The sequence below is a fragment of the Zea mays genome, chromosome 5 (assembly GCF_902167145.1).
Source record: "Zea mays cultivar B73 chromosome 5, Zm-B73-REFERENCE-NAM-5.0, whole genome shotgun sequence".
In the NCBI taxonomy this organism is placed as follows: domain Eukaryota; kingdom Viridiplantae; phylum Streptophyta; class Magnoliopsida; order Poales; family Poaceae; genus Zea; species Zea mays.
In genome coordinates, this window is record NC_050100.1 from 38,490,441 (window position 1) to 38,562,529 (window position 72,089).

General features: G+C 43.5%; 1 protein-coding gene and 1 long non-coding RNA gene across 3 annotated transcripts; both read left to right on the forward strand.

Moving 5' to 3' along the window:
- The first annotated feature begins 14,251 nt into the window (after nucleotides 1-14,251).
- Nucleotides 14,252-38,007, forward strand: LOC100273603 (Transcription factor TFIIE alpha subunit). 2 transcript variants are annotated; one of them, NM_001148019.1, is made up of 10 exons: nucleotides 14,339-14,804; nucleotides 14,893-15,015; nucleotides 17,614-17,734; nucleotides 18,297-18,419; nucleotides 21,053-21,162; nucleotides 21,248-21,431; nucleotides 34,436-34,627; nucleotides 34,977-35,189; nucleotides 35,270-35,465; nucleotides 37,559-38,002. In NM_001148019.1, exons 1-10 carry the CDS (start codon nucleotides 14,779-14,781, stop codon nucleotides 37,651-37,653), a joined length of 1,383 nt encoding a protein of 460 aa, NP_001141491.1. In that variant the 5' UTR covers nucleotides 14,339-14,778; the 3' UTR covers nucleotides 37,654-38,002. The 2 variants fall into 2 exon arrangements, with proteins under 2 accessions (XP_008681458.1, NP_001141491.1); XM_008683236.2 differs by lacking the exons at nucleotides 21,053-21,162; nucleotides 21,248-21,431 and having other exon boundaries at nucleotides 14,252-14,804; nucleotides 37,559-38,007.
- Nucleotides 38,008-38,802: 795 nt separating this feature from the next.
- LOC103626252 (uncharacterized) lies at nucleotides 38,803-40,111 on the forward strand. Its single transcript, XR_552799.2, has 2 exons — nucleotides 38,803-39,182; nucleotides 39,832-40,111. It is a non-coding gene; the product is annotated as an uncharacterized lncRNA (long non-coding RNA).
- The last annotated feature ends 31,978 nt before the right edge of the window (nucleotides 40,112-72,089 follow it).

Here is a 72,089-nt window from a genome sequence, read left to right on the forward strand (position 1 = left end):
ATCTTGGCTTCTAATCGCAGCCGATCGAGAAGGATCGGACGGCCCTCGAGTCCTCTTCTTCCCCCAGCATTGACGCACGACGGCGCAACCCACCGCGCGGCGGCAAGACCACCGGAGTTGCGAATCCGGTCACCCTGCCCGCCATTTCCTAATTCATTCGTTCCTCGCCTAATTGATGACGTTATGAACTCGCTTCCCCCACCAATTTCTGCCCTCGACGAGCGTAGAGCCCTGCCCACGGCGCGCCACGGCGACACCATTGTAGGCGACACGGGGCCCCGGGTATTAGCGCGTATGAGCCAATTCTACTACCCGATACCTATTGGGAAATCAAGCAAAGCACAGATGGGGAGCTCACCTAGCGTAGTGGCAGATATGCCGAGAGGCGCATGAGGCAATCTACGGTGAAGGCGAATCCCCCCTTGCTCCACACCACGACGCGATTCTCTGAGAGCTTCACGGTGGCGCGATGCAATAGGTCCCAACGATGGGTAGGGAACCGGTCGCGTTATGGCTAAATAGCCTTGGCCAGCTCGATTCCAGATTCCCTGCAACAGAATCCGCAAACCATGCGCGGTTTGTTGAGCTCAGCGACGTGCGCACGACACGGGGAATCCTCTGACTACCAGGTCCCATGTGCAGTGAGTGGTGCGACCAAAACAGGTGACGCGCGCACAGCGGAGCCAAGCTGACAGCTAGGGCCCGGTTGATGGCGAGCAGCGCCAGGCGCGGGATAGGGACACGGACACGTGGGCCTGATCGGTGAGCGAAAGCGGTCGGCGCGCGGAAGTGGGCTAGGTGGGCCAAAATCGATGGTCTACGGCCCAGGTGCGGTATAACTCTTTTTCTTTTCTTATTTTCCCTTTTCTCTATTTCCAAATCCAATTTGATTTCAAACTTGAATTCAAACTTTGTGATTCATTTACAAATTATATCTGTGAAATTAGAAGTACTAATTCTGGAGATATTTAATTATATATATTATTTTTTTATCTTTCCTCTTTTTGTTTTAAATTCTAAAATTTCCTTTAGGGTTTAAATTCTAATTTGGGTATTATCATATTTATTTTTACCTTATTTTTATATTATCACAAAATGCACACAAAATAAAAACCCAGCATGATGCATATTTTAGTGGTATAACTTTTTATTAGTTATTTGTCTTTAAATGTGGTATTCACATGTGATGATAAGTATATACAATATACACATATATATAAAGGGAATAACTTTTCTCTCTTTTTTCTGATCTCTTACAAATTGGGTATTACAAAGACGACCCACGCCGGAGCCGAGCACAAAATCGTCAATTGGGGATAAACCGGCGGTCGGATCGATGAATCGAAGGCACTGGGACGAACGGTACCCTTGGATTCCTTCAACGACGCACGGATCGAAAGTAATTGCTCGCCGGAGTTGTCATGGGAGTTGGAACCACCTCCGAACTTAGGTGAGCGATTCCGAGAGTTTCGTATCGAATCTGAGGGTGGGGTTTCGAATTTTGAAAGGGGCTTGACGAGAGGATTCCAGCCATATATATATATATATATATATATTGCTAGGGTTTGAAGATATTTTATTTTTCGTAATTATCCTATTTTTAAAATTAAAATTCATTTTTAGAAAAGGCTGAAAAAATCCTTTTTAAATATCCGAAAAATATCTCGAAGACTCTAAAAATTCTAGGAAACTTCCTAGACATGATTTGGCACCCAATGAACTCAAAAAACATATTTACAACTTTAAAAATGTTTTTAAGTGCCTCAAATAAATAGATTTTGAATTTCTAAAAATAGAAAAATATTCAGAAAAATATAAAAATTTACGGGCGACTTCTACAAGACATATTGACACGATTCAAACACTTCTTGCACTTGGAAAGACTATGCAGCAGCATGAATGCAACAATCATGACACTACTAGACCTCCCACTACTATAGAACCAAAATAACTCTCTACTATTTTGATAAAGGGAAAAGAAAAGTGAATAAAGGAAAGGGTAACACCTGAATTTTGAGTACAGAGCAAAGAAAATTTTATACCCCAAAATTCAGGGTGTTACATTAAACCACAATATTCATCTCATCAAATTCAACCACAACATTCACATCAAATTCAACCACAATATTTATCACAATAAATTCATACATGCTTCAAATGAAGCCAAATACACATTACTTCACATGTGGGGGTCATTTGAGTTATGGCCACTACCATTAGAAGCGAAGATGTTGTTCATGAACTCGTTAATCTAGTTTGAAGTATGAAAAAAGAGAATAATATCACAATCCAACAAATAAATAGAATGTTAAGTTGGCAATGATTGACATGAACAATGTCTTAGCAGTAAATAAACGAACCTCATGTCCTAATGTTTTGGGTGCTGGTAGCACCGACGGTAGAGTATGATACATGTTGTGGCCCATGACCCCGATCCCTACAAAATCGAGATTAACTAAATTAGAAGATTTCAACAACATTTGAGAAAGATTATAATAAAGAGGTATAAAGGACTTATTTACCTAGAAAGATCAATTCATAGCAAGTTAAGCTAGAATTACCCTTTGGAGGTACTAAAGACCTGGATGTCGCCTAGAGGGGGTGAATAGGTGAATAAAAGTACTAACTCAATCGAACTTTGTTACTCACTTGAAGAGTTGAATGCAGCGGAATAGAGTCAAGTAGAGTATATCATAGTGGAACAGAGCCCCTGCCTCAAAGAGAACCTGAACTTCATAGATAACTTATACCAAATATAAGAACAGAGGTGCAAACAGAAAAAGAACAAGAGACAAGACACACAACGCTTTTTCCTATGGTTCGGCCAAACCTGAAATACTTGCCTAATCCACATTGGAGTTAGCCAACCTGGCTTGGAGTCTATTTAAACACCTTCCTATGTTTGCTCAAGTTTGCCATCAAGGTTGATATTGGGCAAGGCCCAATCTTCCGCGAGGTAGGATAACTTGATTGGGTGGAGATCTCGACGTTGATAATCCAAGGCTCCGAGTGAATGGATCCTCGCAATCACTACACTACTGCTCCATTGGTTATCACGTGTGACACATGAGTGAACTCGTCATGAAGGCGTATCTCTGCAAGCACAATCTAGAAAAGGAAGAACACAACAAAAACTGTATTGATCATGAGGTGAGGTCATACAAACCGATGAACAGCAACACTTTTCGATGATTGAATGAATCTAAGCAAAAAACCTAATGGTGGTGGGGCTGTTGATTAAATAGAGTATTAGGGCGTGCAAGACCCTGGACGCACCCCTAATGGCTCCAACGCGATACATGGGACAACAACCCAATAGACGGTGTCGCAACATCGAAACAGAATCTAAACACTGACTTATTTTGACGATTTTCCACTGACTCCAGATGAATTTTAAGTCGAGACTAGTTCAATTGGATAACTTATCTCCTTAGATTTCCAACTATATCAAGGCCCACCCAAACAGAGTTCGTATGTATGTTGGGCGTCCGTTTTAGTATGAACTGGTCCTAGAACCAGAGATCAAATCGTAGTACAATCAGACTTGATCTCCTTCCTGTTGTGGACGCCTTTGCTTCTCCTCCTTGACAACATGTCCTTTCCCAAGTCCTTGTTGGTCCTCTCCAAGGTTCCTAATCATCAAAACATCCATGGCACCAAGCGTAAGCTCTAAAAGTCAATTGACTAGGTTAGAACAAACTTGGAGATTTAGTTGTCGAGCACATGCTCGTGTTATTGGTCCATGCATTGTATGTATACGAGTGATGTCCTCATCATCATCCCCCTCTTGATTGGAGTCATCCTCGACTTGTGCTCATGTTCCTCACCTATGTATGGCTTCAAATCTGAAATGTTAAAGGTGGGACTAATCCAAAAGCCCGGAGGCAACTCAATTGTATATGCATTATCATTGATCTTTGCAAGAACTTTACAAGGACCAGCAGCACGTGGCTTAAGTTTAGACTTTTTCAAATTAGGGAACCTATCTTTTTCAAATGAACCCACACCAAATCACTAGGTTCCAATTTTACATCCTTCCTACCTTTACTAGCAGCAATGCGATACTTTTCATTCATCTTTTCAATTTGCATCTTAGTTGTTTCATGCAACTTAAGAATAGATTTAGATCGTTGTGTAGCATCCAAGTTCACAATTTTAGAAGGTGGCAAAGGTAGCAAATCAATTGGAGCACGAGGATTAAACCCATACACTACCATAAACGGACTAAGCTTGGTTGATGAATTAATGGACATGTTATAAGCAAACTCAATATGTAGCAAACATTCCTCCCACAACCTCAAATTATCTTTCAAAATAGTTCGCAACATAGTAGATAAAGTGTGATTAACAGCCTCTGTTTGCCCATCAGTTTGGCGATGACAAGTAGTAGAAAACAACAATTTTATCCCCAATTGTGTCCACAAAGTTCTCCAAAATGGCTCAAAACTTAGCATCTCTATCAGAAACAATAGTATTTGGCATGCCATGCAAACACACAATCTCAGTGAAGAACAAATCAACAACATGCGAAGCATTATCAGTTTTGTGACAGGGTATAAAATGTGCCATCTTGGAAAATGATCGACAACCACAAAAACACTATCACTCCCCCTCTTTGTTCTAGGCAAGCCAGAAACAAAGTCCATAGAAATATCCTCCCTAGGTGCACTAGGAATAGGAAGAGGCATATAAAGACCATGAGGGTTAAGTCAGGACTTAGCTTTGTTGCACGTGGTGCAACAACAGACGTAGCGCTCAATATCACACCGCATTTGAGGCTAATAGAAGTGAGTGGACATGACATCCTAGGTCTTTTTAACACCAAAATGCCCCATCAAGCCACCCCATGTGCTTCCTGCAGGAGTAGAAGAAGAACGGAGTTTGCTGGAACACACAACTTGTTAGCACAGTAGAGAAGGCCTTCACGCAACACGAATTTTTGCCACATTTTTTCCTCTCTACAATTTCAAAGCATATTTGAAGTCCAAATCAGTAGCATATAAACCCTTTATGGTCTCCAAACCAAAGATTTTATGAGTAAATTGGGACATCATAATATAACGTCTAGACAAAGCACCAGCAATCACATTATCCTTTCTTTTTTATGCTTAATAATGTAAGGAAATGACTCTATGAATTCAAAATATTTAGCATGATATTTGTTCAGATTAGATTGCCCTTTAAGATATTTCAAAGATTCATGTTCTGAATGTATGAAAAAATATTTAGACCATATATAATGTTGCCAAGTTTGTAAAACTCATACTAAAGCATAAAGTTATTTGCCATATGTACAATAATTTAGAGCTGGACAACAGGTTTACCTCCTTGGATGAGCACTCCTCCAATTCCAATGCTCGTCGCATCACACTCAAGCTCGAATGTCTTGTCAAAATCAGGAAGTTGCAGTAGCGGTGCTTGTGTGAGCTTTGACTTGAGGGCGTCAAAAGCCTGTTGTTGCGCTGGTCCCCAATGAAACTGCACTCCATTCTTTGTAAACTCTTGGAGAGGTGTTGCAATGGTGCTGAAATTCTGCACAAATCGCTTATAGAAACCTGCAAGACCAAGAAAACTCCAAAACTGTGTGACCGTGCTCGGAACTGGCCAACTCATGACGGCAACAATTTTTGCGTCATCCATCTCAATGCCTTGTGATGTCACAACATATCCAAGAAAGGACACATGATCAGTGCTAAAGGTGCACTTCCCAAGGTTACCAAATAAACATGCATCACGCAAGACATCAAAAACAACACGCAAGTATCCAATTTGATCATCATAAGACTTACTTTAGATATGAATATCATCAAAATAAACCACAACAAATTTAATAATGAAAGCATGTAAAACCTCGTTCATTAATCTTATGAAAGTGTTAGATGCATTAGTTAACCCAAAAGGCATGACTAACCACTCATAAAGAGCAAACTTAGTTTTAAATACACTTTTCCATTCATCACCTAAAGCCATACAAATATGGTGGCATCCACTACGCAAGTCAATTTTTGAGAAAACAATAGAACCACTATGAGACTCTCACTACGGACGAGTAGTTCAGCAAGTTCAAGTCCACTGAGATTGATCGCAAGACCTGGGCCAAGATTGAGAACCCTAGTGCACCCATCCTGGCCCTGGTCTCTGGAGGTGGTTCCTCCTCTAACCCCTCACTTGCTATGTTTGCTTTGTCTTCTTTGTTGTCTATCACAAAGGAGTAGATGGAGAGCCTCGTGTATGAGGAGTTGGCGCCTATGGCCAATCGGTTCATGTGGTTCCACAACAACTGCCAGAACCGGCAGCGTGGTGGGTCAAAGGATGGATGCTTCAATTGCGATGACCCTGACCACTCCGTCGCCAATTGCCCCAAGAAGGGCAAGCATGAGGCAGGTTGTAAACCCTAATATGGGATTCTCGAGACTTGAGTCATTCAAGAAATAATAATAGAGTTACTTTGATTATGTGTGTTACTATTGAAGTATACTTCTTTTGTTAAAAGTACATACTAAATAAATATGTGAAATTATGCATCATGCTGGAGTTTATTTGTTTGTGCACTTATTTAGGAGATGTAATTTTGAAGTTGAACATTAGTTGGATTTGAATTTGGAAATCGAAATCTAGGAAGAAAGCTTTGATTAGTAAAGTATCCCTTCCATAAGTAAACAATAAGAAGTAAAATAAAAATATTAATGTACTAGTAAGAGTTACAATCATATTGGAATTTTATTGTGTATTTTAAATCGGAAATTCAAAACTAAAATTTAAATTTAGTTTGAATTCTGGAAATTGGAATTAGAAAAGATATTCAAAACAAAAGAAAAAGGAAAAAGATAAAAGTCCTAGCCGGGCCAAAGTCCCCAATTCGGGCCTAGTAGGAGATTCACGGCCGCGCACCAGCTCGCCTCACCTCACAACACCGACAAGCGGGGCCCTTGTCCTGGATGTTGCCTTTGATCGGGATAAGGATGTTTGGTTCATGTAGCCTGTGCTTTGACCAGGTAGACAGCCGAGGGTGGGGTCAGGGGCTTGGATGCGTACCCGAGCCTGTCTTGTAAGGGGCACAACCGAGATGTACAGAAGTGCGTCGAGTTGTAGTGGTTGAAATTAGGGCTGGAAAATAAGCTCGAGGCTCACGAGCCGGCTCGAGCTCGGAGCGGCTCGTGAGCCTCGAACAAGCTAAGCCGAGCCCCTTCTCTGAGCTCGTTTTTGCGGCGAGCCGAGCCGAGCCGGCTCGTTCCAGCTTGCGAGCCGGCTCGCGAGTCGGGCAAAAATAACCAATTTATAGAATAATAATGAATATTAGATAATTTTATGGATAATAGCTCATTTTTTAGTCTTTGATGATGAATATATTACAATTTATAATTTAAATTACTCATAATGTTGAATGATGATTCCATATTTCAAATTTTTATATAATGTTAATTCACTAAATAATGCAACAAAAAGTACCAGAATATGGCTCGCGAGTCGAGCCGAGCCGAGCCTCTTTCGCCAGCTCGTGGAATGGACAAGCCGAGCCGAGCTCGTTCAGGCACCGAGCCGAGGCGAGCCAAGCTCGGCTCAGCTTGTTTCTAGCCCTAGTTGAAATAGCGCTCAACATGGTAAAAAGTGCATGGTAATTTAGCCTGTCCATCATCCGGGATGGTGAAAAGAAGATGGGTCACCGACCTTGCGGTTTTGTAGCCATCCTGTCTTCAACGGTGTTCATGGGAGGGTTGGCGGTGTCATGTGTTTCTCTATTGGTTCTTGTGGCCAGGCCGGGCTCAGGCGAGACTTCTCTCGAGGCCGAGGTCGGGTCAGCGCATGGGTACGCAACCATGCCTAGAGTGGTTGGTAGAGTAATCAAAGTGGTCTCCTGCGGGATTCGTGGAAGAGTTGGTGGCATTTAATGCGCCCCTACCAGGGCAGTTGGCCGAGGCCGAGCTCGGGCCAGGCAGAGTTTCCTCCTGAGGCTGAGGCCATGGCCAGTCATTACATGTCCTGCCTGGAGTTGTTGAAACAGTGTCCGGAGCGAGGGAATAGTGCCTGGTATTCGCGCCTGTGCGTCATCGTGGGTGGTGAAAGTATATTTGACTACGGTCCTATCGCCCTTTGTTGACTTTGGCGTCTTCAGCGGGGCAGGTGTTCGTACAGTGTGCATTAATGCGCACGTCTTGTGGTTTTGAGAATTTTGGCCAAGGTCGGGTTCGTGGCTAGACCTTCGCCTGAGATGCCATCGGGAGAGGCGAATATGTGTTTTCCGTCCAAGGGTGCTCCCGGGTGGGTCGAGGATCCATGCAGGCGTATCCTTCGCCCGAGGTTGGGCTCGGGCGAAGCGTAGCTATGCAGCCGGCAAGCGGAGCCTCGAGAGAATCATTATTTGGTCCCGCGTGACCTCGGAGGTCAGGGTGCACCTTTGCTCTGCGATTCCCTAGTACTCAGGTGTTCTAGTATGATTAGGGACGTAATTTGGGTACCCCGAATTATGGTATCTGACACGTACGTACAATTGAGTCGCAATCAACGACGTCGTCCTGCTCAAAAGCATCACGTGGGGAACCCCGTGGTGCGCAATGGAGTCATAAACACAAACACTAGAACAACAATGAACATGTACAAATAAGTTGGGTTTTTCTAATTTGGCATACTTTTTAGTTTTTCATCACTTGTTTAAGGGAACCGTTGGAATACACATGATAATTCACCCTTAAAATTTTTAGCTTATCTCAAATAACCAATTTTTTGGAAAAATTTTTATCATCTTTTTGGAGTTGCTTTAATATGAGCAACAACCAACCTCAACACGCAAACGTGCCTTTGGCTGCAGCCTGCAGTGTCACATCCTATTTTTTTTATTTTAGGTTGTGATATGAAAATACTATTAGAATATTTTTTTAAAACTATTTTTTTCAAAATTTCTTTAATTGTTGCTAACCAAGAGAATGCAAATATGGTTTTATAAATTTTTAATAATATATGTTTGTTGTATTTATGCTTTCCATTAGTCTTATTGTGTAACAAGACGAATTTCTAAAATTCAGTTATGCCACGATTACAGTTGTTTGGTTTTGACAAATAAATCTAAGATTATGTCACGATTATATAGCGCGCTATAGGTTATTATTATTAAACTCTGACCCGGTCCACTCCACCAGCAGCCGAGCAGCGCCGCCCTCTTCTTCTATTCACTAGTTAGGTGCCCGTGCGTTGCGTCGACACACAAATATTCAACAAAATGTGAGCGCACACCGATTACATAAAAAGAACACATATATTATCAATGAAGTTTTCTTTAGAATCTGGTACATTGGAGCACCAAATTACACAAAGGTACATGATAAGAATATGTCTAAGTTTGTGTTATTTACTCATTTGTCCTCGATTCACCATATCAACTAATTATGGACAGAAAACAGAGCAACCAATCATAAATCCATACATGGCAACAGACCTTGCACGCTTTCGATAAGTTAGAAGTATGCGACCAACATCATCGGTCTTAACTTTAGCCTCGTCCTTTGGAGTGACATAAGATTTATCACAAGATACTTTAAATTTGCAAATGTTACATGCCTGAAAGAATAATACAATGATATTATTATTGTGTACTTATAGCTAAAACTGAAGTGGGAAAGATATTATATATTTAGAAATGACAGCTAAGCTTACATCTTCTTTGACCTCCACGTGCTCTCTCTTAACCGTTTTGTAGAAATGACGGGCTTCCGATTTTATGATAGCCAGACATGACAATAGCTTGTATATCCTACTTGGGAAGCAAGCTGTAGAGGTGAAGCACTCAACTAAAATCTAATTTAGCCAGAAGATACACTATGCTTGCTACCATACCATGGGCATGAAAACCCAGTTCATGACATAAGCACAAAAATAATTAGGCATAATATAGTAATTTCACCAAAAATAAGAAGCATCCATATTGTATTGCATACAAAAAAGATAAGAAACACAAGTGAAACATTACCACACATATTACACAACTTATGAAATATTAATCCCAACCTGCATAAGTACAGAACATCAAGTCCCAACAGATTATGCTGCTTAATTGTCGGGGAGCAAACCAAGTAAGAAACCAACCAAAAAGGTAATAACGTAGGATAAGTCAAGCTTTTTGCAGTTCATTAAAACTATAACTTAAGACTCCCAAACTGGACGTAAAATATTTCTTGTTCCAAGAAGTGTAGGACCTGATACAGTTTTTGATTTAATTATTGCACAAACTGTTCTAACATTATCGTTTATTGGAATTGATGGGCATTTATTTTGAATAATCCAAACAAAAGATGACATTTGTCACCTAATGTCCATGTTGATCCATCATATTTTCTAATGCCAAAAACAATGCGACTTTGTAACACTTTGACCCTATAACTACAAACCAAAGTACCAGACTAACAACTATTAAACTTCAATAGGCAGTGACATCAGCAATTTGTCTGATATGACAGTACCGAATTATATATGTTTTTGTGCAACTTCCAAGTCGAGACTACAACTGAGATTGTAGTACTTTTTCGAGGAAGCCAATCAAATAAAAAGAATAAAGGCACTAACAGGACATGTAATGTCCATTGATGTGAGTAAACAAAACTATGAATGAATCCATTTAGCCTTTCCCTGCTTCATGCAGGCGACTAAATTTGCCAAGATCAAAAGTAGATGACGGAGGTAGAGTAAAAGTTCCATGGCTAAGTTTGTTAAAAAAAGTTCTATTGTTGAGTCCATGATTAAAAACAAGAAGTGTCTCTAGATTCTTAATTCCTTCTAAGGCCATGCACAGATAAGTCACTATGAACAGGATCCAAACCTAAAAACGAGAAGTGTCTCTAGATTCTTAATTCCTACTAAGGCCTTGCACATATAAGTTAGTATGAACAGGATCCAGACCTATCCATATATAATTCTAAATCAAAATAGGAATATTGGGCTAGGACCAAAACAATAACAGCCTGGTAATGTGGTTGACTCGAGTATGTTAAGGTCCATCCACGTGTGTAGAGGTAAAGCATAGGCTTAATAGCATATAGTGGAAGTGCCTATGTGTTGCGACAGTTTTTATGTATCACATAGTTATAACTTATTTAAATGCGCTAGTTGTTCGACCATGTTATAAACCTTTACAATAATACTAATCATGAAGATAGGTCGATTTATTTCAATTATGATTATTTGAATACTAAGTCAAATGTAAAGGATAAAAAATCATGCAAGAAAATGTAATACTTATGTGCCACTAAATGAGACAAAAGACTGGAAATGGAATTTTAGTCTCCCTTAACTGTTCAGTTGCTCTGCTCCATGCTTTTGCCTTCATTCATCTGTCCTTTCAAAGAATAATCACCAGAGATGGACTTCCCATTGAAGATAAGGTCGTAGGGACCTGTACGATGTAGTGAATATCTTCACAAAGAAAAAAGAATTTTGTTTTGTGGCCAAAAATATTTGTGTAAAACCCAAATATTCTTGGAGATATAAAAAGTTGACCCTGCAACAAATTATTTCATGATTTAATTCTCAGACATGATGACATAAAAGGTTATGTTCAATTTGTTGTGAAGTAACAGTGATACCCTTAAGTAATCACTAATTTAAATAATTGAATCAAGATAAGTAGACAAATAAGTTAAATATATTGTTTAAACATGATTGGTCGATTTATTTCAATAATACTAATCATGAAGATAGGTCGATTTATTTCAATTATGATTATTTGAATACTAAGTCAAATGTAAAGGATAAAAAGTCATGCAAGAAAATGTACATACTTATGTGCCACTGAATGAGACAAAAGACTGGAAATGGAACTTTAGTCTCCCTTAACTGTCCAGTTGCTCTGCTCATGCTTTTGCCTTCATTCATCTGTCCTTTCAAAGAATAATCACCAGAGATGGACTTCCCATTGAAGATAAGGTCGTGGGACCTGTACAATGTAGTGAATATCTTCACAAAGAAAAAAGAATTTTGTTTTGTGGCTAAAAATATTTGTGTTAAACCCAAATATTCTTGGAGATATAAAAAGTTGATCCTACAACAAATTATTTCATGATTTAGTTCTCAGACATGATGACATAAAAAGGTTATGTTCAGTTTGTTGTAAAGTAACAGTGATACCCTTAAGTAATCACTGATTTAAATAACTGAATCAAGATAAGTAGACAAGTAAGTTAAATATATTGTTTAAACAAGATTGTGAAGCCGAATCATAGTTAATGCAAAGAATCTGGAATAGAAGGTGAAAATGACTACCATCTGTAGATTTCCAACCCCTGCATATAACAATTCATGTGCATAAATCTGACAACCCATTTATAGGATAATGAGAACAAGGGTGCTTATATGAAGCAAGAAAAAATATATAGGAAGAAAAGGACAGATGAGATAGAGTTTATATGACAGATGAAATGCTATATTTGTTGAAAATGGAAGTTACATGTGGTTGGATCGAAGGTATTTCTCACATTGAGATCAAGGAATCAAAACTTATAGGACAGAGGTAAAATATATAGGAAACGAAAAATACAAGCTAGCAACCATTAAACCTGTGGAAATTTGCTTGCAAGAATGAAATAGAGCTCTGACAAAACTGATCCAGCACAACCAAATTGATGTTGACGCATGCATATGTATAAATGGGCAATCTAGCATAATCAATGGCATATTCAAAAGTAACCCTAGCTAGGTAAATCCTATATGAACTATTCTACACATGAATTAGTTATTGAGGTGCTTCCCATAACCATAAACCATAATGCCAAATGCCAATCAGCATGCAATCCTCCTGACCTCCTGTGATAAGTGTCGAAGCAAAAATAAGAAGAAATGGGGCACCTTCTTTGACCTTGAGAAGCCGCCTTCTTCTTGAGCGTCTGCAGCACACGACACCTAGATCAGTGACATGGACGATATCAAGAGATATAATGGCTGAGTGAATCCAAGAAAGTATAGTAGCCATCGCACGCATACACACCTTGCCAAGGTACTGGAGGCATCGCTCAGCGATGGGTGTGAACTCCAGCGCCACCGTCTCACCCTCGGCCACCATCGCCTTTCAACCCGTCACAATAACATGCTGCCTCCCAACAATGCTCTCGTCGACCTGATATAAGAAGTCGTATACACCCCAAAATAACTATGAATCTAAGCAACCTTTATGATTAGTTTACAACTGACTTGGCAGGTAATATAAAATATGATTCCCTCAGATTTTAGAAATCCCTTCTCGACACAATGAGTGGTCCGTTCATATTCCTCTTGCATACAATCCTACAACCATTTGTCCGCCTGAGAGACATCTGCCATCCGATCAGAACAAATTTCTAAAGCAAACACGAGTAATTACAATAGGTAGAGTAACGAGCAATCTATCACCTTGACATTCGGTAATCCTAGCGGGACACCACGACCGCATCCCAGAGCAGACTCACGGCACCCTCGTTGAACCTCGGCACCAGCGTGGGGTCCTGCTTGACCGCGAACGAGACGTTCATCCGTGCGGTGCTCTCGACTTGCCACGTAATGTACCGCGGAGCACGAACGCAGCCGCCGCGGCGGCCACCAAAGAAGCGCAAGAAACCTGTGAGGATGACGCCCAGGTAGAGCGGCATGGATGTGAGCAGGGAGGTCATGGGCATCCGCACTTGGGAAGAGAGAGATGATCTTCCTGAGGAAGGCGGGGATGCGGGTGCGGTAGGTCGATGGGAGGTCACAAAGTAGTGTGGCAACGACAAGGAGCGTGAAGGAGGGCCTGCTAGGTGCATAGAAAATGTCGGCGAATGCGTCGGAGGCAGAGGAGGGGGAGGGCAAGAGAGCGAGGATCGTAGAGAGAAGTGAGAGGTGGCCCACGGGGGAGGTGGCGATGACCGAGGTTGGGGTGCACACGGGCATGGCGCTGGGGAGGGGGTTGGGGGTGCAGATCTGTTGCGTGGCGGGGTGGGGGCGACAGCTGATCTCGCAGGCAGGGGCCGATGATGGTGGCGGGTGGGGTGAGAGAAATTGATGAGGAGAGGCGAAGGACGCCCGGCGCTGATGACGAGGGCATGAGTGAGGGGGACACCGACGCCTCCCTTGGCCTCCACAGAGGCGGGGGCGAGGGCGGCGTCGAGGATTGCGTGGCGGGGGTGGGCAACACAGAGACATTGACAATTTTGCCATTATGGTTTGTGGGTTTCGTCAGTATACTATCGGGTCTACAAATTATAGACACAGATGGTCCCACCAGTCTTTGACACAGGAGGGCATAATAACATATAACTAAAATTGAGAGTGACACAATCACAAATTTTTTGGGCAACAAAAAGGAACACGAGGGATAGCGGAGGACTCTGGGATGGGGTGCGGGGGCCGAGGGGCCACGCGGGCGCGCAGAGGCGGGGGGCACGCGGGGGCAAGCGGAACCGTGGTGAAGCAGTGTGGACACCTACGCTATAGCCTTCTAGAGCAGTAGAGATTGACACCACGGGCACGCACGTCAGCGCCTCCACCTTCCTCCCCAGCCGCAAGCAGAGCAAGAACCGGAGCTGGGGATCGATTCCGCGCCGCCTGATCTGCGATCGGGACTCGATCGTGCATAATCCGAGGTTCTTCCTCTCTGTCGTCTCCGATCCAGACGGGTGTGCCTGGTCTGCATCTTCATCCTCTGCAAGAAATCACACATCTCGTGGCGCACCTTGCATCAGCCGCGGCCGGCACCTCTACTCTCGCCCGCCCCCTATGTCGTAAGCGCGCAATCAGAACTCCCGATCACCCGCACGCTGGTGCGCCAGTGTCGTCTTCGCCACCATGAACTCCATCGAGCCCTTCAACAGGTGCGCCCCGACCCAACTTCATTCTCGAAACCCTAGCCGCAGCCGTCCTGACCTCCGCGCGGGATCGGCTGGGTTGGTTTTCTTGCAGGCTGGTGAAGCTGGCGGCCCGCGCCTTCTACGATGACGTCTCAATGAAGGGCGACAACCAGCCCAAGACCTCCCGCGGGGACAACCGCGGCATGGCCGTCGTCGTCCTGGACGCGCTCACCAGGTACCTGATGCGAACTATTTCTGTTCAATGAAAAAATTGGTTGTGTACATTAGAAGCTCGGTTGCAATAAGGTTGGATTGGTGGATGGTTGCATTTTAGTTGTGTACATGAGAAACACTTCAATGCAGTTTGGAAGGAAGTGTTGTAACAGAATTCTGCCTAGGGAAGCGACTTCAACCACGTCTTAGGTCGATCACCAGCTGTTATGACCGGCCGCCACTACAGGCGCCGGATCACAGCAGAGGCAATGGATAGACATGCAAATTAGTTGGATAAGGATCTAGACATGCAGATTAGTTGGATAAGGATTAGAAGATTAAGGAGATAAGATTTGTTAGAGAGAAAAGAGGGATTTGATCTCATTAGATAAGTACTAGAAGGAAGTATAAATAATTGTAAGCACCACCCTATGGAATCAAGCAGAAACAATTATAGTTTCCAGCTTCCCTCTGGGAGCTGGGAGAAACCCTAGCCGCCACTGTTCATCGCGCTACTGTTCATCAGTGTGTACTTATGTTCAGCAGCCCATCTCCCTCTTTCCCTGCGGCCAGCATCCACGGCGCCCAAACACAGCCGTGGGCGTTTCCTCCCTCGTCCAGCCCCCTCGCACTCATACAACCTAAGGCCAATCCGTGGTAGGGATCGTATTCCTATCACCAGCTGTCCTCAAGTACATAGTGATGATCCGGTTGACTACCTCCAACTGTCCATCAGTTTGGGGGTGGAATGCGGAGCTCATGTGTAACTTAACTCAAGCCAGTTTGAATAGCTCCGTCCAGAATGAGCTGGTGAAAACTGTCTCTGTCGCTCACAATAGAGCAAGGAAACCCATGTAATCGTACCATACCCTCAAAGAAGGTCTTGTCTACTGATGGAACAGAGTAGGGGTAACCTAGAGCAATGAAATGGCTGTATTTGGAGAACCTGTCAACCACAATTAACACCACTGACTTGTCGCCCACCTTTGGAAATGCTTCAATAAAGTCCATGGGAATGTCTGTCCAGACTGCCGATGGAACAGGCAGGGGCTGCAGGAGTCCTGCTGGATGGAGATGTTCCGTCTTGTCGTGCTGACAAACCGAATAGCCCCGCACATAAATCCTGTACCCGACGAAGTGCCTGCTGATTGTAGAAGGACACTATGAAACGGTGCAGCGTCTTCTCCATGTCCAGAGTCATGGACGAAGGACAGCAACTCTGGCCACAAGGATGATCCGTCGGGAATGAACAGTTTGCCTCGAAACAGCAGCAACCCATCTGTCTCAGACCAGCCAGCAGGCGTAGTCCCAGCGGCCAGCTTGCTGCGCAGTGTTGCAACCTGGGAACCTGCCACTGCCTCATCGCGGAGGGTGTCAAACAACTCGAAAGTTGGTGAAGATAGGGTGTGGACAGCAGCCACCTCTTTATTCTGGCGAGATAGATCATCCGCAGCTCCATTTAATTTGCCAGGCTTGTATTTCACCTCGAAGTCGTAGCCGAACAACTTGCTGACCCACGTATGTTGCGAGATTATGGACAGCCGCTGGTCGAGGAGGAACTTCAGGCTAGTGGTCGGTGTTGATGGCAAATGGCCTCCCCCATACGTACGGTCGCCAATGGCGTACTGCCTTTACCAAACCGATCAGCTCACGTTCATAGGCCGGTAGCTTTTGGTGGTGTTGAGCCATCTGCCTACTAAAATAGGCAATGGCACCATCGGCTTCTTAGGACCTTTTTTTTCTATTCTTAATATAATGATGCGCAGTTCTCCTGCGTGTTCGAGAAAAAAATTCCTTCCCTCAGACACCAGCCTTCCAGCGTTTCAAAAAAGCCGGTTCAACAACTGGGTTGTGGCTTTTGGCTGGTAGAAACAAACAGGGCCTGACTCTAGTATACCCAGGAATTTGGGGCCTATTTGGTTTCCTGCCTAAGGCACCACAACTTGCATAACTTTTCTGCCTAAGGTTAGTTATTGAATTCGAGCGACTAAACTTAGGCAAGTTGTGGTGCTTTAGGCAAGAAACCAAACATGCCCTTAATAACCTTGCATGTTGTGGCTGCAAGCAAAGGCAAAGGTTTCTCGACGATATGGATTTCAGAAAACTGAAAGATACCCCTGCAGCCATAGAAAAACAACAGTAGACCACTTAACATTTTATCAAATAATTGAAAACATAGACAAAGAAAAGTGCTGCTGTTAGCTGCATACCTATAGAATAAATTGTTCTACTAATTAAAGAATCCAAGTTCTTATTGTCATCCAATGACCAAGCTTTTTTCAATGCAGAAGATACTCTTATGGTCATCCAATGACCAAGCTTTTTTCAATGCAGAAGATACGTATCAGCCACATATCAGTATCAGATACATATCTGGGCCATGTCGAATAGGCAGATATGTATCGGCCCACACACTTAATATAATATTCGCAAAATTATAAAAAAACCAGATACTAGGACATATTGTCCACTTATCGTTATAGGATATGTATCTGGTATGCGATATGATGCCTCACCTACGTATCCATGCAACATTGTTTTTTCTGTGGTGTGACTTGAACACCTATTTGATTTTTTGGTCTATTTGATTTATACAAAAATTATTCTACTTCCACCTCAGACGACCGTGGGTCCGAGAGGAAGATTTGGCTAAAGCATTGAAGCTCCACTCGAAACAGCTGCGTCGCATTCTCCGTTTCTTTGAAGAGGAGAAACTAGTCACAAGGGATCATCGGAAGGAGGTTAGTTTTATTTGTGTATTAATATGTTGTTAAGCATGCAGGGCTGCAATTGACTTTTGTAGTTATAATCAAGTTACAACTGCCAACTGGTGATAAAATGTCCTTGTTGTCTATTTATTTAAATGGCGTTAAGCTGTAAGGAAAATAATTCAACATTTTCTTGAAGCCTTGAAAATATACGACATTTATCAAGTAACTAGGTATGTAAGTGGATAGTGATTTATTCATCTGAAATTCTCCATCATGAAGTTGGTGGCTGGCTGACTGCAGAAATTTGTATTCTAACAATTACTGAATAGTTACATTTCTCTCTTGAAAGTGTGCAAGTGAATATCTTATGATTCTGTGACTCGTGTTTCCTCTGGGTGTGGTTCCTTATCTTCTTATTGTAGGAGGATAGAATTGGTGGGATAATCGTTGTATTGTATTGGGCCTTATGTGCTGATTATATAGGGCACATAGGACTAACACCCTACATGGGTAGACAATGTGGTACTATTCGTATTTATTCTAACATTTATCTTGTCTGATTCTGTATTTTCGTTGATCTTTGTTGCCGCAGTCAGCAAAAAATGCCAAAGCACATAATGCTGCAGCTGCTAATGACGGTCAAACAGTTGCTAAGGAGGGAGAAGAGAAAGTAAAGATGCACACACATTCATACTGTTGCTTGGATTATGCTCAGGTTAGTCTTCCAAACCTACACCTTTAAGTTCTTATCATTTTTATAGACGAGAGTTTTTTTAAGAAAAAGAACAATATATTTTAATGTCACCTTTATTACTTGCAGGAGGTAATATTTTTTTATTTTCCCTGGGCTATGACTAAGTACATTTATTTATAGACTATTGATGTTTTGGGATTCTTCTGTTATGTTTCTTAATGAACTGCCCCATATTGCCAGGAGGTAGAAACTTTATTAGTCCTGTATTTTCATGAGTTAATCCTTTTTGTTTGTTAATTTTATCCTTGTAGGAAAAATATTTGACCTCCATTACTTTAACATTTCCCTTTCAAAGCTTTAATTGGGCATACTCTTAGTATTCCATGTGGGTTCTGGGGCGTGAGTGCAAAAGTGATATTAAAGCTCATACATGTACACACGCATGCGCGTGGGTCAGTGTGGGTGCGTGCGCGCCAACTGCACATCACGTCGTGATAGCGTGTCGATTTTCTTGTGTCTTGCATCGTGCAGTTCAAAAGGGGTGTCATGCTGTGGAGGCGTTCACCTGACAGGATGTGTTTGGACTTTGGAGGGATTATTGCCACTTATGTCATATAATTGATGTTGGCTCAGTGCCTCAGACTAACAGGCCCCATATCCAATCAACATATCAAAATGCCCATTTCACGTGTGTACAGACATACGACAAAAAGCATCTTATAAACTGCTTCATTCTCAGCTAGAACTCTATAAAACTTTCTATATCAAAAAAATTGTTGACAACCCTCTATGTTCTCTCAATGGCATGCAAATGAACCTTCTCATTTATACAACATCCCAAAATAAATAACTTTCCCTTTGATGAAAACAGAAGATGAAAAAACCGAAAAAAGCTCTGCCCTTCCATCTCTTGGATAAATAGAGAGGGAGGGCACAGTCCTTTGATGTCCCTTCCAGTTAAGAATTGGGGTTTCACAATTACTAGCCATCATTGACACACGTGTGCATACAAATGTTATTGCTTCTAGGACCTGTGGCACAGGCACTGGATGACAGGGCTTGGGTGAGAGACATCTCCACCACTCTCTCTCTACAAGGAATACATTAATACCTCATGCTTTGGGATATCATGGAAGGGTTGGTGCTTTCTCAAGAAGAAGATCATCATATTTGGAGACACGAGGCTTCGGGAAGGTTTTCTTCTAAATCCTGTTACAAGTCATTCTTCAGAGGATCCATCACTTTTGAACCTTGGAGGAGGGCGTGGAAATCTGGGCACCTCTGAAATGCAAAGTATTCTTATGGTTGGCCATTAAGAATAAGTGTTGGACTGCGGATAGGCTGGAGCGGCGTGGGATGTCCACCCGACAGCCTGCCTGTTCTGTGATCAAGAGCATGAGACGGCCCAACATATCCTAACTAGTTGTGTCTTTGCCCGTCAATTTTGGCATGATCTGCTGGCTCCCCTTGGACTTGCGGCGCTTGCCCCCCAAATTGATGATGAGGTCTTTGGGGAATGGTGGAGGAAGGTGTCAATAGTGCTATTATCCTCGGTGGTTGGAGCCTATGGCTTCATAGAAATAGGTGTGTGTTTGAGGGGGCTCAGCCGAGTCTGCCCAAGCTGAAGCAGGACTTCTCTAATAAGGCTGTCTGCTGGGTGTTGGCTGGGGTTAAGCACCTCCTTGAGTTGGGTTTAGCCTTTGATCCAGGTTGATTCGCTAGTCTGTATGAGTGGTGTAGGCCTGGCAAAGGTCTTGTATGTGGGGCTCTTTCTTCTCCCTTTTATATAAACGATGTGCAGTTCTCCTGCATGTTTGAGAAAAACAATTACTAGCCAATTTTTCTCCCATGCATTTTCTCGTTCGTGGTTCGATGTTGAGATGTTCTGGTATCCTAGGCGTAGAGGAACCACACCAATTCATCCCGAGTTTGATGGTTAAACTCTACTGCGGGGACTATACTGTAGGGGAGGTCCTGCGGCAAAATAGATCGACGCTAGAATGATAAAAAGCTAACACCTCTTATTTGACTTTTCACTATTTTGAAATACGAAAAAGATCCAAATCCAAAACGCAAAGATCGTCTTATTCAAAACCTCAATCATTCGCTCTCTCCCACTTCACACCTTAGAACGCACTGTCCTCAAAATTTGTCCCAAAAATTTGAGTGCACAAAAACATGGAACACTACCTCTTAATCCGGAAGATAATCACATGTGCATGCAAATGATAATTGCCAAATACAGGAGATATCCTCTGGGGAGGGAAATAAGATGAGGGTACCTGCATCTTTTGCCAACGTCCTTAATCTGTCTAGCTGAAAATTTCCACAATTTTATTTATTTTGGGATGGAGGGAGTATATAGCATTAATGGCCTTAGTATTCTCTTCTGAACATGTATGTTGGTTATATTGCAGGCATTTCTCTTGTTCTGTTCTCTTCAGCTAAAAACACTTGTATATGAACCAATACAAAAACTTCACTGGTCGTTTATTCGAGTTTAGTTATCATTTATGTTTTCATCAGTTGATATTTACTGTGCATGAAAGTCACTATTATACTAACAGCATTATGTCCTCATTCATCTTTCTTCTTTCATCTCTTGTTCTGTAACGCAACAAATTATAATGGATGTTTGTCCTCCCAAAGCACAGATATGTGATGTTGTCAGGTATCGGATTCACCGCATGAAAAAAAAATTGAAGGATGAATTGGACAGCAGAAATACAATTCAACACTATATATGTCCTAGCTGTAATAAAAGGTAGTAGGTCTTCGTCTAGTTTATTCATGCTAGGGCTAGGCAGAAAACTGGTGTGCTCTGATAATTTTCTTCTTGTGATCTGCAGATACTCAGCCTTTGATGCACTACAACTGGTAAGCTACACGGATGAGTACTTCCATTGTGAAACTTGCAATGGTGAACTGGTTGCTGAGGATGACAAGCTTGCTTCTGAGGAAATGGGAGATGGCGATGACAATGTTAGAAAGCGCAGGCGTGAGAAATTAAAGGACATGCAGCAAAGAATTGAAGTTAGTCCTCAGTTATCTTTGGAACTCTTCTAAGTAAATGCCAAAATTTACGTGCTTGGTCCAAATATTATGGAAGGAAACAAAAATGTTAGGTGTTTTCAGCATTCCAGCCAGCTTGTGTGCTTTATTAAGTCGGTCAACCAAACAGTTTGGAAGAAAACAAAAACACATGTATAGCTTAGCTGATGTAATATTATAAAACTGATACGAACATCCACCTGTAACTTTGTAAGAGGCATGCTACTTTACCATCATGAACATCACCAACTTTGCTATAACCTTTAGAGATGCCACATTTTTTGATATTGTAAATAGCAAATATCTCACCGGTATAAAACCAATCATTTCATGTCCTTGACTGTCTGCTTGTTTTTTTTAGAATTTATTGTCTTTGCTTAGAGTCAAGAAATAGTTTGACTGATGTCACTACAAGTGCTTGGATCAGAAATTTAGAATATGTCACTTTGGTAAAAAAAAAGACTATTATGTTCTTTTAGGAAAAGAATGAATCGTGTTCATTCTTTGGAGGTGATTGCACGTATACCAATCTATCAACTAGTGCAACGCTCGGTCCTTATCGCTAAGTGAAACTTGGCTCAAAAATAAATTGAAGAAGCACTCCCTTGGACTTGCCTCATTAAAGCGCACCATCGCCCGTCTAAGATCTAGAGTTTCTTGGCTCAAAGAAGGTGATGCTAATACGAAATTGTTTCATATGCATGCCCGTCACCGGAAAAGAAAAAATTTTGTGGCAAGATTGGTTGCTGACAACCAGGTTTTCACTGGACATAATGAGAAGGCCATTCTAATGGATCAATTCTATTCCAATCTGCTGGGTGTCAGCATTGACAGAGATTGCTCTGTCAATCTTGAAGCTGTGGGAGTTTCGACCTTTGATTTGGCTGCTCTGGACTTGCCTTTCTTGGAGAAAGAAGTGTGGGAAACAGTTAAATTGCTTCCTTCAGATAAGGCTCCGGGTCCGGATGGTTTCACAGGAGGATTTTATAAGGCATGCTGGTCTATAATTAAAGTGGATATAATGGCAGCAGTTTCAGCAGTTTGGAGCAGGAGATTTGCGCAGTTCAATAGGCTGAACACAGCGTACATCACATTGATCCCAAAGATGGAGGGGGCTGATCAAGTAAAAGACTTCAGACCAATTAGCCTGGTACATAGCTTCGCAAAATTGATCACCAAGCTGCTAGCTAATCGCCTAGCTGGAAGGTTAAATGAGATGATTTCACCCATTCAAAGCGCTTTTATAAAAGGCCGTTTTATTCAGGATAACTACATGTTAGTTCAGCAAACTGCAAGGTTTCTTCATCGACGAAGACATGCCCATTTGCTTCTGAAATTGGACATCACAAAAGCCTTTGATTCTGTCTCCTGGCCTTTTCTCATAGAGGTATTACAAAGGATGGGATTTGGACAGCTTTGGAGGGATATTCTATGTGGGCTGCTTGCAACCTCTTCCACTCAAGTGATGGTAAATGGGTTTCCGGGCAAACATATTGTTCATCGTCAAGGACTACGACAGGGTGACCCCCTCTCACCGATGCTCTTCATTCTAGTCATGGATGTGCTTGGGCGAATGGTCACTGCAGCTGAAGGGGCAGGACTTCTTCAACCCCTTGCTACAAGATCTGTGCATCACCGAGTCTCTATGTATGCTGATGATGTAGTCCTCTTCTTGCGACCAGCTGCCAAAGATATAGCAACCTGTTGGGTCTATGCTTCGTCGCCGAAGGTCTTCAAGGGAGAAGCGGTTTTATAATGTGTGAGCAGGTATCTTCGGACTTGTATCAGAAAGGGAGAAGCTCAAAAGATACAAAGGTTGACACAGCGCCGAAGCTGTGAAGCAGGAAAGCTTCGGCATGTTCGCAGAAAAGGGAACCGACTTAAAGATGAAAAGGCCATTTAGACCTCGATAGAGTGCTATAGAATTATCACCAAATGTAAAGGGCATGTATGTAATTTTGTATGGGTTGTACCCCGTGCCTATAAATAGGTGAACAGTACCCCCGTACTGTTCACGTTGACTTTGCATTTGCTTCTGCGTCACATTTATACTTTTATCTCCTTTCAAGCCGAAGGTACATTTATAATTCGATATTGTCTTTATTTCTCTATGATGATATAAAAAAGTTAAATGTATGATGTTATATGATTATTCATGCCATCTTTTATGTTTCATATGCTTCGTTTTTCATTAACGTATACTGAGATCATGAAGGTTCGTCCTTCATGACCTTCGTCCGAAGATCGTTATATCCTAAGGGAAATAATGCTTCAAAGGACGAAGGACTTTATCGTTTAACATTCTCTGTGTTGCCTTGTTCTTAACTCATAGCATTTGAGAACAAGTCCCCAATATTGGCGCCCACCTCCGGTGAACTCACTTCCACTTTTTGAGCTGATGGCTTCGTTCAACGACCAAGCTGGAGCTGCTTCGGACCCGAAGCTGGTGCTACCGATCACAGGTGGCTCGTCCTCAGAACCAGCTAACAAGAAACAGAAGAAGGAAGCACAGAGAAGGGTACAGCATGTTGGGGTGCAAGGACCCTTCATCAAGACAAGATGGTCTCACATTCCTATTACCTTCTCCCAAGAGGACCTTCAGCTAAAAGATTACCCACACAATGATGCCATGGTTATCTCTTGTGTTATCAAAGGATTTCTGGTCCACAATGTCTTGGTTGACACAGGCAGTGCAGCTGACATCATATTTGCTAAAGCCTTCAGACAAATGCAAGAGCCAGAAGATAAGATTCATGATGCTACACATCCTCTCTGTGGCTTCGGAGGAAGACAGATTGTAGCACTGGGCAAGATCACCATGTCAGTGACCTTCGGATTCATCAACAACACTAGAACTGAGCAAGTTGTGTTTGACATTGTTGACATGGAATATCCTTACAATGCAATTATTGGTCGTGGTACTCTTAATGCCTTCGAAGCAATCCTTCATCCTGCTTATCTTTGCATGAAGATACCTTCGGATCAGGGACCCATTGCTATCCATGGAAGTCAGGAAGCCGCAAGAAGGGCCGAAGGTAACTGGACTGACTCCAAAGCAATCCATAATATAGATGGAGCCGAAGCTTGTGAACAGTACAAATTCAGAAGGGAGAAAGCAGCTTCAGCAGATCAGCCGAAGCCTATGCTCTTATGTGAGGACATAGCAGAGCAGAAGGTGCTGTTAGGCTCTCAACTATCCGAAGAGCAGGAAAAAACCTTGATAAGGTTTTTGTTCAATAACAAAGATGTTTTTGCATGGTCAGCCAATGATCTATGCGGAGTTAATAGGGATGTTATTGAGCACTCGCTCAATGTCGATCCATCCTTCAGACCCAGAAAGCAAAGGCTTCGGAAAATGTCAGATGATAAGGCCGAAGGTGCTCGCAACGAAGTCAAAAGACTCCTCAGTGCAGGAGTTATTAGAGAAGTGAAGTACCCAGAATGGCTGGCTAACACTGTTATGGTAAAAAAGGCCAATGGCAAGTGGCGAATGTGCATCGATTTTACAGATCTTAACAAGGCTTGTCCGAAGGATGAATTCCCACTACCAAGGATAGACTCTTTAGTTGATGCAGCAGCTTCGTCAGAGCTCATGAGTCTGTTAGACTGCTATTCAGGCTATCACCAAATTTGGATGAAGAAGGAAGATGAGCCGAAGACTAGCTTCATCACTCCAAGTGGCACATATTGCTATCTTCGGATGCCTGAGGGGCTCAAAAACGCTGGAGGAAGTTTCAGCCGAATGACTGCGAAGGTTCTTCAATCTCAAATAGGCAGAAATGTGTTAACTTATGTTGATGACATCATTGTCAAAAGCACGAAGCAGGAGAATCATATTGCTGATCTGCAGGAGACCTTCGCCAGTTTCAGGCAAGCTGGCTTAAAGTTAAATCCAGAAAAATGTGTCTTCGGAGTGAAGAAGGGGAAATTTCTTGGATGCTTGGTTTCAACAAAGGGAATTGAAGCTAATCCAAGTAAAATTGAAGCCATACTTCGGATGGAGCCACCAACTACAAAGAAGGGGGCTCAAAGATTGACAGGAAGGTTGGCATCTCTCAATAGATTCATATCCAGATCGGCAGAGAGAAATTTACCATTCTTCGAAGTGCTGAAGTCGGCCGAAGTCTTTCAATGGGGACCAATCCAGCAGAAGGCTTTCGAAGAACTGAAACAGTATTTGATAGATCTAACAACATTGACTCCACCAATGCCAGGGCCTCCTTTATTGTTATATGTGGCAGCTTCGCACTCAGCGGTAAGTGCAGCGCTTGTTCAGGAGAAGCTTGATGGTCAAGTCAAAAGGCAGGCCCCAATATATTTTGTTTCCGAGGTCCTTAGTTTATCAAAGAAAAATTATACAGAGTTGGAGAAGATACTGTATGCTGTCTTGATGGCCTCCAGGAAGCTTCGGCACTATTTCCAAGCTTACAACATAATTGTTCCTTCATCACAACCTCTGAAGGATATTATGAGGAACAGAGAAGCTACTGGAAGGATTGGAAAATGGGCTGCAGAGCTCAATGAATTTTGTATTGAATATGTTCATAGATCTTCGATTCAGTCGCAGGCACTGGCAGACTTTATTGCTGATTGGACACCAGGGGCTCAGGAGGAGGAAACAAATAAAGACAACGAAGCCTGGATAGTGTTTTGTGATGGATCTTGGGGAACCTTCGGAGCAGGAGCGGCTGCTGTGTTGGTTTCACCTTCCAAAGTCAAAACCTGTTATGCGGCAAAACTTGATTTTAATTGCACAAATAACATTGCTGAGTACGAAGCATTGATTTTAGGTCTTCGGAAGTTAAAAGCAATGGGAATCAGAAGGGCCATACTTAAAACTGATTCCCAGGTTGTTTCGGGTCATATTGACAAAAGTTGTAAGGCTAAGGATCCGAAGCTTGAAAAATATCTGGATATGGTTCGAAGAGTCGAAGCTTCCTTCGAAGGGTTTTCTGTCAAGAATATCCCTCGAGGACAAAATGAGCATGCTGATCTGCTAGCTAAGTCAGCAGCACAGGGGCTGCCTTTACCTTCGGATGTGTTCTTTGAAACAATAAAAGCACCTTCGGTGTAACTCCTTGAAAGAGCAGTTCTTAATATATCTCCTGTTTTTAGTGAAGATTGGAGAACTGAGATCATCTCTTACCTTCAGGGTAAATTTCTTTCAGATGACGAAGCTTATAACAAGAGAATAGAGGCAAGAGCTCGTCCATATGTCATGATAGAAGGGGAGTTGTACAAACATGGAGTTTGTGCTCCGTTGCTCAAATGCTTATCCAGAACCGAAGGTATAGAGTTAATGAAAGAAATACATGCAGGCCTGTGTGGATCTCACATCGGATCTAGGCCGTTACTTGGAAAAATTTTCCGTCAAGGATTTTATTGGCCGAAGGCAGCTTCGGATGCAGCAGAATTGGTTCAAAAGTGCGAAGGTTGTCAGAAATGTGCAAGAGATAAAAAACAACCTTCGTCCTTGACACAGCTCATACAACCCACTTGGCCATTGCAAAGGTGGGGCCTTGACTTGTTAGGTCCGTTACCACCGGCCCAAGGGAACTTGAGATATGTTGTGGTAGCTGTGGAATATTTTTCTAAATGGATTGAGGCGAAGCCTTTAGCCACAATAACTTCGGCTACCATCCAAAAGTTTTTCTGGCAGAATATTGTTTGTCGTTTCGGGGTGCCAAAGGCTATCACTGTGGACAATGGAACACAGTTTGACTCCGAAGCTTTCAGGGATTTCTGTGACCAAATTGGTACGAAGATCCATTTTGCATCAGTCAGGCACCCGGAGTCAAATGGACTCGTTGAAAGAGCCAACGGCATTATAATGACAGGAATAATGAAGCTAATCTTCAATCAACCTAGAGGAAAATGGCCAGATCAGCTAACCAAAGTGGTGTGGAGCCACAACACGACAACATCAAGGTCTACAGGCTTCACTCCATTTAAGTTATTGTTCGGTGACGAAGCAATAACTCCAGAGGAAGCTAAAGCCGGATCAATAAGGATAGTAGCTTCGGCAGAATCAGATTCCGAAGCTGCTTATTCTATAGAAAAAGATGCTTTAGAAGGGATCAGACTGCAAGCCGTGGAGAATATTAATAAATATCAAGCTGAAACAGTCAAATGGCGGGATAGAAAGGTTCGGCTAAAAAATATTGAGCCAGGGCACTTGGTACTTCGGAGGGTGGCCAACCCGGAAACAGTGGGCAAATTGCAGTTGAAATGGGACGGGCCTTTCTTAGTAGCATCTTCGTCAAGGCCCGGTTCATACAGATTGAAAGATATGGACGGCAATGACATTCCTAGGTCTTGGAATGCGGATGAGCTTCGGCGATATTATGTATAATTCGATGTAATTTTTCACATTTTTATTTTTTCTTTCATGGCACCCTTTTCCTTTCCAAAGGGGGAGAAAGGTTTTTAATGGGGCCAGCATATGTAATTTCCTTTTTTAGTCTTATAAGAGCAAAATCCCCCAAAGAATGTAAATGTAAAAGCTGAGAGCGCACCATCGAGTGCCGAAAAGTACAAACGAAGAAGCTCCAAAGACGTTCCTAAGGGAATGCAGAGCTTATACCGCCTAAGTAAAAGGCGAAGAAGCTCCAAAGTCGTTCCTAAGGGAATGCAGAGCTTACAGCGAAAAGTCAACGCTGATTCCGCCTAAGTAAAAGGCGAAGAAGCTCCAAAGTCGTTCCTAAGGGAATGCAGAGCTTACAGCGAAAAGTCAACGCTGATTCCGCCAAAAGTAAAGGCGAAGAAGCTCCAAAGTCGTTCCTAAGGGAATGCAGAGCTAAGGTGTGATTGTTTTTAAGAAAATAATGGCTATGAATATAGCTTCGGATACGTGTTTGGCCATTCATTTGCACAACACATTACATCATAGCATTTGCATTCATAAACATTCATCTAGGCATATGTAGGATAATCATCTTCATCGCATAAAATGATTGCTTCGGCAAGAAGAGAAAAAAGAAAGGGAAAAAGAGCTTCGTGCACAAAAAAGAGGGGAAGCTGTTGTTTTTATGAAGGAGAGCTTCGGAAAAAAGGAAAATGATGTTTTCTATGCTTCGTTGCGTACGAAAAGAAGGGAAGGTGTTTTTTTTCGCCTTCGACTCAAAAAAAAAGGAAATTTCGTCCACATCAAAGCATTTCTCATAAATCAGTGAAAGGTTAAGGATATATTACAAGGTATGAACAGTATACATGGAAGTTTTGTTTACATTTACAAAAGTTATCTCAAAAGTTTTTCAAGTACTGTCTGCAGTCTACTATCTAAATCTCCAAGGAGCTTCGGCTTCGGCGTTATTTTTGATCATCAGCTTCGGCTTCGTCATCCTACATGAATAAGGTCATTGGAAGTCAGAATCAAGTTTATAGGAAAAGGTAAGCACAAGGTATGATTTCTTACTGGATCAAGGTGGCTACGAGCTTCGTCTCCAGCTTTCTCTCGACCACCTTTTGTCCATATCATTTTTACAAATCGATTCGAGATGCTTCGGGCGAGATCAGGGATGTCATCCAGGATTGATGGTGACAAGGTAAAATTTGGCCTATTGACAATTTTCCCATGATCACAGCCAGCCTTCATGAAGGCTGCAGCAGTCCCTCGAGAAGCCACCCAGGCACAGAAGTCACCATGCCCAGCTATGACTTCGTCGAGCTCGTCAATCTCCCCCTCAATGTGTTCGAAGGTTTTTGGTAGATCTTCAGCTGAGGGGGTAAATTTTTCGCTGCTAGCTCCAACCGAGTAAAAAATCTTTCTTAATCGTTGAATGCACTTGTTGCTAAATTCTAGGCATTTTTCTTGAAGATTTGTCAGTAGTTTTCTCAAATCCGAATTCTGCTGAGCTTCGGCTTCAAGTTTTTCATTGAGATCTTGTTTTTCTCGTTCGAACTGCTCAGACTGGCGGAGAAGCTTCGAGTTTAGTTCTGATATTTTTGCTTCAGCTTCCGCCAGTAAGCCTTCGGCTGCCTGGAGCTCAAAGTTCTTTTTCTCAAAAGCATCTGATTGCTCCTTTATTTTGTTTTCCAAATTTCCGATTATAATTTCATGCTTTTTATCTTCAAGATCTTGCTGCATTTGCAAGGCTTTGCTCAATAACATACTCTACACAAACACAACCTTCGTCAGACATGTTTTTATTAGAAGCAATAAAAGTTAAGAGACGTCATTCACCTTGAAGTTGGAGTAAAACAAACTACCAACGACATGTTGTCGTCGGTAGCGGCTGATATCTGCTTCTAGCTTCGGGAATCCAATACTCTTGGACAGAGTACTAATAACTTTGGCCCCTGTTTGGTCCCGAATACACTCTAATTTCTCATCATCAACGCCTCCGAAGAGGAGTGCCCCAGGTTTGTATCCACAGGATTGGGCATACTCTTTAAGCTCTTCTATTTCAGCTTTTGTTAGATGTTCTCCAACTAAGTTTTGGAACGCGAAGGCTTCGTTTTCTGAAGCTTCGTCAGCAATTTCTTTTCCTTTCTTTGACGCTACGGTCACAGTCTCTTCGGCAACAGTGGCAGCTTCTTCTGCAGCCATGTCTAGCAGCATTTGGTCAATATGTTCAATTGTGCTCTCTAAATTCAAATCTTCAGCTGAGGCAACTTCGGCGGTTGCGGCCTCCGAAGGTGCAATTTCAATATCTGCCCCCTCTGTAGCTGCTCGTGTTTTTTGGGCCGAAGCTCTTGGCGGTGTTTTGTCAATTACCTCTGTTACGGTAATGATTCTTTGTTTCTTTGTCTTGATTGTTTTCCTCGATTTCTCGGGCTCCTTGTCCTTCTGAAAAAACTTTGTCAGTTGAGGATCCAGTGGACTTAGCTTCGCAGGTAAGGATTCAGTCATTACCTTCAGAATTTCCTCAACAACAGCAGCAGAAGGTGATGCGGGAGTTTCTTCTGCTTCGGATATTTGTTGCTTCGGAGAAGAAGCTTTCCTTTTCTTCGGTATTTTCTTCTTTATTGGCTCTTTCTCACCTTCATCTAGGGCTTCAGTTCCTCGTTTCCTTTTTTGGCCTCCGGCACCTTTGTTCAGATTTTCGTAGTCTGGGTATTCGAAACCCAAGGCGTCCAACACCCGATTCAGTCTTCGTTTTGGACGGGTGCCGAAGGCTGCGGTCATCAATTGATCTTCTTTTTTGGAATAATTACCAAGTATCTCGTTGCACATCACTTCAATCGTATCCAGCCACTCTTGGCAAGGAGTTTTAAAGTATTTCTTAAATTTGAAGTAGTAAGGCAAGCGTACAAGTTCACCTTTTTTCTTCTCCCCCTCCAGCTTCGGCATTTCCCACTCTTTTACACTAGGGAAAACCTTGAAAGCCAAGAATTCCTGGACCAGGTCCCTTGTACTGATATTCTCTGCAATTATTTTGAATTCATACATTGCTTTTTGAGTCGGACCCTCTGGTAACATGTGGCACTGGGGGCGGGTTTCTCCGAAGGTCAGTTCAAGTGGACTCTGCACAAGCTTTTCCTTATCGTCATCAACCTTGACGTAGAACCATTCCGATTTCCACCCTGCTGCCCATTTGCTTCGGTAGCTGATCACAGGATACTTCGTAGTTTTCCGATAAGCAAAGTTATAGCAACCAAAATTCTCATGTAATCCATCTTTTCTAGCCTTTGTCTGATAGTGCAATTCATGAACCCGGCAAAAGCTGTCCGCAAACGGTTCCACCGCCTGGCTTCGGAGTGCCCAGATATAAACATTGAGCCTAACGATAGCGTTGGGGGTCAGCTGGTGAAAATAGATTCCAAAATTCTTTAATATCTCTGCAATAATCCCATGAAGGGGGAATCTTAATCCAGCCTTTAGGAAGCTCTTAAAAATAACAATTTCATCTTTTTCCGGCTTTGGGGTAGTCTCTTCTCCCCCGAAGCGTAATAGCTTCTTTTGATTTTCAGTAAAATAGCCTGACTTTACCATCTTGGACAAATCAGCCTTCGAAACAGTAGATTTCCCGAAGTCCAAATGGCTGGGTTTGCTTGGCGTAGCAAGGTGATAATCATCTTCGGGGTCAGTTTCCTCAGCATCTTCTCCTTCTGCTTCAGCGATTGATTGTTCTACATCATCAATAGGAGCCTTTCCCGAAGTCACTAGCCCGGATCGTTGCATGGCTTCGGAGATAGGGACAGTCTCCGAAGCTTCAGTTTCGTCCCCCTCACGTTCAACCCTAGCGGTAGAACGGACTCTGGCCATTTAACTATGAACTTGTGAAACTTTAATACTTTTTTCTCCGAAGCAGGCTTCAAGATGGAGCTTCGTTCAATTCTGACAAACAAGCTTCGGCAACGGTTAAAAATTTTGGCAGCAAAACAGTGCAAATAGCAGTAAATGCTGTGGTAACTTCACACCTACTCGTCTGTTTATATAGTGCCGCAGGTAAGAAGGCGAAGCGCCAGAAGTTTTACACCAGGCGGACACCCGCTCGCACTCGCTGAACGGTGGACCACAGAGACCGAACAGTAACTCTGCAAGGTGGGGCCGCTACGCGCAGGGAGAGTGAATCGTTTCTCGGCAACGAGCTCAGGGAAGGTGTTTTTTTGGACCTTCGGCTCCCCGAAGCTTAAGAGACTTTTTTCACGGATCAAGCTCGTTACGAAAAACGATCTAGCACCGCGAAAGGGGCTACTGTTGGGTCTATGCTTCGTCGCCGAAGGTCTTCAAGGGAGAAGCGGTTTTATAATGTGTGAGCAGGTATCTTCGGACTTGTATCAGAAAGGGAGAAGCTCAAAAGATACAAAGGTTGACACAGCGCCGAAGCTGTGAAGCAGGAAAACTTCGGCATGTTCGCAGAAAAGGGAACCGACTTAAAGATGAAAAGGCCATTTAGACCTCGATAGAGTGCTATAGAATTATCACCAAATGTAAAGGGCATGTATGTAATTTTGTATGGGTTGTACCCCGTGCCTATAAATAGGTGAACAGTACCCCCGTACTGTTCACGTTGACTTTGCATTTGCTTCTGCGTCACATTTATACTTTTATCTCCTTTCAAGCCGAAGGTACATTTATAATTCGATATTGTCTTTATTTCTCTATGATGATATAAAAAAGTTAAATGTATGATGTTATATGATTATTCATGCCATCTTTTATGTTTCATATGCTTCGTTTTTCATTAACGTATACTGAGATCATGAAGGTTCGTCCTTCATGACCTTCGTCCGAAGATCGTTATATCCTAAGGGAAATAATGCTTCAAAGGACGAAGGACTTTATCGTTTAACATTCTCTGTGTTGCCTTGTTCTTAACTCATAGCATTTGAGAACAAGTCCCCAACACAACCATAGTGGATATTCTTCACTTATTCGGCGAGGCTTCTGGGCTACATAATAATGTCCAGAAATCTAATGTATATCCCATTCGTTGCGACGAGAGTGACATTGCAGTTGTGCATGGTTTGCTGCCGTGTGGAATTTCGTCCTTCCCCTGTAAATATCTTGGACTTCCATTAACGCTGCGAAAGATAACCAAGGAACAGGCGCAGCCAATTATCGACAAATTTGCAAATCAGCTTCCTGGATGGAAGGCAGACTTGATGACAAGGGCTGGGAGAACAGTTCAAGTGCGGTTTGTGCTTACTGGGATGCTCATCTACTTAGCAATGGCAATTGATCTCCCAACTTATATCACAAAAGCAATCGATAAAATCCGAAGAGGCTTTCTTTGGAGAGGTCGCAAAGAGATAAATGGGGGGCATTGCCTTGTTTCTTGGAGCAAAGTTTGTCGGCCTCTTGATTTGGGTGGTCTTGGTATTTCAAGCATTAAGGAGCTGAGTTGGGCGCTGCGGATGCGTTGGTTATGGCCGCAAAAAACGGAGCCTAACCGACCTTGGTCATCCTTGACTATCCGAGTTCCGGACAAGGTTCAAGCCTTCTTCAGTATGGCGATGCAAACGGAAGTTGGAAATGGTGCTAATACTCTTTTTTGGAAGGATCGATGGATTCAAGGACAGAGGGTGGCAGATATTGCGCCAAGACTTCTTCAAGTTGTTCCGAAAAGAAAAATCAATACAAGGACAATGCAAGAAGCTATTACTAGAAGAGCATGGATGTCGGATATTCGAGGGGCCCTATCTGTGGGGGCAATTGTTGATTATCTTCACCTCTGGAACTTACTGTTAACTGCTGAATTAAGGCCGAATGTTGAAGATAAGCACATTTTTAGGCTGGCTGCCAATGGAAAATATTCAGCGAAATCTGCCTACGAGGGGTTTTTCACTGGCTCGATTCCTTTTGAACCGTACGAGAGGATATGGAAAACCTGGGCGCCTCCTAAATGTCGGTTTTTTATGTGGTTAGTTGCTCAAAAAAGTTGTTGGACAGCTGATCGTCTTGCAAAAAGAGGATTAGATCACCCTGATAGTCCTCTTTGTGAACAAGAAAGTGAAACAATAGACCATCTTCTGGTCTCTTGTGTTTTCTCAAGGGAGTGTTGGTTCCTTTTGTTGAGACAATTTGGACTGCATACTCTGTCCCCTCAACCGGAAAATGATAGTTTCCTAGACTGGTGGAGGACAATAAGTGAAATGGCAGTTGGACAAATGAAGATGGGGTTTAACTCCCTTGTTTTGCTTGGTGCATGGATCTTATGGAAGCACCGTAATCAGTGTGTCTTCGAGGGCGGCAGTCCGAGTGTTGCTGCTGTTCTGGAGCAGGTTGGAGAAGAGCGAAGGTTGTGGGAGATGGCAGAGGCTAAGGGGCTTATTTTCCTAGCAGCTAACCGTCCTCACGGCTAATTTCTGTTCATGGGTTTGTTGTTTTTATCTGTTTTTTCTGCTGTTTTTTGAGGAGTTTTAAACCTCAGTGGTTTGGTTTGTAAGGGTTTTGGCCCGACTTTTTTCTTCTTAAATATAATGATATGCAGCTCTCCTGCATATTCGAGAAAAAAAAAACTAGTGTAACGGAATATTGTTCGTAGTATTTAAGAATCTGACTGAGGTTTGTTCTGTATATTGTTTTTTTATTACATTAGGAGCAATTGAAGCCATTGGTTGCACAACTTGATAGAGTGAAGAATCTGCCTGCGCCTGAGTTTGGTAGTCTTCAAACATGGGAAAGAGCACATATTGGTGCCTTTGCAATTGGTGACCCTGCTGCAGCTGATTCTTCTAGGAATTCACAAGGGCAGTATGGTACACCAATGCCATACCTTGGACAGACAAAGGTAAGACTTCCATATATCTTCTTGGTTGTATATCTGACATAATTAAGTTAGATTTCAACTCTTCTCCATATCCCAATGAATTTCTGAATCATTAGTCTATCATCTGCACAGAAGTCAACTCTTCTCTTCTCTACTATCCATCAAAATAAGAAAAACACCTTGAATTGAACCAGAAGTTTTCACATGTGTACCTTTTGTTAAATGATGTTGCGGCATCTCTATAAAAAAAGTTCTCACCAATGCATTTATGTGTTTAATATGGAGTCACCACACATGTGCTTAGCTTGTTGCACTTTACATTGCGGGCATACCTTTGCCTGTACAGTGAGATGTCTGTTCCATTCTTCAGGTTGAAGTTGATATATTGAGTGATGGTGAAAAAGAAGGTGCTGAATCAGGTAAAGATGGTTCTGAACTCAAAGTCATACCTCCATGGATGATCAAAGATGGCATGAATCTTACAAAGGAACAAAGAGGAGAGAAAATTGAGTCACAAAAACTTGAAAAATCTGAAGCCAAAGATGATAAGAAACAGGACTTGAAAGATGATCAAAGTGTACAGGTCAGTTCAGTAATGAACATATACTGGACTTTATAGTAAAGAATCTACTGTTCAGATAATTTTATATTTTTATCCTGTAGGAAGAATACATAAAGGCCTATTATGAGGCCTTGAGGAAAAAGCAGGAAGAGGAAGAAGCAAAAAACAGAATGCAGCAGGAAGGCAAGATTTCTGTCCCTGATTCTCAAACTGAACGCCAAGTGGGCAAGAAATACAAGCGGGACGACGATGATGATGAAGACATTGAATGGGAAGAGCATCAACCTACAGCTGCAGGTCTTTTGCTTACTCAACCATTTTAGTTTTCTGCATTCTGTATCTGAAATGCATGTATTGGTAAAAACTGGAACCCTGCGTATGTTTGTTTTTCCATCCTATCTTCAAACTATACCTTTCAAACTATACCTGAATTATTGTCTAATAAATAGCAATTTGATAATAGTGTAAACAGAATTTGATGTATTTAATGTGTGGACACGGTATCATCACTGATTCCAAAAATAAGTCCGACTAACCTTTTTGACTTTAATTGAATAAAGTTCGTACATGTATTCGAGGTTTTTTTCTTCCTATTTAAGCCTTATTTAAATACTGATCTAAGAGCATCTGCAAGGGGCACCCAAAATGCTGGAAGTTCTCACATGAATACAGTCTAGAAAAGGGATAAACTGAGACAAGCCTTCCCCGCAAATATAGAAAGGCTGCCTCAAACCTACGACCTTATGACTCAATGAGGCAAACAACTCTCACTGGTGTGCCAGTCCTGCCATTCTCTAAGAGCATCTCCAAGGGTCTTACTTAAATTCACTCTAAATTCTCATTTGTAGAGTCATTTAAATAAAAATCATTTTTATATATTTTTACCTTTCAACAATATTTCTGTACTTTGTACGGACTCTAGAGAACTAACCCCACTCTTTGTTGAGGACATATCATGTGCAATCACTCATTTGGTGCAAGTGTGCAATCAAACCATCCAAAGCATCTAATCTAGATTCAACGATTTAATATGGAAATGGTTAAAAGTAAAATTGGTACTACCTCCGTTCTTGAATATTTGTCGTCTACTAGTTCATTTTTAAACTAAACCGCGACAAATAAAAAAGAACGGAGGGAGTACTAGATTTCAAGTTGAAGGGGTTAAATGTAAATAGTCATATTGGATCGATATTGGATGCACTAGACCCTTGATTGCACGGTTGCACCAATATAAGTGATTGCACAAGATATCTTCCCCTCTTTGTCTTTGGCTAGCGAGAAATCAGAAATAGATAAAACGACAATATTTGGATGTTTAATTAGAGAAATTGTAGGACATTTTTCACCGAAGTCTCTATTCCTATCAATATGGATGCATATAAAGAGGCTCTTGTAGTTGCTCTAATCAATCATTTAGACATGTTTTTTCATAGCTTCTGATCTCACATCACCACCTGTCTTTGATGTCAAACGTTCACTACCTTTTACTTCTATCCCTGAATGATAATTGCTAAGCATATTTTGTATAGGGAAAAGTCAAAATTTGCAAACTGTGACAAACAGTTATTCAAATTATATAAAAGTTTAGGACATACAACTCGCACGAATACATTTGTATTTAAATTTTAAAGTGCCTCTGAGATGATATTGATACTTTAGGAAATGCCAACATATTGTAAGAAATTAGGGGTCAATATATTTTGTATGACTTGCTGATCAGAATATGTTACCATTCTCAGACAGAGGGTGTAGCTATAACATTTTAATGAAGGGTGTCGAGGTCTGATTATCAGCTACTCTAATTATGGTACTAGACCTTGACACAGACTACCTTTGGTTTCCGTGTCTTTGATGACACTGGGCTTTACGCTTTAATAATGTCGTAGTTTTTTTAGAAGGCGAAAGGGCCTCTGGCGTAATGGTTAAGGCTTTTGAGTAGCACCTTCAGGTCCTGAGTCGATCCCTTTCGGTGGTGAATTTCTGGCTTGGTTAAAAAAAACCTCTCGCTGTGCTTCGCCCGCTTCCGGGTTACGTCCTGCTCGCCACCCTCCGGCCGGGCCATTCTATAGAGTGGGTGGGGACAGCCCGCTAGTGATGGGGGGTCAGGGTTCGGGGATTTTATCATGTTTTGATCTCTTCCCGCGGCTTGTTGTGGCTTTAATTTGGCTGTGGCTGCAGCTTCTATAGTATTTTGTGTCTGTGGATAGCAGTTGCGGCTGCTAGCCAGCCGTACTGGAGGGGGTGGTCTTTCCCTCCCCGACCAAGTAGTTATTTTACAAGTACCGCCTGGTGAATTTTTGAATTTCGTCATCTGTTCCAGTTAAATGTGTATAATGTTTCAACCTCCACTTGTATCCACTATTTTGCCTAATCTGTTTAAAAATGTGTAGGGAATGCAACCGAAACATACAAATTGGCAGATTTGAATGCGGAGGCCCAAGAATCTGGCGATGATGAAGATGATAATGTGTGGGAAGAGGGCTAATGCTAAAAAGATAACAGACTATTCCTGTGCGGCTGCGCCCTTAGGATTTTGGTATCCCACCAGAGGTCGAGAGTATTTCACTAATGAGCTTAGTTATGTTGAACGCATGATCCCGAGAAACTTGTCAAGTGAAAAGCCAGCCCCTATGCATTTTTAGTTGAAGATGTACAAATTATACTTAAATACTTTATGAGCCGGTCAGCAGTTTCCCCTGTTACTTCGAAGAGCTGTTGTAGTCTTGTAGACTGTTAATGTGTGGGCAACTTGCATGCCTTTGTTTCGCTGAAAGGAATTACACGTACATGCACGTTTATGTCCTGAAAGTGAAAATGCAATCGTTGTAGTTGCCATTCATCGATGCCCACATTCGACATGTATTTGATAGTTATCTAGTAATCCAAGTTTCTGAGTTGTCGCATAAAGTGTCTTGCAATGGTGATTTGCTTCAGTCTGCAGGTTGCCCTGGAAACCTCGCATCGTTGTCGGATTGCCCCCCTCCCACCCCACCCAGAGGTTCGGGATTAGTTGCCAGCATTGTAAATGCTGCAATTTGTCATATGAAGAACGCAGTAGATTGAACCACAAATGATGTTAGTGTGCAAACAGTGTAACCGGGGGATGGTGTGTAGGGTGTTTTGGTTCTTTGCATAGGGCTTATACATCTTAATCTTCGAGATTCTTTTAAGGGGCTAGTACTTGTAATACCCAAGTTATAGATAAATAAATGAGAAAGCCTAATTATTTGTGTGCATCTTACTCATCTAGCATATATAAACTGTTAAACAAGTGATTATAAGTAAATAATAAACAATAAAATAAAGTTGCATCATGCTGATATTCTTTTGTGTATTGCATTTATTAGGAAATTGGAGAAAAACTAAATTGGAAATTGATTCAAAAGCTAAAAATGGGATAGAAATAGACAAAAAGAAAAGGATAAAAACCCCATGCTGGGCCGAGTCCGTGCATCTGGCCCATTTGGCCTTACGCCTCTCGCCAGCCTTGGCCCATGACCGTGGCTGCGCGTGTGATGTGTGCCGACAAGCGCCCCCGGGTTGGTCTCAGCAAACGCGATGGCACCCTGGTACTGTCCCTGGACGGGGGACCTCACTAGTCGGGTTCGTCCTCAGGCTACAAAGTCACCGTGTGCGCGCGACGAGCGCTGAACTGGATTCGGGATTCACGGAGTTCGTTGCAACAACCTCGTCCGCCAGCTATTAGACTTCGAACCGATCTATCCTGGGGCTATAAAGTCGTACGCTGGGTCCCCTCTCCCTTTCCATCTCCGTATCCCGACCGCCGTCCACAAGAGAGAAAGGAAGCAGCGTCGCCATGGTGAATTTGTGCCGTCGCCACTTGTTCACCATCGATTGGTCAGCCGAAGGAATTCACCAGAGACCGGAGATCCTCCTCGCGCTAAAAGGCTACGCCAGGGGGGTATCACACTTGGCCAATTGCTCACCGGTGAGACACAGGCGTCACGGACGGCACATCGCCGTGGTCGAATATCTCCACGACTCTCGGAGTCAGTAAGACCTCCATCGCGTACTCGCGCCGTTTCAACCGTCATGTACACCAAACCTGGGTCGGTTAGTGCGATAGGATACGGTGGATTCCTCGCCGGAGTTTAGCCCTACCTCGGACCGGCCTAGTCGCGTGGTCAGCCCTCTTTGCGCGCTCCGTCGAGACGTCGTTTCCCCCACTAGGTTCGTCCCCGTTCCCTCTTTATGTTGCCACTAATGGCAATGTGGTTGGGGTAATTGGTCGCCGGATGGCCAGATTCCGGTCGTGGCACCACCACGGGTGGCGTCCACCTCCGTCGCCGGGACCAGGATTTGGGATCATTACGCATAAGAGCCAGTGTCCGCGATACTTTAAAGATATTTAATTTTAGGTCCTGTTATTGGCATGTTAGACCCTGGGCTATTCACAAATAAGAGCCAGTGTCCAAGGAGTTCACTAAATTCATAAAAATAAATCAGAAATTAGTTTTAGTGTAAAAAAATAAATCTAGAAAACTCCAAAAACCGATATCTTCTTCGTTCTAGCGCCGATTTCAGTGGTTCTCAAACCTAGAGTTTCATCTTGGCGCATAGAATAATATTATGCAGTTTGTTCTCATATTTGGTTTGATGTTAATTTTGTCCCTACACTGTTTGTTTGTATTTTTGTGAGTAGACGAGCAAGTGACTGAGGAACCCGAAGCACCGCAAGTTGAAGATTCTGAGCAGGAGCTCGCTGAAAGCAAGTTGTGCCCTTGATCACATTCTTTGAACCAATAATGTTCTTGTTTCTAATAATCACTATGACATGCTTAGGTTAACTTGATGGGACCTAATAGGTTACCTATTTTTGTTTGCCCCATACTTTGCATAGAAATGAATTATTTGGTAGTCTTGCTATTGCTCTACCTTGTTTTGGGTTAATGTTACTTATGATTCACGCTCATGTTCCATTATGATTTATTACTGTTGACTTTATTATGATACAAGATAAGATAATTTTGTTAATTGGAACATGGAGCAACCACCCGAGTCAAAAGTGCAACCACAAAAACTATATGGCTCTGGTATTGGCCAACTAATTAGGAAGGCTAGCGTGGGATAATCCTTTCCCAAAAGGTGCAAGCGGCTAGGTGTCGCTATAGAGTATAGTGCTGGTTGTAACTACTACGACTGGGTTACAGACCATGGAAAAAGGCCTATGCTTCCTTCGTCCTAAAGTCGTAGTAGGTTTTCTTATGCTAGTGGAACTTTGTAAAGGCCTCGCAGTGAGCCCTTGCCTACTCATCTTGGTAGTGTTTAAGGGTTTGCGCAACCCGAGGCAAATAAGGGATCACAAGTTGTGGGTAAAGATGTGCCACCTCTGCAGAGTGTAAAACTGATATATCAGCTCACGGTCATGAGCGTCTCGAACCCTCAGATGAGTAATTTATGGATATAAACCTTAACCTGTCATGCGTTATTGCATTGTGGGATTTATTATTCATCATGATAAATTATTTATTTGGGTTGGTATATACTTATACTTAGTAATTGCTAATAAAATTTTGACCAACTTCTTTAAAAGTAATGCTCAACCTTAACCAGTTTCCTTGGTAAGCTTTACACTACATGAGCCCCCACTGTAAGTGAGCTCATTCACATTATTCACCATACTTGTTGAGCGATGACCGTGTGTGAGCTCACCCTTGCTATAATCACACCGGGTGAAGAGCAGGTACCACCAGAGGACTACTACAACGAGTTTGATGAGATCCAGGTGTCGTATCCTAGTCAACTATCGCGTCATGGAGATAATTATCTTAGTTCGTTTTATTCTTCTATCTGTTATTTTGTAAGACATTCTCGTTATGTAATAAAGTTTATGACATTTGTCTCTATACATTGAGTCATTATATGTGTGGATCTTGTCTTGGCGCACATATGAGATGCGTCTGGATTTGCCCTTAAATCTGAGTGTGACAAAAGTGGTATCAAAGGAATATTGACTGCAGTATGTAACCTAGATAGACCTAGTCAAACCCTTACCTACTTACCTTTGCTACTCTGAATTCTTTCCACACATTCCTTGATCATGTCTCATCTTTTGCTGCTTTACTCTGATTATCCTCACCTTTTCTATTCTAAAGACAAGAAGGATTTCACACCTTGGAATCCTATAACTATGATTCCGTAAGAGATAGGAGACCTAATTCTAGGAAAAACTATTTTTGTAGGTACATATGCACTTGAAATGTCTGTTCTTATGCGAAAGTGCATTCATCCCCTTTTGTGGGTTTTGGTGATTTGGATAACAACACATTTAAAGGTGTCACACCCGGTTTTAGAAGGTAAACCGAATGCGAACCATGTACGTGCCAGGATCAGAAATTCACGTACACAACGATTACATAATTGGACATCATCACACATTGCTCAGATAATAGCAGAAATAAGTATAACTTTATAACATCATGATGCCCGAAACATCCACAAAGTCATTAACTTAAAAACATAAATCAAAGCGCTGAACGAAACACGGTAAGATAAGGCCTTCATAGGAAGCCGACTGGGGGTTTGCCACTAGTCTACATTAGAATTCCTCAAAGTCCTAAAACTCCTGGAAATCCTCCACATTTCCTTCATCTTCTCCTAAGCAATGGTTGCAATAGGTACAACCTAGTGTTTGGTGTTTAAGCAAGGGTGAGTACACATCAACGTACTCAGCAAATGTCCCGTTTGATTGTAGTGGACTAGCTGTATGTGGGGTTAAGTAAAAGCAGTTGCTTTTAGTTGGTCAGGTATTTATCATTAATAGAAGCCAAGTTTTATCATAAAACCCAAGTTGATACTCCCAAAAGAGAGCACTTCCTCAGAGAGGAAAGTACCAAATATCATAATTATAGCCATCATCATTAATCCGTGACGGAACCTCCCAAGCCGTTAGGCCCACCTATAGTTGTCCTTGTCCAGCGGACCTCGAACAATCCTGTAGATGCACCTGTTCACTCGACAAGTTCGGTATCTATATCCTTTACCTTTCCCAAGAGCGTTTCACCCGTCACGCAGATATTACAACACATCGGAGGAACGAATACGCGGAAGCATTTATAGTAACTTAATTTACATTAAATATAGAAAGAGTGATATTATTACAGACCAGTAGTATATGAGTGCAGAAGTATTATTAATACAAACTCGGGAGGCAAAAACCCCTCCCGCACAGAAGTATAATGTTTTTAAAGGAGGACAACTTCCTCTCGAGGCTTCACTCTTGAGTTTCTTCCTTTGGCACCACCTTAGAGCAAAAGCAACAAAAGTTTGCTGCTTCCTCACCTACAACAACATGGGTTCGAAAACCCTGAGTACGAAGTGTACTTTCGCAAGTCTTACCCATCAAAATAAAAGACTCTCAAGGATATGCTGGTTTGAGGGAGTCAAGGTAAGGCTTAATCAAGAATCAAGACTCTGTTTGCAGAAATGCTTACTAATAGTGGATCCTTAAAAATCCAGTTTTATTAGCAAGTTAAGTCATTACCTGAATCTAGAGTTCTTTCTACCCTAGTTCAAGCACTTGGTCTATACTAGCCATCTTTTTATCAACCCTTCTTGTTGACTGGAATGCTACGTGTAGGGCAGTGACCAAGTCTTCATGTCCGAAAAGTAACGGCGATCCGAATCGATTAATACCCAGCTGGGGATCTCCAATCACACGACATATGTAGCATTTAACCCTTGCATATGTCAACTCACCACCGGGGTTCTTAAGACCAGATCAGGTTCACGCCAACCGAGAGCACAGATACACCACCGTCTAGCCTCTTGCCACGGAGGGTACACACTACTCTCGCCATCTCTCCACTCCCATTGCGTGTTGTCTTATTCTGGTATTAGATAAGACTCCAAAGTTGACTCGATGCGCTGGTTTTTAGACTTAGGCATAGGGAGGCATGGGGTGTCCTTTTTGCAAATAAGTCCAAACTTCATCATTTGGCTTGCGAATCCTCAAATGTGAGAAAAACATAGTTTGTGATGTTGTACTACCTTGGTATTTGCACTTGGGTCCAAAAGTGTACAAATTTTACACTTAGCCCCCTAGGGTTCCAATCTAGGGTTTTCCAGGGGTCTTTTCATAGTTTTTAACACTTTAGGGTTTTGGTGCTACCAAAGTCCATTAATGGTGATATCTTATGATCATTTCTAATGAGTTTTGAGATTTTAACTTATTTAGGCTTCATTTTCACTCATAAGCCCAGTTTAGGGTTAAGTACTCTACCCTAGGGTCACACACATACCAAGTCACACCAATACAACTTGTTTGAAATTTTTGCCTAATGAATGCACTTTAAGTGTAACAAACACATGATATGCTAATGCTCATGATGTTATGCTCAAGTTTTAGTGATAGTAACACCAGGGGTGTTACATCCATCAACCTAAATGAATCCAGAGTATCTCTAATCAAAGATGATCTTGTAACACCCTGAATTTGGGGGTATAAAATTTCTTCTCTAATACCTACCAAATTCAGGTGTTATCTCTTTTTCTCTCTTTATATATTTCTTTCTCTTCCTGTTGGGGGCCTTCGGCTCCGAAGGTCCTCAAAAACAGGATTTAACAGTGTTTTTGGAGTATAATGTGTGAACAGGTATCTTTGGACTCGAATCGATACCACAGTGGGAGAAGCTCAAGGAATACAAAGGTTGATACAGCGCCGAAGGAGTGAGCAGGAAAGCTTCGGCGTGACTGCAGAAAAGGAAACCGACTTAAAGATGAAAGGGCTATTTAAACCTCGGTGGATTACTATAGAACTACTATCAAATGTAAAGGGCATGGATGTAATTTTATATGAGTTGTGTTCCGCGCCTATAAATAGGTGAACAGTACCCCCGTACTGTTCACGGGGATTTGACGCTTGCTTTTGCATCACACTTGTACTTTCATCTCCTCTTAAGCTGAAAGGTACACTTGTAATTCGAACTTATTACTGTTTCTTCACGATAATAATAAGTTGGTAATAATATATAATTATTCGTGGTATCCCTCATATTTTTTATGTTTCGTTCTTCATCATTGCATGCTGTATTTATGAAGGTACATCCTTCATATCCTTCGTCCAAAAATCATTATATCCTAAGGGAAATAATGCTTCGAAGGACGAATGACTTTATCGATTAACGTTCTCTGTGTTGCCTTGTTCTTAACTCATAGCATTTGAGAACAAGTCTCCAACATTGGCGCCCACCTCCGGTGAACTCACTTCCATTTTTCGAGCTTTGAACACCTTCGGCAAGCACCACCTCCGTCATGCCGCCGAAAAAAGCTTCAGCAACAGGGGCTGGCACGCTGCAGCCGCTGGACCCCAACCAAGACGTCCTTTCTCTTAGAGAGGCTCGAAGCCAGAAGAGGAAGGCTGTCAGTCCAACACCTCCGGAGGATGATCTAGATCAGGAAATTCAAAATCTGGAGATCCTTCAGCAGCAGGTCCAACGCAAGAAGGAGAAGATGGCTCGTCTAGCTGATCTTCAGAGACAGATAGATGAAGCTTCTGAAGAGGTTCGTCATCTTGTTCAAGATGATCAAAGCCGAAGGCTTCCACGCAGAGAGCTTCATCAGGAAGGCTTCCACAATGAGGATGACTGGTATGAAGATTTCCATCATGGAAACTTTGCTTTTGATGATGCTTCTCCTCTCTCAACAGAATTGCAGGCTACACCTTGGCCACAGACTTACAAGCCACCTCAGCTTCCCATATATGACGGACACTCAGACCCTAAGCAATTCCTAATGAGCTATGAAGCAACTATATCTTCGTACGGTGGCAATACGGCAGTCATGGCAAAATCCTTTGTCATGGCTGTCAGGAGTGTTGCTCAGACTTGGTACTCTTCTCTTCGGCCAGGGACAATCACTTCTTGGCAGAAATTAAAAGATATGCTGATAACTAGCTTTCAAGGGTTTCAGACGAAGCCGGTTACCGCTCAGGCTCTCTTCCAGTGTACCCAAGACCATGAAGAGTACCTTCAGGCGTATGTCCGAAGGTTTCTGCGTCTAAGGGCACAGGCGCCGACAGTGCCCAATGAGATTGTCATTGAGGCCATGATCAAGGGACTTCGGCCGGGGCCATCAGCGCAGTATTTTGCCAGGAAGCCACCACAAACGCTGGAGAAGCTGCTCCAGAAGATGGACGAATACATTCGAGCTGACAATGATTTTCGTCAAAGAAGGGAGGAGGCTTTCAGGTTCTCTGAAATGACCAGGGGCTTCGGAGGAAGATTCTATCCGAGGCATGTCAGGTCAATTCACAACTCTACTCAAAATGATGATAAGGGGAGTCAGCAGCAAAGGCCACAGTACTCCTCACAGGCTTCGGGTCAGCAGCAAAGCTCCTTCCGACCGCCAGCTCCAAGAGGCAGAGGCGCCAGGGGCTTCGGCGGAAGATTTGGGGATCAACCCAGGAGAATATTTTGTTTGTTTTGTGGTGAAAACAAGGGCCACACCACTAGGATGTGTCATGTTACCATCCAAAAGCAAAAGGAGATAGCCGAAGCTGCAGCACAACAGTGTCAGCCGAAGCAGGTCATGCATACTGCTTCGTATCATTCGCCTTACATCCCAGAATATGTAGGCAACAACCCTGCAGTTTCTGTTGCTTCGGCGAGCCAGCCTCAAGCTTCCTGGCAACAGCCTCCGCCCCCACCACCACCACTGCAACAAGGCCAGCAACCAGAAGGGGGCCGATATGAACAACATAAAAGGGACTTCAGAGAACAATCTGAAGCTCGCACAGTCAATAGCACTGTGCCAGAGTCGAAGCACATCTATTAACAAATATCCTACCTGGACAGTACACTTCTCCATTCAGTTTTATTTTCTGTGTAATAAAGAACATTTTTTTAAAAAATTTCAAGTAAATAGTTTTGTTGTTTGTTACAAGGAAAACATATCTTCTACACAGGCTTAAGTTACCGGAGCTTGAGAATTTGCAATAGCAAGGAGGACCTTCGGATTATTAAATTTATTTTAAGACACGGTATGAATTCTTCGAAGCAATAAAAAGTCGCTCCAAAAGGAGCGCAGTGTAAGTTTTTTGCTCCAAAGTCGTTCCTAAGGGAATGCAGAGCTTACAACGAAAAGTCAACGCTGATTCCGCCGAAAGTAAAAGGCGAAGAAGCTCCAAAGTCGTTCCTAAGGGAATGCAGAGCTTACAGCGAAAAGTCAACGCTGATTCCGCTGAAGTAAAAGGCGAAGAAGCTCCTAAGGGAGGCTTACAACGAAAAATCAACGCTGATTCAAAAAAGATCATGTATTTTATTGTGTGGATGTGCGTGCACCTTCGGAATGAATACCATCTCACATAGCATAACATCATCACATTATTTTGCATAACATAGGCATCATACATCATGCTGCATATGGCACAAGAAGGGGGCATAATATCGATCTTCGGGAAAATGCTTTGAAAAAGGGCAAATCATGCTAAGTCACAAGGAGAAACAATATTGATCTTCAGAGTATAGCTTCGGAAAATATTTTCACGAAGCTTGGATATTTTTTTTATCAGAACACTTTGGATATTGTTATGATAAATGACAACCCTTCTTCACGAAGCATGAAAAGAAGGGAAGGTGTTTTTTCGTCGAAGACTCAAAAACGGTATGTGTTTAAAATTTCATGCATCGTAAAGAATTAAATCGTAAAAAACAAGTATATTACATTCAGGGTTACAAGATATTACACATATTACATTTCAAATGTTTTTACAATAGCACCTAGTCTTCCCTAAGTACTACTTCTGCAGCTTCGTTCAGGAGTCGATCGACAACTTGATCCATGATAGCTTCAGCCATCTTTTTAATTTCATCGTCATCTTTAGGCTGAGGGCCCGGAGACGCTTCAGTAGGATCTGAAGGAGGACAGGATACGACTACATTACTATTACAGATTGGGAGTGAAGTTTAAAATCAAAAGTTACAACACAATAAAAACCATTAGTTAATACCTATTTGCCCTTCGGACTCTATGTTTTCTCAGCAGCTTCGGCTACTTTTCTAGCTTCGTGGATCCCTTTTTCGCTTTTCTGAATGATTTCTCGGGCCATTTCTCTACCACCATTGTCCCAGGTATCGGTGAAAAATTTTCCCCCAACCATGCTAGCTTCGGCTGAAGGATCTTTTACATCTTCAACGGACAAGGTGGCTTCGGATTGCGATAAAATCTTTACATGTTCGCAGCCTTTTCCCTCCAAAATGGTGGCAATTCCTCTGGCACCTGAGAAAGCGCAGATGTCTCCGCGGCTATTTAAAATTTCTTCAAAGGCCTCTGCCTCGTGATTAATCCATTCGATGGGATCTTCGGGGTTGCCTCTTTTAAAGTTTTCTTCGCTCGAGAATGCGCCGACGGTGGCGAAGCTAGCTTTCAACTTCTTAACACACTCCATAGATTTGTCATAGCATTTTTTCTTGGACAAGCGAAGCTCTTTAACAGTTTCTTCTAAATGAGTTGCCCATTGATCGCTAAGTTCTCGCCTTGTTTCTTCAAGTATGCATTCCTCTTTAGCTCTGGCTAGTTGTTTTCGAAGATCTTCAATTTCACGCTTCTGAGCCTCGGCTTGACCTCTATAAGTAGCTTCGTCTTCTTTTATTTTATTCATCAAGGAATACAATATCTTATCTTTTTCGACACCTTCGTTCCGTAGTTCAATAACTTCGGAACGAAGGTTGCTCAGGGCCATAGCACACCCTTCATCTTCGGCATCTTTTTGGGCCCTGAGGGCATTGCTAAGTATAAGGCCCTGCAAACAAAAATGAATGTGTGTCAATAAGTTTGAGCAAATGAAAGATTTTGGTTTCGAGAAAAAACACAAAGGCCTCATTTTTTGTACCTTTAAGCTATTATACGCCAAGCTGTCGGCTAGCTCGTTTTTCGATAGCACTGAGAGCCCGTCTTCTAGTGTTGGGAATCCGAAGCTCTTGCTCATCTCCCGACAGACAGAAATCTCCTTGCTGTCAGGGAGACAATACAAGAAGTCTTCTTCTCCACTGCCGTTGAATATCAACGCCCCCTTTGGATATTTCAGCTTTTGGGCGTAAAACTGGGCCTCTTGTTTTTCCTTTTCAGACAACTTTTTCCCCGAAGCATGTCGAAAAATATAATCAGGGAATGTGGGGGATGCTTCGGGGGCAACAACACTGAATTCTTCAATAGGAATTGGTTCTGATATTTTTTCTTCTTTCGTGGGCTTTGAAGGCCCAGCTTCAGTCTCAGCCTGTTGCTTTAAAGCTTCGGCATCGAAGACTTCAGTTTCTGCTTCGGATGTTTCAGCAGCCTTCTTCGGAGGTGTGCTTGAGGATTTAATTATTTCCAGAACATCTAGCACATTGACCATTCTTTTTCTTTTCGGGGTCACCGCAGGCACCTTTTGATTTTTTATTATCTCAACATTTGCTGAAGGACTTAAAACTTCTGATAGTTTTGATCCTTCAGCTGGTTCTTCTACTTCTTCCATTTTTACTGTCGATGGCGCTTCGGCCATCTTTTTGGTTTCTGGTAACAAAATCTTTGGTTCGGCCATATCTGCGACTTCTGGCAGCAAGGCTGGCTTGGTTGGCTTTGCAGCTTCGGTGGCTGAAGAGGTCTCTCCGGTGGACTCAGGCACCGAAGCTGGTTCAATATAACGTGGCCGATGTGTGAGGACCTTTATCTTTTTTCTTTCCGGTGCTGGCTCACTAGGAGCAGCTGCAGCTTCTTCTTTTGCAGAGGTTGTGCTTTTTCTTTTCTGCCCTCGGATGGGATATCGATAGTCAGGGTAGACGAACCCGATTGCGTCTAACACTCGGTTCAGTCTTTTCTTTTTTCGGCCTCCGAAGGCTGCTGACAGTGCAGTATCTTCGGCCTTCGAGTAAGCCCCAAGTAGTTCATCACTTAAATTTTCAATGTTTTTTAGCCAGTCATCATCTGGCTCAATGAATTTATCTCCGAACTTGAAAGTATACTTCAGCCTGACAAGTCCACCTTCGTCAGCCTCTTTTATGGTCTCTTGGGGCATTTCCCATTTTTCCGCGAGCGGCCATACTCTGAAGGCAATATGCTCTTGGACCAGATCTCTTGTTCCAATAAAAGAACAAACAACTCCGAAGGCTCTCTGGCATTCTTCGGCGGTTTCATTCATCTCAACCTTCGGCCTCCGCAGGTCGAAGCTTTGCCAAATAGGGCGCATAATTATACCTTTGATATCTTCCCGCGCTGCCAGGTCATTCTTCACATAAAACCATTCCGTCATCCAGTCGCCGGGCCATCTCTTCCGAAAGGTTGGCACGAGACAGCTTGACCCAGACCGAGAAACGAAACTGTAGCAGCCATAATTATTGTGATACTGTTCCTTACCCCAAGGTTTTGTCTCGTATGATAATTCGTGTATATTGCAAAAACTTTTCGCATCAGGTTCCAGACCTTGGCTTCTCACGGCCCACACGAAGATATTCAGCCTTATGATTGCTTCGGGGGTAAGTTGGTGAAGATATACTTCGAACATTTTCAGCACCTCTACGACAAAGCTGCTCAGCGGAAGTCGTAGTCCAGCTTTCAAAAAGCTTCGGAACACTACGACTTCGTTTTCTTCAGGGGTCGGGCAAGTTTTCTCTCCTTCGTCGATCCTCACAATGGATAAATCCCGGAAGTATCTTCCCCTCATATTGACAAGATGATTTTCCTTGATACTTGACTTGCCAAAAACCGCATGGCTTGGTCGCCAAGGGCGATCTTCGGAGTCTTCACCACCACTATCCACATCATAACTGTCGCTGTCATCAGTATCTTCAGACAAACCTTCTAAAATCTCTTTGGTGATTTTTTCTGTGTTGGTCTTCGACATTGCTATAAGGAAACCCAGGTTCTTCTCCTCAGAGAGACTCAGCTTCGTCTCGGGAGTAGCCTTCTTATCTTCAGACATCTTCGGAAGCGCTAAAAAACTGTTTTCAATGCCGAAGCTTCGAAACTTAAAAGCTAAGCAAATCTTGGTGCGCAAGAGCTAAAAATTGAGTGAGCGGGAGCAGAAGGCAAGAGAGCGTGCCAAATGAGCTTGCGGTATGATCTTATTTATACGCCCAGTGCGTTGAAAATTGAAAGACCCCGTCTGTCAGTGAATGTTGCTATTTTAGCAAAGGGAAGGTGTTTTTTCGGACCTTCGGCTTAAAGCCTTCGTCCATGTCGCAATCTGAATTTATCGATTTAACAAATTAACATTGCGAGGGGCTACTGTTGGGGGCCTTCGGCTCCGAAGGTCCTCAAAAACAGGATTTAACAGTGTTTTTGGAGTATAATGTGTGAACAGGTATCTTTGGACTCGAATCGATACCACAGTGGGAGAAGCTCAAGGAATACGAAGGTTGATACAGCGCCAAAGGAGTGAGCAGGAAAGCTTCGGCGTGACTGCAGAAAAGGAAACCGACTTAAAGATGAAAGGGCTATTTAAACCTCGGTGGATTACTATAGAACTACTATCAAATGTAAAGGGCATGGATGTAATTTTATATGAGTTGTGTTCCGCGCCTATAAATAGGTGAACAGTACCCCCGTACTGTTCACGGGGATTTGACGCTTGCTTTTGCATCACACTTGTACTTTCATCTCCTCTTAAGCTGAAAGGTACACTTGTAATTCGAACTTATTACTGTTTCTTCACGATAATAATAAGTTGGTAATAATATATAATTTCGTGGTATCCCTCATATTTTTTATGTTTCGTTCTTCATCATTGCATGCTGTATTTATGAAGGTACATCCTTCATATCCTTCGTCCAAAAATCATTATATCCTAAGGGAAATAATGCTTCGAAGGACGAAGGACTTTATCGATTAACGTTCTCTGTGTTGCCTTGTTCTTAACTCATAGCATTTGAGAACAAGTCTCCAACAATTTAGTAGAGGTTTGATTATTTATTTTGGAGGTGTATTAATACTCTAGGAAATTAAACCCTAGGGGAGACATGAAATGTTGCATGATGCTGAGCCTAGACTTTGTTTTTGTCTGATGCATATGCTTGAAACATTCAAATTTGAATTTGTAGTTTGGTTAGGTTTGAATTCAAAAGAAGAAAACAAAAGAAAAGGGAATAGATATTTAGAATAAAAGAAAAAGCCAAAGAAGCCCGAATCCCCTCCCCCTCGACATTTTGGCCTATCTGGCCCACCTAGCCCCGCGCCCGCTTCCCCCTTCGCTCTCTCTGCCAAGCGGGCCAGGTATGTCCGCGCCACCGCTTTCCCCCGACGCGACCCCTTCTCTCTCTGCCTGCGGGCCCCGCTTGTCAGTCGCACTGCGCCCATGGCTCGTGTCGCGTCCGCGGTCGCTGACCGGTCGGCCCCGTCTGTTAGCGGCTTGCCCCGCGTCCCAGCCCAAACCGTTTCCTCGCGCGGCACGGTCGCCCCCATCGCACCGGGCCCACCTGTCATCCTCTCTCTCCGTCCCCCACGTCGCCCACTCGCCATGGTCGGCCTGGGGAGCATAAGCCCCCCTCCCCTTCCTTCCCCCGCGTGCTACTGCCCCTGCCAACCACCTCGCACCGTCGCCCTCACGTTGGCCGTTGCTGTCGCCCGCCGATCATCGCCGTTCGTGCCATCGGAGCTCCGTGCCATTAAGCTCGCCGGCGTAGCCCCACGGTGAGCCGCCTACTCCCTCTTTTCTCCCCCTCTCTTTCTCCCTCCACCTCGGCCATGATGCCCGATGGCTCCACCGCCCTAGCCGCGGACCACGTGCCCCGAAGAGGACCCCCTCACTGTATGTCATGGCCGGCCGTGCGCCCGACTTGGGGTTGAAGACAACCCTAATAGTCGCGGCCCACCCGATAGCCTCACCCTCTCCCCCTCTCCTTTCCCCCTCGCGTGGCTGCTGACCGGTGGAACCCCTGGTCCCACGCGTCAGTGCCGCGCACCTTGCTAACCCCATCCGCTCTGGGTCGCCGCTTAGCAGGCGCCGTTCATCAGCGCGCGTCCGTGCCCTCGCCTGCACTTGCCCCTTGCCGCTGACCAGCGGGCCTAGCCCTGCCGTGGCCCCACCTGTCAGCTGTCCCGCGCCCTGGCGTCCCGTTGCTCGTTCCCCGCCCCACCCGAGCCACTGGCCCATGGGCCCCGCGTGTCAGCCGTCCGTGCCTAGCGTGCCCACGCGCTCGCCCGCCATTTCTAATCTCGGACGTTGATCCGAGATCCAACGGCCGAGGAAGCCTGATACCCCTTCGCGTTGCTATTTTGCAAAAGAAACCCTCGGTTCCCTGGGATTAGAACCTATCGTCCCTAGCCGTTACAGTCGATCCCCTGGGTGCTTGCAGAAAGAATCCCGGGTTTTTATTTAATTAATAAAAGGTGTTTGATTTAGGGTTTTGAATTCCAAAACTTGTAAATTTCATAACTTTTGCATATGAACTCCAAATTGGATGGTTCAAATTGCAAAATGTTCATAACATTATTCTCTATTTGTTTAAATTATGTTTGTTCACTGTTTCCATGTCCTAATTTTATGGTTAGTCTCTAGGTTATTGTAAAGCTATAGAAATTTCATTAGAAATAAAATAAAATGGTAAAATCCTAATGAATAGTCAAGTGCTTAACTTGGTAGACTAATCCCCATTTAATGTATGATCCTATCCCTGGAATTACTTTATTTAAGTAAGTAATGTATTAAGATAGATCTAGTTAGGTAAGTAATTTATTGAGATAGACTTAGTTAGTTAACAATAGACCCTTAAACATAGTGATCTACCCTAGAACCTAGAGTGATCTACTGAACCTGTGTTTGATCTGTTGCATATGTTTGGTGTACTGTTCTTTTGTTATACCCCAAGTGTGTTGAATGAATGTAGACAACGAGCAGTCCATGGTTCCCGAGTGTGTTGCAATAGACTTCCCTGAGCAGAATCCTGGTGAAGGCAAGTGTCCTTTTACCCATTATGTCCTATTTACTTTATAATTCATTGTCGCGCTTACCATGATCAACCTAAGGATTGACTAGTGTTCTGTTTTTTCCTGTCCTTGGTTATCCTTTGGGAATTGGTTACTATAATTAGTATTATGCTACTGCTTTACTTTAATCAATGAACATGATGAAGATATTGATAATACGATGATGTTATTCTGGATATGATGATGAACTTGTGATACTTTAGGGGACTCGGACTGTTTCTCGAGTACCTCTCCGTAAGGACCTGTTCGTTGGATGACCACCTGGAAAAACAGTACAACCACGAGGGTGGTATGTGACACCCTTAGCTGATTAATTAGAGAAACTTGAGCTGTAATTGGCTTCACCATCGTGTCATTAATGGGGTCTGGGCACAATACTTGCTCTACCGAGGCTGGGTGCCGAGGTTCTTTCGTGTTGCTTTTGTTAGTCACCCTTCCTATGGGGAGAAGTACTGTGTTTATCAAACTAAAGAAACCTAACTGATGGCTATGAACTATGGGGAATCTTTGTAAAGGCTATGTAGTGAATCCATGGCCTTTCACCTTGGTAGTGAAGATTGGGTCTATATAACCCAGGCTAGGAAGGGATCACGACTCGTGGGTAAAGTGTGCAATCTTTGCAGAGTGTTAGAAACTGGTATATCAGTCGTGCTCACGGTTATGAGCAGCCTTGGGAGCTCTTTTGATTAGAGTAACTTTGAATATCTTTATGATGATGACTTAATAATGATGATTATGATGATGGATTCTGGTATTTCCTCTTGGAGGGAGTACTTTCTGGGTTAATAACTTGGGATTATTGATAAAACTTGGCTTTCTACTAGTAATAAATACCTAACCAACTAAAAGCAACAACTTTAAGCTTAACTCCACATACATCTAGTCCACTTTAGCCAAACGGGACATTTGCTAAGTACGTTGATGTGTACTCACCCTTGCTTAAAAACACCAAACCCCAGGTTGTCCCCATTGCAACCTGTACTCAGGAGAAGATGAAGGCAATGTGGAGAACTTTCAGGGATTTCAGGACTTCAACGAGTTCTAGATTAGTTTAGTGGCAAACCCCCAGTCAGCTGCTAGTGAAAGCCTTATCTTACTGTGTTTCGTTCAACACTTTGATTATGACTTAACTTAATGACTCTGTGGATGTCTTGGGCATCGTGATGTAATAAAGTACTTATTTCCGCTATTATTTTGAGCAATGTGTGATGATGTCTAATTATGTAATCGTTGTGTACGTGAATTTCTGATCCTGAGTATGACATAAGTGGTATCAAAGCCTTGCTGACTATAGGACCGCTAACCTAGACTAGAATGGTCGCTTTAAGGATTATAAACCCTTTTTCTCACCTTGACCTTTGGTGTCACTTCAAAAGTTGGTCATCTTGACCAATTCTATGTTATACTACTATATATATACTCACCTTACAAAATTTTTATCTTATTTTGCTTTTGCTTTACTTGCTGGTCATATAGTTCCATTCTCACTCTTGTGCTTACTACATCTTTTGTAGATGGTTCGTCTTAGATGCACTGCACATAAGTCGGTGATTCTTTTCCTGCCCTCTCGCCTTGTGGAGTGTCCACTGTGCCGCACGGTGATAGGACAGTCGAGCCACCTGGAGAGACTGTACCGTCGCCTACACGAGGAGCAGGAATGCCGACGCCAGGAGCGAGAGCAGTAGGACTCTTCCCCCTTGCCTTAGCAGGAGGTGGAGTCTAGGAGGCAGCCCTCCTCTGTGCCTCAGATAGAGGTGTCCCTGCACTACCACATGGCACCCCAGTTGCTAGAGGAGACCTAGACGAAGACGACGATGGTGGAAGTTCGAGCCACATCACAGAGCCTTTGGAGGAGCAGGAGCTGGAAGGATGGGTCGCCCGACCCGTCACTCGTGACGCCGCTCGTGGTTGTCATTTCCCCGACGCTCTCGACACCTTGCTGTGTCGGGCCTTTGACCGACACACTTGGTCTATCGAGTATCACTGTGTAGTCTACTAGCACAGTCGTGGGTTATACCCAGACCAATGGGAGGCTACCTGCTTGTTGCGCCATCCGAACAATGATCTCTAGGGTGCAGAGGCCTACTTAGAGCATTATTCTATCACTGAGTGGGACACTACCGAGGCAACCATGCAGGATGTTGCATGACGTGCACTTTCGTAGTACTGTTCATTGTTCAGTGGGGTGGTTGACGGTCTCGACCTGAAGTACTACCCCCACCATTTGACTGGCAGTACTACATGTGTGATTATCTCACCAGTTGGTGAGGGCAATCCCAGATTGAGCAGCATGGTCAACTTGGTCACCGTGCTAAACACTGAGCTGGACCACACCCTTGACGAGTTAGGAAAGGCTCAGGCGGAGATTGCGGAACTGCGTGCTGAGCGCGTGGAGCGCTGCCATCAGGAGGATGGTTCTCCTGCCCCTGTTGGGACTCGGCACCCTTACTGCTCACCGCACCATGGTCGTTATGCTTATGGCACCCCTGACTACAGGACCTGGATAAACTTAGAGCTCTAGATCGCTAGTGTCGAGTTTATAATAAATGTTTAAGTCAATGTCTTAGTCTTAGTAAGTTTTATTTAGTCAGAGGAGTTTGCTTATCATGTGTTCCTATGTTTGTCGTGATGAACTTAAGAGGGATTTGGCTCTTTTTAATGATTGTCACCAAAATGTTGGTGTCTCCTGCAATTTGGTATAGTTAATAATAAAGTTAGTCATTTAGTTGGGCAACCTTTTACTTCCACTTTCCTCTTTGTCTGATAAGCTGTGTTTGGTTGTGTTGAGATTCAGTGAAGATGCTCATTTGCTTAGTGTTATGAAGACTTATATGTATCTGTCCTTATGCTGAAAGGCTGCAATGTTAGTTCTGATGTGTGAATGCTTTCTACAGATGTCTAAAAATAGGTGCCGAGGCAGAAGGCGTGCCTAGCAAGAGCAGCAAGCCCCACAGGATGAGGCACCTCAGCATCAGTTGCCATCACCACCACCCCCAATGACAATAGAGCAGATGTTTCTCAAGCAGTTCAAGCAATTAGGCAGACCCTAGCGGCCATGCAGCAGGTGCAATAACAACCTCAGCCTCAATCGCAACTGTATATGCCACAAATGCTAAGAGACAAGCGTGCAAAGTTCATGAGAGGTTATCCCCCTGTGTTTGCTCACTCTGCAGACCCCATGGACGCCGAAGACTGCCTACGCACCATGGGGCGGGAGCTGCACACCGCCTAATGCAATGATAGAGAGAAGGTTTTGTATGGTCCCCGTCTACTAAGGGGAGCAGCCCAGTCCTGGTGGGAGTCCTACCTCGCCACCCATGCCGACTCTAAAGCCATCACCTGGGAGGAGTTCAGAGACAATTTCTGTCGGTACCACGTTCCTAAAGGTTTGATGATAGTGAGGAAGGAAGAATTCCTGGCACTGAAGCAAGGACCCCTGTCTGTCAGTGAGTATAGGGACAAATTTCTGCAACTATCTCGCTATGCACCCGAGGATGTCAACATTGATGCTAAGAGACATTACAGATTCTTGAGAGGTTTGGTCGACCCCCTGCACTACTAGTTGATGAACCATACCTTCCCTACCTTGTAGCACCTGATTGATAAAGCTATAATGACTAAGAGAAAGCGTCAGGAGATGGAAGACCAAAAGTGCAAGATTGGTGGACCGCATTGCCGGGAGCAGCAGCCGTCTCCGTTTCTCAGGCAATTCACCCCAGCAGTTCAAGCAGAGTCACCATCAGGGACATCAGCACCAGCATCAACGTCTGCATCAGTAGCAGTTCCAGAGGCAGTTCCCTTAGTAGCAACAGCAGCAGTACCACCAGCACAACCAACTAGGAGGAAGTCCGTACCAGAGGCAGAGCAGCCAGACACCTTGCCTTCCTACCCCAACAACCAATCAGAACAACCAGACAGCCGCAACGCAAGGGGGAGGCTGAGGATGTTTCCATTGTGGGGAGCAAGGTCACTGGCAATGCAATGCCCGAAGAAAGTAGCCCATCAGCAGCCAATTTCCAACACCCTAGTAAGACAAAAAGCACCACAGCAGGCATCAGGAGGCCATGGCCAGGCCTACAATTATGGTAAGGTGAACCACTTGGAGGCCGAAGCAATCCAGGACACACCAGATGTGGCAGTAGGTATGTTTCTAGTCAAATCCCATTCAACAAAAATACTATTTTATACTGGTGCCACACATTCTTTTGTTGCTACATCATGGGTAGAAGCACATAACATTCCCATAGAACTAATGATTCCACCTCTAAGGGTTAATTCAATTGGGGGAAAAGTTCAGTCAGATAAGATGTGCTCAAATCTAAGGATTGAAATAAGGGGGATAGATTTCCCCGCTAACCTAGTAGTAATGGGTACCCAAGGGATAGATATCATCCTAGGATGAATTGACTGCACAAAAATCAAGCAACTATCAGCTATGACAAGAGGACAGTAAAATTAGTGTCCCCATCCGGGGAAGAGATAGTAACTGAATTGATCATGCCTGATTTAGAGGAAGGATCCTGTCACCATATGTCTGTAGATGGTAAAGATGCCAACCTGCTTGAGGCCCTTAAAGTTGTGTCGGAGTTTCCCGCCGTGTTTCCTGAGGAGTTACCAGGCATGCCACCCGAGCGTAATGTTGAGTTTGATATAGAGCTTGAACCTAGCACCACCCCTATTTCTAAAAGAGCTTATAGAGTGTCTGGACCAGAATTGGTGGAACTAACAAGCAGATCGATGAGCTGTTAGAGAAAGGCTGCATCAGACCAAGTACCTCGCCTTGGGCCCTCTAGTTCTGTTTGTGGAGAAGAAAGATGTGACTACAGAGCTTTGAATGAAGTCACCATCAAGAATAAGTACCCTCTGCCAAGAATAGAAGATCTGTTTGATCAGTTAAGAGGAGCCAAAGTGTTCTCAAAGATAGATCTGAGGGCAGGTTACCATCAACTCAGGATCCGACCTTTGGATATACCAAAGATGACATTCATCACCAAGTATGGGCTATATGAGTATACAATCATGTCATTGGGATTGACAAATGCGCCAGCTTTCTTCGTGTACTTGATGAATAATGTATTCATGGACTATCTTGACAAATTTGTAGTGGTGTTCATCGATGATATTCTCATATACTCTTAGAATGAGGAGGATCACGAGGAGCATTTGAGGATGGTATTGCAACAATTATGGGAGCATCAGTTGTATGCCAAGCTGAGCAAGTGCGAGTTATGGATCAACAAAGTCTTGTTCTGAGGTCATATCATAAACTAAGACGGGTTAGCTGTGGATCCAAAGGAGGCAAATATTCTGGACTGGAAAGCACTGATAGATGTCCATGGGATCAAGAGTTTCATTAGAATGGTCGGATACTATCGGCGTTTCATTAAAGGTTTCTCCAAGATTGCCAGACCAATGACAGCCTTGCTAACAAAGAAAGTTGAGTTCAAGTGGACCAAAGAGTGCCAAGAGTCCTTTGAAGAACTGAAAAAGAAGTTGACTACAACACCTGTGTTGATCCTACCTGATGTTCATAAGCCATTCTTAGTGTATTGTGATGCTTCGTACACCGGACTGGGATGTGTGCTAATGCAAGAAGGGAGAGTGGTGGCATACTCGTCCCAACAGCTGAAGATTCATGAGAGAATTTATCCCACACACGACCTAGAATTGGTAGCAGTGGTTCATGCATTGAAGATTTGGATGCACTATCTATATGGACAGAAGTGTGATGTTTACACGGACCACAAGAGTCTTAAGTATATATTCACCCAGTCAGAGCTCAACGTGAGACAACGAAGATGGCTGGAGTTGATCAAAGACTATGAGCTAGAGATACATTATCACCCTGACAAAGCTAATGTAGTTGCAGATGCTTTGAGCAGAAAGAGCCAATTCAACATGATGGTTGCTCATCTGATGTTGTATGAGCTGGCAAAGGAATTTGACAGGCTGAGTCTCGGACTTCTAAACAGCACACAGGGAGTGACCATTGAGCTTGAACCCACTCTAGAGCGAGATATCAAAGATGGGCAGAAAAATGATGAGAAGATCAATGAGATTCGGCAGCTGATCCTAGATGGAAAAGGCAAAGACTTCCGGGAAGACACGGAAGGCGTAGTATGGTTCAAAGATAGGTTGTGTGTTCTCGACATCAAGTCGATTTAGGAGCTGATCCTCAAGGAAGCTCATGAAACAGCTTATTCCATACACCGTGGCAGCGAGAAGATGTACCAAGACGTGAAGAAAAGATTCTGGTGGTATGGTATGAAAAGGGATATCACAGAGTATGTTGCCATATCTGACGGTTGTCAGAGAATTAAGGCAGAGCATCAAAGGGCCGCAGGTTTGTTGCAGCCGTTATAGATTCCTCAATGGAAGTGGGACGAGATTGGGATGGACTTTGTAGTCGGTTTGCCTCGAGCTCGAGCTGGTTATGACTCCATCTGGGTAGTAGTGGACCGCTTGACAAAGGTGACTCATTTCATACCATTTAAGACCAGCTACAATAGTGCAGTGTTGGCAGAATTATACATTTCCTGGATCGTATGCTTGCATGGTGTTTCGAAGAAGATAGTGTCAAACCGGGTAACATAGTTCACTTCTCACTTTTGGCAGCAGTTGCATGAAGCCTTGGGCACACATCTGAATTTTAGTTCAGCTTATCACCCACAGATAGATGGCTAGACGGAAATAACCAACCAGATCCTAGAAGATATGTTGAGGGCTTGTGCTTTGCAAGACAAATCGGGATGGTATAAGAGGCTGCCTTATGTAGAGTTCTCCTACAACAACAACCATCAGACCAGTTTGAAGATGTCACTATTCCAAGCACTCTATGGGAGGAATTGTTGAACTCCGTTGCACTGGGACCAACCCGGCGAAAGGCAGGTATTCGGTCCAGATATTTTGCCTGAAGCCGAAGAGAATATCAGAATGGTTTGGGAGAACCTGAAGATAGCACAGTCTAGGCATCAAAGTTATGTCGACACTAGAGATGAGTTTCGAAGTGGGAGATTATGTTTATTTGAAGGTGTCATCGATCAGAGGAGTCAGAAGGTTTGGAGTCAAGGGCAAGCTAGCACCTCGATACATCGGAGCATACCAGATTCAGGCAAGACATGGAGAAGTGGCATATCAGCTCAGCCTACTAGAAAGGCTGTCAGCAGTGCACAATGTTTTCCATGTGTCTCAGCTAAAGAAGTTCTTGCAAGTGCCAGAAGAGAAATTGCCAACCAAGGACCTCGAAGTTCAAGAAGACCTGATATATATCAAGAAGCCAACTCAGATTCTGGAGACAGCAGACAGAGTCACTCGAAGAAGCACCATCAGAATGTGCAAAGTCAAGTGGGGCCACCATTTAGAGTAAGAAGCAACCTAGGAAAGAGAAGATGATCTAAAAGCCAAATACCCCGAGTTCTTTGCTAGCCAACCCTGAATCTCGAGGGTGAGATTCTTTTTAAGGGGGATAGGTTTGTAACACCCTCAATTTGGGTTATAAATTTCTTCTCTAATACCTACCAAATTCAGGTGTTATCTCTTTTCCTCTCTCTATAGAATTCTTTCTCTTCCATTTAGTAGAGGTTTGATTATTTATTTTTGAGGTGTATTAATACTCTAGGAGATTAAACCCTAGGGGAGACATGAAATGTTGCATCATGCTGAGCCTAGATTTTATTTTTGGTTGATGCATATGCTTCAAACATTCAAATTTGAATTTGTAGTTTGGGTGGGTTTGAATTCAAAAGAAGAAAACAAACAAAAATGGAATAGATATTCAAAATAAAAGAAAAAACCAAAGAAGCTCGAATCCCCTTCCCCTCATCCTTTTGGCCCATCCGGCCCACTTAGCTCCGTGCCCGCTTCCCCCTCGCTCTCTTTGTCTAATGGGCCCAGCATGTCGGCGCCACAACTTTCCCCCACCGCGCACCCTTCTCTCTCTACATGTGGGGCCTGCTTATCAGTTGTGCTGCGCCGATGGCTCGCGTTGCGTCCGCGGTCGCTGACCGGTGGGCCTCGCCCGTCAGCGGCTCGCACCGTGTCCCATCCTGAACCATTTCCCCATGCAGCGCGCTCTCCCACGTTGCTCCGGACCCACCTGTCAGTCTCTCTCTCCATCCCCCAGTCGCCCACTCGCCATGGCTGGGCCTAGGGAGCATAAACCCCCTCCCCCTTCCTTCCCCGCATGCTACCGCCCCTGCCAATCACCTCGCGCCATCGCCCTCGCCTTGGCCATTACCGACGCCCGCTGATCATCACCGTCCGCGTCGTCGAAGCTCCACGCCATCAAGCTCGCCGACGTAGCCCCATGGTGAGCCACCTACTCCCTCTTTTTTCCTTTTTTCTTTCTCCCACCGCCGCAGCTGTGATGCTCAGTGGCTCCGCCGCCCTGGCCGTGGACCACGCGCCCCAGACAGACCCCCCTCGCCATCGGGCATGGCCGGCCATGCGCCTGGCTCGGGGTTGAAAACAACCCTAATAGCCGTGGCCCACCTAGCAGCCTCACCCTGTCCCCCTCTCCTTTTCCCCTCGCGTGGCCGCTGACCAGTGGACCCCCTGGTCCCACGCGTCAGCGCTGCGCACCGTGCCAACCACCTCCGCTCTGGGTCACCGTTTGGCAGGCCTCGTCCATCATCACGCGTCGACGCCCTTGCCTGCGCTTGCCCCGTGCCGCTGACCAGTAGGCCCGGCCCTACCATGGCCCCACCTATCAGCCATCCTGCGCCCTGGCGTCCCCTCACTCGTTCCCCGCACCGCCCGAGCCGCTGGTCCATGGGCCTCGCGTGTCAGCCGCCCGCACCCCACGTGCCCGCGCGCTCTCCCACCATTTCTAATCTCGACCGTTGATCCGAGATCCAATGGTTGGAGAAGCTCGATACCCCTTCGCGTTGCTGTTTTGCGAAAGAAACCCTCGGTTCCCTAGAATTAGAACCTCGAGTTTACAGCTGAGCCCTTGGGTGCTTGTAGAAAGAACCCTGGGTTTTTATTTAATTAATAAAAGGTGTATGATTTAGGGTTTTGAATTCGAAAACTTGTAAATTTCATAACTTTTGCATATGAACTCCAGATTGGATGGTTCAAATTGCAAAGTGTTCATAACATTATTCTGTATCTATTTAAATTATGTTCATTCATTGTTTTCATGTCCCAATTTTATGGTTAGTCTATAGGTTATTGTAAAGCTATAGGAATTGTTGGGGGCCTTCGTCTTCCGAAGGTCCTCAAAAACACGGCTAACCATTTGTTATCAGCATGTTACTAAGTGTTATAGGAGCTTCGTTACCAGAAAAGCTTCGGCGCAGAACAATGGAAGTGCAATGAAGCAAGCTTCGTTATGATGACGTAGGAAGGCGACACAAGGAGAAGATGTTGTTCAAGCTGCTAAGAGCAAATGGCAATATTAGCCTTGAGATATTTGTAAACTTTGTGTGTAATCTATGAGGGCATGAATGTAATATCGTATGAAGCTGTAGGACTGTCTATAAATAGATGAACAGTACCCCATACTATTCACGTTGGAGTGGAATTGCATTCACGCTTTTGCCTTCGAGCAAGCAAATGTAATGTATATTATGTATCACTTTGTTAATATACAAGATGGATCTTAATATTGTTTAACATTTGATATGAAATGAATAAATGACATAATGTTACATCTGTAACTATGTTTTTTATTTATGAATGATGAAGACTTGTTCTTCATGACCTTTGTCCAAGACCCATGTCACACCTAGTTTTAGAAGGTAAACTGAATGTGAACCATGTACGTGCCAGAATCAGCAATTCACGTACACAACAGTTACATAGTTAGACATCATCACACAATGCTCAAATAATAACATAAAAAGGTATTAATTTGATTACATCATGATGCCCAAGACATCCACATAGTCTTAAACATAGATCAAAGTGCGAAAATGAAACATAGCAATACACAGCCTTCATAGGCAGCCGACTGGGGGATGCCCGCTAACCTGTGCCTATAACTCATCATAGTCTTGGAACTCCAGGAAATCCTCTGCCACGACTTCATCTTCTTCTGAGAAGTGGTTGCAATGTGGACAACCTGGGGGGGGGGTTGGTGTTGTAAAGCAAGGGTGAGTACACATCAACATACTCAACAATTGTCCCGTTTGGCTAAGGTGGACTAGCTGTATGTGGGGTGAAGCTCAGAGCGATTGCTTTTAGTTGCTCAGGAAATTATTACTAGTAGAGAGCCATGTTTTAGCATTAAACTAAAGTTATTAACCCAAAAGTACTCCTTCCAAATGGAAAGTGTTGGGGGTATGCTTCGTAGCCGAAGATCCTAAAAGAGGAAAACACCTTCGGCAGATCCTTTCAGAAGCAGCGCCGAAGTTATCACCGATAGAGCTTCGGCACAATGACAAATCTCAAGACGAAGGGGGCGAACCAACTTAAAGATGAAATGACTCAAAGACCCATGATGTTTTGTGTCAGTATTGTAATTGATTATAAAGGGCATAAATGTAATTTCACATAGGCTGTGTCCTGTGCGTATAAATAGATGAACAGTACCCCTGTACTATTCATGCAATCTTGTAATTGCTGACGCGTCACACTGGAATTATTGTTTTTCGTCAAGGAAAAGGTATAAATATACCCAAATATCATGTTTTAATATTCAGATCCATATAATGAAATATACGAATAATGTTATCTGTTTCTGACATATGTTTTACATGTTATACTTCATTTTACATTGTTGTATAAGTCTAATCACGAAGGTATGACCTTCGTGATATTTTTCCCGCGACCTTCGTCCGAAGTTCATTAAATCCTTGGGGAGATAATGCTTCAGCGGATGAAGGGCATTAATATTTAACATTTTTATGTTGCCTTGCTCTTAATTCAAAGCATTTGAGAACAAGTCCCCAACATTGGCGCCCACCTCCGGTGAACTCACTTCCACTTTCTGAGCTAATGGCTTCGTTCAACAACCAAGTTGGAGCTGCTTCGGCTACGAAGCTGGTGCTCCCGATAACAGGCGGATCGTGCTCAGAATCGGCCAACAAGAAGCAGAAGAAGGAGGTGTTGGGGACTTGTTCTCAAATGCTAAGAGTTAAGAACAAGGCAACATAAAAAGTGTTAAGTGTTAAAGTCCTTCGTCCTTCGAAGCATTATGTCCCTTCGGGAAATAATGAGTTTCGGACGAAGGTCATAAGAGACATACCTTCGTAAACATAACAAGTAATGACGAAGGACTCATATAAAGCATGAAATATAATATAAGCATCATTATAGAATCATTTCTATTTTATTAACATGGAAAAATAGAAATGATTTCAAATTACAAATGTACCTTCGGTCCTGAGAGAAGGTAAAAAGTACAAGCGTGACGCAAAAGCAAATGCCAAGTCAGCGTGTGAACAGTACGGGGGTACTGTTCATCTATTTATAGACACAGGACGCAGCCTGTGACGAATTACAATTATGCCCTTTACAAAAGTTTACAACATTATCTTAGACCTCTATGGATAAAAAGGTCATTCTATCTTTATGTCGGTTTGCAACGCCGAAGCTCTATAAAAAGGAACCTTCGGCCATTTCCTGGGGACGATTTCAGCCGAAGCTGCTTCTTCACGCAAGACCTTCGGCGCAACGAAGCATGGACCCAACAGTAGCCCCTTTCGCGGCGCTAGATCGTTTTTCGTAACGAGCTTGAACCGTGAAAAAATCCTCTCAAGCTTCGGGAAGCCGAAGGTCCAAAAAACACCTTCCCTGAGCTCGTTGCCGAGAAACGATCCATTTCCCGAGATCGTGTCGGTCCCACCTTGCAGAGTCACTGTTTGGTCTTTGCGGTCCACTGCGCAGCGAGTACAAGTTACTGCCCGCCTGGTGTAAAAACCCTGCCGCTTCGCCTTCTTACCTGCAGCACTATATAAACAGACGAGTAGGTGTGAAGTTACCACAGCATTTACTGCTATTTGCACTGTTTTGCTGCCAAAATTTTTAACCATCACCGAAGCTTGTTTGTCAGATTTGAACGAAGCTCTATCTTGAAGCCTGCTTCGGAGAAAAAAGTATCAAAGTTTCACAAGTTCATAATTAAATGGCCAGAGTTCGCTCTACAGCTAGGGTTGAGCGTGAGGGGGACGAAACTGAAGCTTCGGAGACTGTGCCCATCTCCGAAGCGATGCAGCGCTCCGGACTGGTGACTGCGGAAGAAATGCCTGCTGCCGAAGCAAACCCGACAGCTGCCGAAGGAGAAGGGAACATTGAAGAAACCGACTCCGAAGATGACTACCGTATTGCCATGCCCAGCAAACCCAGCCACCTAGACTTCGGAAAATCGACTGTTTCAAAGGTTGATCTCGCCAAGATGGTGAAAGCAGGTTTTTTCAGTGAAGATCAGAAGAAGCTACTTCGCTTCGGGGGAGAAGAGACCACCCCGAAGCCAGAGAAGGACGAGGTTGTCATCTTCAAAAGCTTTTTAAAGGCTGGGCTAAGATTCCCTGTTCACGAGATTGTTGCGGAGATATTGAAGAGGTTTGGCATCTACCTTCACCAGTTAACTCCTAACGCTATCGTTAGGCTTAGCGTTTATATTTGGGCCCTCCGAAGCCAAGCAGTGGAGCCTTTTGCTGACAGTTTCTGTCGAGTTCATGAATTGCATTATCAAACAAAGGCCAGAAAAGATGGGCTTCATGAAAACTTCGGTTGCTACAATTTTGCCTACCGGAAAACCGCAAAGTTTCCTGTAATCAGCTACCGAAGCAAATGGCCGGCAGGCTGGAAATCAGAATGGTTCTATGTCAAGGTTGATGAGGACAAGGAGAAGCTTGTGCAAAGTCCACTCGAGCTAACTTTCGGAGAAACCCGACCCCACTGCAACATGACACCAGAGGGTCAAACTCAACGGGCAATGGATGAATTCAGAATCATTGCAGAGCATATTGGTACCAGGGATCTGGTTCAAGAATTCTTAGCATTCAAAGTCTTCCCTACTCTGAAAAAATGGGAAATGCCAAAGTTAAAGGGGGAGAAGAAGGAAGGGGATCTTGTCCGGCTTCCTTACCACTTCAAATTCAAGAAATATTTTAAGAAGCCCTGCCAAGAGTGGCTGGATACAGTTGAGGTGATGTGTAATGAAATTCTTGGAAATTATTCGAAAAAAGAAGATCAACTGATGACAGCAGCCTTCGGCACCCGTCCGAAGCGAAGGCTGAACCGAGTGCTTGATGCACTGGGTTTCGAATATCCTGATTATGCGCAGCTGAACAAGGGTGCTGAGGGCCAGAGAAGAAAAAGAGCGGCCGAAGCTTTAAACAAGGATGAAGAACAACCACCAAAAAAGAAGAAAACTGTCAAGAGAAAAATATCAACTCCAAAGCGAAAACTATCCGAAGAAGAGGGGACCTCCACACCACCTTCTACTAGCGACGTGGAGGAAATTCTAAAGGTAATGACTGAACCCATGCCCACGAAGCTAAGTCCATTAGGGCCTCGACTGACGAAGCTTTTTCAAAAGGTGGCGGAGCCGGAAAAAACGAAGATAGCCAAAGCGAAAAGGCAAAGAATTATTGCCGTAACAGAAGTTATTGACAAGACGCCACCGAGGGCGTCAATTCAGAAAACACCAGCTGTTGGGGGCACAGAAAATGTCGAAGTCGCACCTTCGGAGGTCGCGGCTACCGAAGCCGCTACAGCCGAAGATGTAAACTTAGAATCTACTATTGAAGACATCAACAAAATTTTAACAGACATGGCTGCAGAAGAAGCTGCCACCACTGCTGAAGAAACCATGGCCACAGTGCCTGGGAAAGGGAAAGAAATAGCCAAAGACACTTCGGACGACGAAGCCTACTCATTTCAAAATTTAGTCGGGCAAAAACTGTCGAAGGCCGAAAAAGAAGAGCTTAAGGAATACGCCAAATCTTGCGGATACAAGCCAGGAGCTCTTCTATTTGGAGGCATTGATGACGAAAAACTGGGCTGCATCCGGGACTCAGCTGGGGCTAAGGTCATCGGTACTCTATCAAAGAGTATCGGTTTTCCGAAACTAGAGACAGACATCAGCCGCTACCGACGACAACATATCGTCGGCAGCTTATTTTATTCAAATTTCAAGGTAAACATCCTTCTCTCTAACTTCTATTGTTTTTTAATAATGGCAATATTCTTTAACGAAGGTTGTTTATTTGCAGAGCATGCTTCTAAGCAAAGCTTTGAGGATGCAGCAAGATCTAGAAGATAAAAAGCACGAAGCTATAATTGAAAATTTAGAGAGCAAGATAAAAGAACAATCAGCTATTATTGAAAAGAAAGACTTCGAACTTCAATCAACCGAAGGCTTGCTGGCAGAGACTGAAGCCAAAGTAGCAGAATTGAATTCGAAGCTTCTCTGCCAATCAAAACAATTTGAACAAGAGAAGCTAAAATTTGACTCGAAACTTGAAGCCGAAGTCCAAGCCAACTCAAATTTGAAGAAATCATTAACAAGCCTTCAGGATAAATGTTTGAATTTTAGCAACAATTGTATCCAACAACTAAAGAAGATCTTTTACTCAGTTGGAGCCAGCAGCGGGAAATTTACCCCTTCGGATGAAGATTTACCAAAAGCCTTCGATCATATCGAAGCTGAAATTGAAGAACTTGACGAAGTTATAGCTGGGCACGGTGACTTCTGTGCCTGGGTAGCTTCTCGGGGTACTGCTGCAGCATTCCTGAAGGCTGGCTGCGAGCATGGAAAGATTGTCAACAGGCCCAACTTCGCCCTGTCTCCATCAATTCTCGACGACATTCCTGACCTCGCCCGGAGCATCTCAAATAGATTCATAAAAATGATATGGACAAAAGGCGGGCGAGAGAAGGCTGGGGACGAAGCTCGAAGTCATCTTGAACCAGTAAGAAATCATACTTTGTACTTACCTCCTCCTTCACACTTGATTTTTACTCGGGATACCTTGATTCATGTAGGATGACGAAGCTGAAGGTGATACTTAAAGGATATGCCGCCGAAGCAGAAACCTGACGAAGATTATTAGGAGTAGACTAGAAAAAACTCAGGAGAATTTGTAACAACTTTTTGTAAATACAATTAATCTATTCTCAAGGAACTTTGTTCATACCTTGTAATATATTCTTACCCTTTTATTGAGACGCTTTGATGTGGACGAAATCAGTATTTTGAGCCGAAGGCGAAAAAACACCTTCCCTTCTTTTCGGACACAACGAAGCATAAAAGACCATTTCTTCTTTTTGCCAAAGCTTTTCTTTTTTGTACATGACGAAACATAAAAGACCGCTTCTTCCTCTTGCCGAAGCTTTTTCTTTTTTGTACATGACGAAACATAAAAGACCGCTTCTTCCTCTTGCCGAAGCTTTTTCTTTTTTGTACATAACGGAACATAAAAGACCACTTCTTCCTTTTGCCGAAGCAACCACTTAGGAACACAAATGCTATGAATGAATGCTTATGAATGCAAATGCTATGATGTAATGTGCGAATGAATGTCCAAAGCATATAACCGAAGCCACACTCAACCATTATTTCCTTGGAATCAACCACACATCAGCTCTGCATTCCCTTAGGAACGACTTTGGAGCTTCCTCGTCTTTTACTTAGACGGTATAAACTCTGCATTCCCTTAGGAACGTCTTTGGAGTTTCTTCGCCTTTTACTTAGGCGGTATAAGCTCTGCATTCCCTTAGGAACGTCTTTGGAGCTTCTTCGTCTTTTACTTAGACGGTATAAACTCTGCATTCCCTTAGGAACGTCTTTGGAGTTTCTTCGCCTTTTACTTAGGCGGTATAAGCTCTGTATTCCCTTAGGAACGTCTTTGGAGCTTCTTCTCTTTTTTCTTTTTCAGTTTCTGCACTCGATGGTGCGTTCTCAGCTGTTACATTTACATTTTTTGGGGGATTTTGCTCTTATAAGACTAAAAAAGGAAATTACACATGATGGCCCCATTAAAAACCTTTCTCCCCCTTCGGAAAGGAAAAGGGTGCCATGAAAAAGAAAAGAAAAAACATAAAAAATTACATCATGTTATACATAGTATCGCCGAAGCTCATCCGCATTCCAAGACCTTGGAATTTCGTTGCCATCCATGTCCTTCAATCTGTACGATCCAGGCCTTGACGAAGATACTACTAAGAATGGTCCTTCCCATTTCAACTGTAGCTTACCCACTGTATCTGGGTTAGCCACTCTCCGAAGCACCAAGTGTCCCGGCTCAATATTTTTTAGCCGGATTTTTCTATCTCGCCATTTAACTGTTTCAGCCTGATATTTATTGATATTCTCCACGGCCTGAAGCCTGATCCCTTCTAAAGCATCCTTTTCCACAAGGCAAGCATCTTCGGGACCTGATTCTGCCGAAGCTACTACTCTTATTGATCCAGCTTTTGCTTCCTCCGGAGTTATTGCTTCGTCACCGAATAATAATTTGAATGGGGTAAAGCCTGTAGACCTTGATGTTGTTGTATTGTGGCTCCACACCACTTTGATTAACTGATCTGGCCACTTTCCCCTGGGTTGATTGAAGATTAACTTCATTATTCCTGTCATTATAATGCCGTTGGCCCTTTCAACGAGCCCATTTGACTCCGGATGCCTGACTGATGCGAAATGGATCTTCGTTCCAATTTGATCACAGAAATTTCTGAAAGCTTCGGAGTCAAACTGCGTTCCATTATCTACAGTGATTGCCTTCGGTACCCCGAAGCGACAGACAATATTCTGCCAGAAAAACTTTTGGACAGTGGCCGAAGTTATTGTGGCCAATGGCTTCGCCTCAATCCACTTGGAAAAATACTCCACAGCCACTATAACATATTTTAGATTCCCTTGAGCCGGTGGTAATGGACCCAACAAGTCAAGGCCCCACCTTTGCAATGGCCAGATGGGTTGTATCAGCTGTGTCAAAGACGAAGGTTGTTTTTGATCTCTTGCACATTTCTGACAACCTTCGCACTTTTGCACTAACTCCGCCGCATCCGAAGCTGCCTTCGGCCAATAAAACCCTTGGCGGAAGACTTTCCCAAGTAATGGCCTGGATCCGATGTGGGATCCACACAGGCCTGCATGTATCTCTTTCATCAACTCTATACCTTCGGCTCTAGATAAGCACTTGAGCAGCGGAGCGCAAACTCCATGTTTGTATAATTCCCCTTCTATCATGACATACGGACGAGCTCTTGCCTCTATTCTTTTATTGTAAGCTTCGTCATCTGAAAGGAACTTACCCTGAAGGTAAGAGATTATTTCAGTTCTCCAATCTTCGCTGTAAACAGGAGATATGTTGAGGACTGCTCTTTCAAGGAGCTCCACTGAAGGTGCCTTTATTGTTTCGAAGAACACATCCGAAGGTAACGGCAGCCCCTGTGCCGCAGACTTAGCTAGCAAATCAGCATGCTCATTTTGTCCTCGAGGAATATTCTTGACAGAGAATCCTTCGAAGGATGCTTCGATCCTTCGGACCGTATCTAGATATTTTTCAAGCTTCGGATCTTTAGCCTTGCAACTTTTGTCAACATGACCCGAAACCACCTGGGAATCAGTTTTAAGAATTGCCCTTCTGATTCCCATTGCCTTTAATTTCCGAAGGCCCAGAAGCAGGGCTTCGTACTCAGCAATATTGTTCGTGCAGCTGAAATCAAGTCTTGCTGCATAACAAGTTTTGACCTTGGATGGTGAAACCAACACAGCAGCTGCACCTGCTCCGAAGATTCCCCAAGAGCCATCACAAAACACTGTCCACACTTCGGCATCTTTATTTGCTTCTTCATCCTGAGCCCCTGGCGTCCAGTCGGCAATGAAATCTGCCAATGCTTGAGACTGGATCGAAGATCTATGCACATAATCAATGTAAAATTCGTTGAGCTCTGCAGCCCATTTCCCAATCCGTCCAGTAGCTTCTCTATTTCTCATTATATCCTTCAACGGCTGCGAAGAAGGAACAATGATATTGTATGCCTGAAAATAATGCCGAAGCTTCCTGGATGCCATTAAAACGGCATATAATACCTTCTCCAGCTCTGTATAATTTTTCTTTGAGACACTAAGGACCTCAGATACAAAATACACTGGAACTTGCTTCTTGAGCTGGCCATAAAGCTTCTCCTGGACAAGCGCCGCACTTACTGCTGAGTGCGAAGCTGCCACATATAACAACAGAGGAGCCCCTGGCGTTGGCGGAGTTAATGTTGTGAGATCTATCAAGTATTGCTTCAACTCTTCGAAGGCTTTTTGTTGACTTGGGCCCCATTGAAAGACTTCGGCTGACTTCAGCACCTCGAAAAATGGTAAGTTTCTTTCTGCTGATCTGGATATAAATCTGTTGAGAGATGCCAGCCTTCCTGTCAATCTTTGGGCCCCTTTTCTTGTAGTTGGTGGCTCCATTCGAAGTATAGCTTCGATTTTATTTGGATTAGCTTCGATTCCCTTTGTTGAAACCAAGCATCCAAGAAATTTACCCTTCTTTACTCCGAAGACACATTTCTCTGGATTCAGCTTCAAACCAGCTTGTCTGAAGCTGGCGAAGGTCTCCTGCAGATCAACAATATGATTTTCCTGCTTCGTGCTTTTGACGATAATATCATCAACATAGGTCAACACATTTCTGCCTATTTGAGACTGAAGAACCTTCGCAGTCATTCTGCTGAAACTTCCTCCAGCGTTTTTGAGCCCCTCAGGCATCCGAAGATAGCAATACGTGCCACTTGGAGTTATGAAGCTAGTTTTCGGCTCATCTTCCTTTTTCATCCAGATTTGATGATATCCTGAGTAACAGTCCAAGAGACTCATGAGCTCTGAAGAAGCTGCTGCATCGACTAGAGAGTCTATCCTTGGCAACGGGAATTCGTCCTTCGGACAAGCCTTGTTGAGATCTGTGAAATCGATACACATTCTCCACTTGCCATTGGCCTTCTTCACCATAACAGTGTTAGCTAGCCACTCTGGATACTTCACTTCTCTGATAACTCCTGCACTGAGGAGTCTTTTTACTTCATTGCGAGCCCCTTCGGCCTTGTCATCAGACA

Coding starts and splice junctions, on each gene's coding strand:
- LOC100273603 (NM_001148019.1), top strand. CDS start 14,779: ATGAACTCCATCGAGCCCTTCAACAG. Junction 15,016..17,613: donor GTCCTGGACGCGCTCACCAG/GTACCTGATGCG, acceptor CTTCCACCTCAG/ACGACCGTGGGTCCGAGAGG. Junction 35,190..35,269: donor AAGATGATCAAAGTGTACAG/GTCAGTTCAGTA, acceptor TTTATCCTGTAG/GAAGAATACATAAAGGCCTA.